This window comes from Phlebotomus papatasi, chromosome 2, assembly GCF_024763615.1.
Source record: "Phlebotomus papatasi isolate M1 chromosome 2, Ppap_2.1, whole genome shotgun sequence".
Taxonomy (NCBI): Eukaryota; Metazoa; Arthropoda; class Insecta; order Diptera; family Psychodidae; genus Phlebotomus; species Phlebotomus papatasi.
Genome location: NC_077223.1, coordinates 33,063,164 through 33,113,967, shown reverse-complemented (window position 1 = coordinate 33,113,967; position 50,804 = coordinate 33,063,164). Strand labels below are relative to the sequence as shown.

General features: G+C 33.8%; 2 protein-coding genes across 3 annotated transcripts; one reads left to right on the top strand and one right to left on the bottom strand.

Annotated features, from left to right (window-relative positions):
* Positions 1-20,174: 20,174 nt before the first annotated feature.
* LOC129803526 (uncharacterized) lies at positions 20,175-34,716 on the top strand. 2 transcript variants are annotated; one of them, XM_055850155.1, is made up of 4 exons: positions 20,175-20,519; positions 28,539-28,911; positions 28,985-29,137; positions 33,754-34,716. In XM_055850155.1, exons 1-4 carry the CDS (start codon positions 20,474-20,476, stop codon positions 34,334-34,336), a joined length of 1,155 nt encoding a protein of 384 aa, XP_055706130.1. In that variant the 5' UTR covers positions 20,175-20,473; the 3' UTR covers positions 34,337-34,716. The 2 variants fall into 2 exon arrangements, with proteins under 2 accessions (XP_055706130.1, XP_055706131.1); XM_055850156.1 differs by having other exon boundaries at positions 20,224-20,519; positions 28,988-29,137.
* A 3,630-nt stretch (positions 34,717-38,346) lies between these two features.
* LOC129803506 (solute carrier organic anion transporter family member 74D-like) lies at positions 38,347-44,614 on the bottom strand. The gene is made up of 5 exons (XM_055850115.1): positions 44,412-44,614; positions 43,283-43,845; positions 42,778-43,225; positions 38,616-39,314; positions 38,347-38,544 (listed from the first exon to the last, which is right to left on the bottom strand). The coding sequence occupies exons 1-5, from the start codon at positions 44,567-44,569 to the stop codon at positions 38,379-38,381; spliced, it is 2,034 nt and encodes a 677-aa protein (XP_055706090.1). The 5' UTR covers positions 44,570-44,614; the 3' UTR covers positions 38,347-38,378.
* Between the last annotated feature and the right edge of the window lie 6,190 nt (positions 44,615-50,804).

Sequence of the window (50,804 nt, the reverse complement as noted above, 5' to 3'; positions counted from 1 at the left end):
GTAAAAATTTCACTGGATACAAAAAATTGCACATCAATATTTAGACGGAACTCTAATCTATCTGCTTAAATCGTTTGTAAGACTGGTTATTAGTTTTAAAATCACTTTTATGTAATTTTTCTAAGCGGTGTTTTTATGACATTAGGGCACTAGCGAAAACCATTTTTTCACTCTGAGCCCATGAAAATGTCACTCTGCAACCATAAAATTCAGGCAACAGGGTTGAAGGCTATATCAATTGTCGATAAAATTGGCGGATTACAATAGGTGTAATTATGAAAGAATCACATCTAATGATAGAGTTGCCACAATTAAATTATCATTCATGGACCCTTTTTAAAATATAGGATGGACACAGGTAGAATTTATGAATTTGTCACCACCCACAAAAACAGTGTCCCCAAGTAAAAATATTTTTACATAAATATTAATACTGATGAACCCTCTATGTGCCTATGATAGCAGTTTCCTAAAGAGCGACATTAATTAAGAAATACTTATGAAATATCATGTATCAAAATTACAATTTTGGACCTATTTTTGTTTTTTGCTTCGGGAAACTAGGAAGAAAGAGCTAGGATCCTAATTTTTTTTTAGGAAATGTGAGGCTTAGCACTAGCTATTGAAATATATTGCGATAAGTCATAACTATTGATTAACATAGAAAAAAATAGTTATTATTAAGCTTGGATCGTATCAAGCATGGTCACTTTCCCCTACTTCCAATTTTAACTGCTGGAACTCCAAGAGAGAGCAGTTTTCACAATCTTTTTTAAGCAAAACATTAAAACAAAAAATATTATTCATTGGTATTGTCATAAAAATTACTTAAATTTTTGGGCTATTTTTGTCCCTATCGTTCATGGAAGCACAAAATACACCGAATCAGATTCTGTTGGACTTTCCAAGGTTACATGTAAGACTTATCATTGATTATGTTTCTCAGTTTAATTTTTATTATTGATTTTCAGTCCATAAAAAATGTCTCGTCGTTAAAGGTTTAAGGGTTATGGGTAAATTTACAACAAGAGTTGCATTATCGGTATATTACCGATTTATAATCAGTTCAAACCAACTCCGACCTGTTAAAAATAAGGTCTCCACTAATGCTAAATGTCTGCCTGAACAAATTCTTAAACATATTCAAAAAATAAAAAAGGGGTGTCAAAGCGTTCTAGACTTTGCGAAGTTCTCAAACTCGTGACATTAAATGATATCCCTCAAAAGTACTTTCGCATCATTTACCGTTTACCGGTTCTCAACCGATTTAACTCGATTTGTAAATCACTCGAAGGATCTCACAAAATAATTTTAAGAGTAATAAAATTGTTTTTCGGATATAATTACTTATCGGTTCATTATCGGTTCACAACTGATTTGAACGGATTTATAAAATCATTTAAAACATTCCCCATAGGAGGACTGTAATTGAATTTCGTATAAAAATTAGTTATCGGTTATGAACCGGTCCATTAGCGATTCAAAACGGATTAGAATCGGTTCAGTTTTGTCGGACATAAAAACCGTTATTAGAAATGATTCAACGGTAGTTTCACACATGGTCATTCCTTTAATCTTATATTTTAGGTTAGCACATCATAATCAGATAATACAAATGAAACAAAATAAAATATTAATAAAATTATAAAAAAAGCAAAATTAAATTAAATTATGAAAGTATAAAAAATCATCGATATTTTATTAATCCTTTAAGGACGAATAGGACACCGGTGTCCCAAAAAGGAAAACTAGTTTTTTGGAGTATTTAGAGGATAAAATATCTTTCCATAGTCAATTATTTTTTTTGTTTTTGGGTCACCGATGTCCTACTCGTCCTTAACCCTTTAAGGACGAGAAGGTTTAAAATTGGAGGTCAAAAAAAATAATTTTTTCGCCTTTTTAGAGCGAAACATGACTTTAAATGGCCGTAGGAAAAATTTATTTTTTGGGTCACCGGTAATTATTGATATTATTATTATTAATTTTAAACATGTTTTTGACAATTGAACGAATGTGAGTGAGATCTAGATCTAGTCATCTCGCTCATTCTTATGACAAATTTTAAAAACATGTTTATAAACAAAAGTTTATTGTGCTCTGGGTATGAATTCTGAGATGCGTGAGTTTTTCACGTGAGAAACTCGCGGTTTCTAAATCATTTCCTGTGAGAGTTTGATGAAGCTTTCACAAAAAGTGTCACGTGAAACACTTACAGCATCTTAGAATTCACATGAAAATTTTTACGAAATCTTGGCAAAATACTTATTAAAGGTGATCTCAGAGCCGTGAATTTCTCACGTGAAAAACTCACCATCTCAGAATTCATACCCTGGTCATTAGAAAGCCAAATTTAAGTCCATGATTTATTTTTGTGGTTTATTTAATTTAAAAAAAAACTGGATGGTCGAGTAGAGGAACACTTCGTATTTTTGAAACACCTTAATACTTTTGTAATTTAAAATTATATTATGACTAAATAAAGTTCACAATTTAATAGACAAAGATCTATTGTTTAGTTTTAGGTAAAAACCCTATCAAAAAACTCAAATTATAATTGTTTTTTCACAAGTCTTTCACAAAATGCATCCTTCAATGGTCAACATAGGGTAATTTACATTATTTGTTCCTATGGTTCCTGTAAAATTATTGTCAAGAAATTTTGAAATTAATCAAAATACAGACATCTGGGTATTATTTCGGGAACCCTGATTCTTGTTTTTTTTGTCCTTCCGGAGCTTTTCGAAAGTCTTTTCCACATTATCTTTTTTCGTATACGCGACCCTTTTTTGCATGGTACAACCTCTAGAGACGGAAGAAAATTAAAATTCAATTAATTTTAAGAAACAAAGGAAATAGCCGAAATTGCAAGCTGACTGAAATTTAGTACAGGTTCCCTAATTTTGTAAATCATAACATTTTTCAAATAGCGATAAAAGAATATTTTTCTGTATTGTTTCGTCAGATTCTCTTTCGTTCTTAAAAGGGAGCCTATAGGGGAAAGCGCGCTACCTTCGCTCGATGTATGCTTTGCACAAATGATTGAAATCCATAAGAAACATAGAGAAAAAATTGAATTATCCGAAGCTTGAGTCGTCTGAAGGTAGCGTGCCTTCCCCTATGGAGGCCAAGAAATAGTTGTTTTACGCGATTTTTTTTTGAGGGAGAAGGAAACGACCAAGCTTCACGAATTTTTTGATATATATCTTTAGGCAGGGTAAGTGTGCCAAATTTCGGCATAGTTGTATGCAAGCGTCAAAGTCTCAAGTTTGAAATGTAATATTTTAAATAGAAATTGATTTTTTTAATTCTTTCTTCTGAAAGAGTATTACTGGGAATCTTGTAAACCATTTTTATTTACTCTAAAATCATTCTTAATACATTTAAAAATGAATGAAAAGATAGACATAACTTTGGTGCCCTATTTCGGCCACCTTCATTCTCATAGTACCTTGCCCTTCGGGAATTCTTCCAATGTCTTTTTCACGTCATCTCGTTTTTCGATGCTACTACATTTTTTTGTTATTCTTTTGCATTGTATAATCTCTAGAGTACGTAAAATATAAAAGTTCATGGAAATTCTAGGAACAAAAAAGGTGGCCGAAATTGCAAGCTGGCCGGAATTTGGGACACTTACCCTATACTTATTTACAGTATTTAATTTGTTCAGCGAAAAAATACAAAATCAATATAATAAATTTATAAAAATCTCAATTTTCATAATGTGTATCTCATTTGAATCTAAGAAAACTCGGAGAAAATTAGAAAAGAGGTTTGTTTCAGGTTGTTTGATCAATTTTCAAATTTTTCAATAAATTGTGACTAAAAGATGGTTATTATTATAGTTTAGGCCTATGCAACCTATGAAAAAGCTTTTAAATCGTTTTACCCTGGAGGTTGGCTAGTAGAGATAAGACGGCGATGGAAGAAAATCCGTAAAAAAACATTAAATTAAAATAATAAAATGAATAGAAAAATAACCACTTTAGAACTATATTAAACTTTTGATAGATACTCCTTTTTATGGCTTCCAAAACCCTGACAATGTTACTTTGTGCTATATTTTTTTTCTTTATCTGTGATCCTATCCATGAGGAATTCCCACAGTTTGTCTGAAAGAGCTATTTCTTAAAGTTCATGCCAAAGAACCTTTTGGCTATAAAAGTACTATAGAATAAAGGAGAAACAAGACAAAATTTTCTCAACAGAGGCGACAAGAATTTGCATTTTATTGTGCAAATCTTCTTTCAACCACTGACACTATCGCTTCAGTATATCTTCATGGACATGGAATGATATTGATGCCCTGAGACAACTCCTTGAATGTTACGGAGTTGATCGAGAAGACGTTCCACGCATGTATTTCACAAACGGCGGATTTTTATTGAGGGTAAATGAAAGTAAAAAAAAAAACATAAGAAAGAGGCCATGTGTCGGCATTTGACTCACCGACCAAATGCCCTCGGGGCAGAGGCTGAAGAGCGGTGGTCTGGACCAGAGACTCCAGTGGCCAGGACGTTGTGAATAGGTGAAATAATTCATGATATATTCCTTCGCTTCTCAGTACATTTGGCGAAATAACTTCGGGGTCTATCTGGTGCAAACATAATTCATTGGATGCTTTCTTGTCTTCTGCTCTACCACGTCTGCCTCCGAGGTTCTCCGGCGTGTGGTTCTTTTTGTGTCCCTGGCATGGCCAGGGACAAAAAGAACTATATCGAAGGTACGCATTCCACAGTCTCGGGAGATTTTGCATCAAAATTTGCGGTTTTGGAAAAAAAATGGGCTAAAATTAATTTTGGGGCTCCAGAATCTCGCGGTTCTTCATTTTTTTTAATCTGTTTTTTTTAGGGAGATTCTTTTGATGGGATTTAAATAGAATTTTTGACAAGATGGCAATTTCTGCGAAGACTCATTTAGCTCCGGCAGGAGTCTTATGTGAACCCTTTACCTCCTTGAATTTTTCTGGCTGCGTCTGATGGGATCCTCCCCTTTTGGAGCACACAAAAAAATAATTTTCACTAAAATTCAACCGAGAATATTTTGTTTGACAAAAAAAAACGTGCTCACTTACCATTTTTGCTTGCCTTTAAATTGGCGATAGAGCCAAGAAGTCAGCATAAGGGTGCCCATTAAAATAACCAGAAGCACCAGTAATTGCGCTGGAGTCCAGGGTTCGGTCGCAAAACTGTGATTAGAGAACATTAAAATACTTCATCATCCTGTACAAGAGTCCCCAACAATTCTGCCTTTACCTCCAGAGAATGCTTTTCTTTGACCGCGAAATACCATGCATATTGCAAGAGAATCTTTCTTGAACTGGAATGTTCATCGACGAAAATTTAAACAAATAAGTCAACAGTCCACTGAGATTTCCTCGAAGAAAATCATTCATATTGAAAAAAAAAGCTTCACGATTCCTTGAATTTCACAGGCAATCGTGTGGAAAAATGAGGAAATTGAACTTTTCTCACCAACTTTGAGGAACACTCGTGATGCTCTTGAACGGTCTGTAATAAAATTATCTGAGCAATCATTTACTCTTTTTACCCCCGTGATCTCTGGACAATTATTGTGAATTTTCCATGTCAAATTCACTTCCATGTTCCTTCCACTTTTATTGAGTGATCGCGAGAAGAGCAAAATGTGTACATCACTTTGAGAGCATTTTAAAGAGATCATTGTTTGTAGAATTGATTTTTACATAGATTAAAGATGTCCAGCAAACCTTCAATAAAAACATCCATTGAAATGAATTCTATCACGATGATTCAGTTCAATTTTTAGAGAATAGGGGAATGTAGGCAGCCTTCGCACATTTTTTCGTGCTTCATATTCAGGACTTTTTTCTGACTAAAGTGTGCAATGGGCAGTGAATTACACTACACTAAAAAGTTCTCTGATCTTTTAGGTTTCTATGCATGCCTAATTCACTATCAAAGAATTGTTGGTTTTTTCTGGACAGGAAAATGAAAAAAATATGACAATTTGTGCGATTCTTGCCCACTCTGTGTAAGTGATTTTTTTTAGAAATGAGATTAACTATGAGAAATCAAATGAAATGTGCGCCATCAAAATTACCCATTTTGGGCCAATTTTCTATTTGTGATCTTAGCACCTAGGAAAGAAGGACTTGGCTACCTATTTTTACAATGAAGATAAGGTTCATAAATACTTAACTTATGGCTGAGAAATGGAAATAAAGAGAAAATTTGCATCGTTCGAAAGCTCACACGTGCGAAGCCTGCCTACATTCCCCTATTTCGTTTAATCTCTGTATTCACAGCTGGGTTGGTTTCAAAAATAAGCTAAAAACATATTTTCCAAGCACTTACAGCCGGAGTTTTTCTAAGAAAAGAAGATATTCGAAGATCGATTTCGAAAAAACCAAGGCACAGATATTTTTATCTCTCGTTTTGTCCGCTTGGTAGCGCCATTACTTATACGAAAAAGTAAAGCTGCGATCTTCATAATATTTCTGTTCCACCATAATTCCCCTTAGGTGTCTAAATAATGGTTGTAATGCGACACATAACCTCTTCCATTCAATTCCTACGTTCACCTCCAAGCGGGCTAGATGCTTGGTAGGCCACGGTATACTCAGGTGAGTGTTAGAAGATTAGGTAACCAACCCCAGTGGGAAGTCACGAACCTGACGCTAACGAACAAGGGATTTGGTCCTTCTAGAAGTTCTAGAAGACGGTTGGGCGAGGGGCTAACAACCTCTCCCCGTAAAAACAAGACTTTTACGAAAGTTCGCAATGAGCCTCCGATAGAACGGATACGACCTGTACGGGCTTCAGACCTAACGCTTAGCTAAATGGCGGAACTGCTCTAATTTCTTATCAATCATGATTTTTTGGTAAAATTTAACTTAGGGTTTGAATTATTAAAGATAAAAGCCCTATTAGCCCTATTGCACGCTATTTAGGATTTTGAGACCTACGGGAACTGGGCTAACTGAAGACCGCTCTATGCTACGTTTCTGGAGCGAGTTGACGGAGAGTCGCCAGGACTGGAGGAAATTACTGCTAGAGGCCCGGTTCTTTAAAGAGACGTTGCAGCCACCTAAGTAGTAAGTATAATTTTCTCCTATTATTATTAATCGTATCGGGATATAATATATTATTTACAATGTAATCATGCTGTAAAGCGTATAACCCGTGTTGAAAGAATATGCTAAGTCCATCCAGGACCACCCAGAATATACACCACCCAGGAGCGCCTTCCCCGCTATGTGGATGCTTCTTCCGTGCCCCCGGAATTTTTTGGCCAGAGGCAGTGCATTACGTTACGTTTTATCACAGTGAAAATGTCTAGTTGCTTTCACCGGGCGGGACTCGAACTCACAACTTTGCGAGTCGAGTAAGAGATTTCGTCCGCCCAAGACCCAACGGTCTTGCCTATTGCGCCACTGAGATCCCCATAATTCCCCTTGTAATTACTGAATAACTTTTCAACAACTTCTTAGTGTCTTACTTAACGAATCAAACTCCGGCCGTGTCTTTGACCTAGAGTAAATGTCCTAATTCAAAACCATTTCCAGACGCTTGAACTTTGACAGAAGATTCATCACATTAAGTTGATATTTTTCTGAAGAGAATTACATAAATTTTCTCCTAGACTCTTCTAGAATGTTACCCCATTTATATCCCAAATGGTCATTATACACAGAAAACCATATTTTGTAAAAATGTTCGTAAAAGTTTGTGAATTCCTATGGAGAGTTACGAAATGCTCGTGAATCGTATAACCCACAAACAAGTTCGTAAAAGTTTGTACATTTTTCACAAACATTGTTCGTAACATGATCATTTGACAAACATTTTTTGTACTTTTACAAACATCGGTTCGTAAATGTTCGTAACACACAAAAAATGTTCGTAAAAATTTGTCATTTGTTCGTAAATGTTCGACAGGAAAACAAACATTTACGAGCAAATGACAAAATTTTACGAACTTTTTTTTGTGTGTATACGAACATTTACGAACAAATGTTTGCAAAAGTACAAAAAATGCTCGTCAGGTGATCATGTTACGAACAATGTTTGTGATAAAAGTACAAAGTTTTCGAACATGTTTGTGGGTTATACGATTCATTAGCATTTCGTAACTCCCCCATAGGAAATCACAAACATTTACGAACATTTTTACAAAATATTTTTTTTCTGTGTAGGGTGTCAATAAATCATGATACGAGTTCTTAAAGTAAGTACCAAAAGGTGTTCCTTGGACTTTAGAGGAGACTCTTTGACTCTCTGCGATAAATCCAATTAGTATGAGAAAAACCAGTAGAAGGATTATGTAAAATTCTGTCAAAGTCATATGACAAATTTTGTTTGAATCACAGGAGAGTTCTTTAATCCTCATTTCAATTATACAAAAAAATTAATATACTTTTTTTATAATTAGTGTTTAGAAAACTCGAGTAAGTAAGTAAGTAAGTAAGTAAGTTGTCCTTTCTTGAAACAATTTTTTTGCAAAATATTTGTAACTCATCCTCTCTTCACTCTCAAATGTTCATCAACTGATATTTTAAATACTATAAAGATTTTTATTAAAATTTCTGTCAATAAAATACTAATTCCTACAACTTTACCACTTTTCGAAATACAATTGAAAATCCTGCGGAATTTCTTTTTTTTAACAAGACATGCTGGGGCAATTAAAACGAACCCCAAATATATTTTATCGCACTTGTATAGCTTATGGTAGATTTCATTGGTAGGCAAGACCAATCTGGATAAAAGGTTGCAGATTTCCTTGAAACATGTTAAAGAAGTAAAAATCGAACCTTTTACACAGGTTGGTCATGCTGATCTGAATTACTTTGAATTTCTTATTTATATGTGGTAACAAACTTTTGCCGCATCATTTATAATCAGCTTTGGGAAACAATTATTTTTAATATCAAATGATTTTTTTTTCAAGTACATAAATAATATCAACGAATTACAGAGAACTCATTTGCAAAAAAAAATAATTTTTTCTATCATTTTTTTCACCTGGTTTCTCGAACATAAATTTTAGGTTACAAACTTTTGACACTCACTGTACTGTCCAATCTGCTGCAACCAAATCTATCAGCTCTGTTGGTTCAATGTATTTCTGTTTTAAAAATCTCAATATTTTTTTTAAAAAAAGACTATAAGATGGAAAATTCAGCAACATTCATTTTTGCATTAAATTTCTGAAAATGTACCCAAATAATTTGGTTTAGGGGAAACTGGGGCACCACAAAACACTGCGATTTTTTAATCAGATATTCGACTTCAGAGGACAAGACTCGCAGAGATTTATAGGCATTATAGGGATGCTTGTCCACTGAAGATATGGCCGAAATAGTCCAAATAGTTTAGAAATAAAAATTAGTGTTTGATGCTACCCCGTGTTTGGTGCTGCCCCAGTTTCCCCTACTCTACGAAATAAACCAAACTATTATACATTTTCATACGGTAACTTGTGCCATAAAAATATTAAAAATTGAATTCTTTAAAAATCTTTTCGGCTGTTTCGTAGAATAGGATATTCCCAGAAAGGTATTTCATATTTGCAATAAAGTACCTTCTCGAAAACAGGTGTTCAAAGTATATATCAACAAAAGGATTAAGTAGATTAATTTTCCATCGTCTTTAGGAGAGTGTAAAGTATTTTTAGTTCTCCGTTTAATTAAAAATTCTAATCGTGTTTGCGCAGAAAGTGCGCTAAATGGTTTACAAATGAGCCATTCTAGAAGAAGTGTACATTCAACTCTGATATCTGACTAAGAATCCCAGAATAGTGCTGAAAAAAAAGGCAAAGCAATGAGATTTTATTTAATAAAAGGCTGTCAATGTACTCAGAGTGTGATTTCATAATTTACGATCATTCTTGATCATCATTGTGGGGCAATTTAGCGATTCTATGTGAGAAATGTTCTTCCACCATAGAATTCAGCGTATTATTTCTTTTTGTTCTGTCCGGCATTGAGCACTAATTTCCCCAACACAAGACTCATAATCACTCTCTTTGGTGTTCAATCTTGAGCACAGATTTGCCGCATTACAGTGTAAATAATTACAGTGTGAAATTATCTAATTCCTCAAACAAGAGTCTCTTCTCTGTGATGTTGCAGAATGGTTAGTATAAGAAAAAAAGGCTCCGAGATGCCCAAGACGTGTCCAAGATGAGTGGACAAGAGAGAATCCTCTTCTTCGGTGTAAGATGATCGAGAGGGAGGAATGTTCTTGTGCCATCGCTATAGATGATCGCGCATGGTGATTCTCAATTGTTGGTGAAGTGCTCTTGTGGAAAAAATTACACAAAGACGCCATGTAATCAACTTGTTTCATAGAGCTACACAAGATCATGATTTCAATGTTTTTCTTGCATTTTTTCCAACCAACAGATCTTTCTTTTTTGCCTTTATTATTCTTATTTTATCTTCTTGTCTCTATAGTGCTATTTTGCCTTCTTTCGCCAATATTCCTCCATCCAGTATCAAGATAGAGAATCATTCTGTAGCTAAAACCAAAAGAGAGTTTATCGAACGACAATATTCTTGGCTTCAACGGTCGTGCTGTACAAAAATAACGTCAATATATTGGGTGAAAAAAAGAAAGATCATTTCCGCAGAATATTACATTATAGTACTTTCAGTTGATTTTCTTGACCACGGAAGACTGTGAAAGAAACGTGAGATAAAAAAACCATAATGTGGCCTCCACCCGTATAAAACTTAATAATGGCACCACCATTGAGGGGCTCTCGAAAAGCTGCAATTTACACAAATCGCACCTTAACGGCTGCTTAACGGGATCTTCAGGTGAATCCTCCACCATATTTTACAAAATACTTATCATGCTTGTACTCAGACAAAAAGACAATCACAAAACTTATAAAATATATTTTTACAACTCAATGCTTATTCATTAAACCTATTAGTCTGTGAGTTAAAAGAACTAGTCATCACAAAATCTTTATTCGCAATAAGCGAGATTTTTCTTGTAATATTACACTAATTCTTTTCACAAAATAACATTTTTATTATTATTGTTTCCTTGCAAATTATATGCAATTTATACAATTCAAGGATGAAAATACTTTTTCACGAATTATAATAAGGGAAGTCGTAAAGAGACTATTCTAATGTTTCCGGTACTCTCAGGCTCATGTCATTTATCTGATATTTTTTTGTTTGGAAAAACAGTGCAACTGCAAGACTGTATACAAGGAGTTCTGGTTTAACCCTTTAAGGACAATTGGAACACCGGTGTCCCATAGAGAAAATAATTTTTCCTGACCACCTAAAGTCATTTTTTCCTTATGTTTGTACGATTTTGCAAAGTAGAAGTTTGAAGGAATCTAGGATATTTTTTGAAAGTCTCCAGTTATTGGCTATATAGTAAATTTTTTAGCTAAAAAATGACGAATTTTTAAATTCTCATAATGAAAATTAATTTTAATTATTTTTTATACTTCCAATTTTTTTAAGCAAACCCATTTTGGAAGAAGAAACTACAATACTCAAACATGATATTTTTCATTAGAGTAAAATTTATCATTTATTGGTATTGTCATAAAAATTACTTAAATTTTTAGGCTATTTTTATCCCTATCGGTCATAGAGGAAAAAAAATACACCGAATCAGACTCTTTTGGATTTTCTAAGGTTAGATGTAAGACCTTTTACTGATTTTGATTATGGGTTTCATTTTTATTGGTGATTTTTGGTCCGCGAAAACTGTCTCGTCGTTAAAGAGTTAAGTGAAAACGGATTGAAAGAATTTGATATGAATTGTCTACTATTGGGAGCTTATTTATAAATTTTTGAAATGCCCCTAAATGTATGCAAATATTTTTACGTTGTACATTTTAAATAAATTTCTTTTGAACCGTTGGCTCGTTGGCTCTGAAAATAAGCTTAAAAATTGGCACCGAAAATATTTTCCATAGAACACAGCGTTTCCGTAACTTATTACAAATTTATCTCCTGTGGATATGCAATATTTCTGTGTCACTGGAGAGAATTAGCGGGTTTTTTCGATCCCGATAAGTTCTTTCAAAGCGGAACTCCCTGTAATTGTTTGAGAATTTGAAACCCCTCCAAGAAAAAATGTAAAATTTTTAGAACACAGGGTTAAGTTTTACACTACTTTTATTAACAATTGAAAGAACTTTGAACAAGCAATAATAAGTACAACAACTTCAAGCTTAGAAAAGTTCAGTATCATAAGGGCTTAACGTGATATTTTGGTGTTACTTACACTAGATCCCGGCATTATGCACATTTTCGGGACCGAAAAAAACGCGCGAAATGGCATTATGCATCGAGAAAATTTGCATACCTACAGGGGCTTTCTTTTGAATAAATTGACCGTTGAACGAATTTCGCGCAGAGTAAAAGTCGGTAAAAATAGTTCAAACAAAAATATTCAAATGTTTCAACTAATTCAACAATATAAATGCATTAACAAACAGTACATGGCCAGAGTTCTTCAATAAATGGTTAGAATAATAAAAAAAAATACCTTAAAAAAAGAAATTAAAATTTAGTTCTGAAAAAGTAGCAAAATGTTTTCAAATTTCCCGCGTCACAACATAGTATGCATTCAGGCGTATTTCAAAAATGATTTCATAAATTGACCCCCGATGGTAGGCAAATTTGCATAATTGTGTGTGCATAATTCCGTCAGGTGCATAATCCCGAAGGACTTAATGCCGGGACTGAGTGTATAAAGTTTTTTAATGGTTCAACTCCTTAAGGTAGGTATTTGTATTTGTAGTATACATGTGTCTGGTGAGCGTGATTGTCTACTAAGGGCTTCAGATCCAAGGCGTAGTCCATATGATGGCTTAATTTCTTGGATTTCTTCTCAGCCAAGATTTTTTTGGAAAATTTTAATTTAGGATAACTAAGGGTATTAAGGGTTAATGGTCCATTACATTATGAAAACCAATAAAATTACTTTATTTTTAGGATTTTATAACCTTATATTACTGGTCTATACCTCTAGTCTAAAGACCGCTTAAGGGTACTGAATTACTCACGACACTGTCCCCCACACTTCGTAACGCACCCTAGGGACTTTTCACAGATTAAAGACTCAAAAAGACTCAGGCTGATCCTCTAGAATATTTAGCCTGTAACATTTGGCAATTAAGGATTATTTAATGAAAATTTATGCAAAGGACCTCTAATCGATAATCCCAAGGCCTCAGTATATGAGAGTTTGGGATTAATTTTTGCTGCCATATTTTACGGGCTTAAAATTCTTGAAGAACATCCTGAGTCTTTTTGGACTCTTATATACTTGCTTAGAGCTCATTCTATATCTATAAGGAAAGCCATGAGTTTTCCGTTCAAGCCTATAATTCGAGAGACCAAAGCATATAGATTTGCCTGCTTGTAAAAGAAAAGATAAAGAAAAGGAATTTGTTTCTGTATGGTTCAGGTGAAATTAGTATTTCACCTGAATTAGTATTTAGAGAAAATAACAACAGAGACCGCCCCTCAACACGCAAATGTCATCCCCCTTGTTTCTGTAGATAGATTTCTCATAATTCCAATAGTAGGTACCTATACTTGATCAGGTTATGAGACCTGACAATAACCTTCTACACTTTAAATAACGTCAGAACTATGAACAGAAACTATTTCACAGTTTTAAATGGAATTGAGCCTTATGCCAACTTCAGACTGGACGCTTATCCCAGTTCCCGAAGGTCTCAAAAATCTAAATAACAAGCAATTTTATTGATTTTTCAAAATCTAATGGATCTTTTACTCTTAATATTTAGTCCTAAACAACAATTCCTTAAAAAATCATACCTGATAAGGAATTAGAGGACTTAAGCCAGATGGCTAAGCCTTAGGTCTGAAGCCCGTATCATTATGCGAAGATAATTGGTTTTCATAGATAAATTATTATCATAGTAAGGTTCAGTTTCATTTCATATTTGTAGAAAAAAGCCCAATTTCAAAGCTGTTCATATTCAAAGGTGCCCCACTTCTCATTAAAGAGTAAAAGATAAGCCTGAAAAAAAGAAAAAGAAGTGCAAAGAGAAAAAGAATAGCACATTTCGTGGTCCTTCTTAACACATGAAATGGTGAGGATATCAAAAAATTAAAAGATAGATGATTCTGTTTTTGAAGTTGGAGAATTCCTATGCTGCCCATATAATTTGTTTGCTGAAAAATTGAATATCCTGTCACCCGGAAGTCGGATTAAAGAAGTCAGTATTAACATCACAACGGCCATAATTTGAAACTAGTGAGTCATTTCCCCTTTTGAGAAGGATACCCAACGTTCTGTTCGTGGAGAGAGAGAATCAGTCTTGATTCGATCGAACGAACGGGAACATGGAGTTCCGTGTTCTGGGCCTTAAGGAGTGGAGAATTTGATTATGTTAGGCTCCAGGACGATAGGATAACCTCTAACTTTAGCTCCAAAACCAAAAATTTTCAATAATTTACATTCTGAGACAGGGGGCTGGTTCAGCTCGATCTTAGGAATAACCTAGCTCTCGGAATAATATATTATAGTTTAAGGTAAACTAAAAAATCAAAGTCAAGTAAAAAAATCAAGGTGGTCAATAAATAATTCAAAGTGATCAGTGAAAAAATAAAACTGTTTATTTTTTTTAATTATCACTTTGCCAATACCATTTCACTACTTATTAATTTTCAGTATTACTCACCATTTTTATTACAAAAATATTGCCCAATGTTCTGCAGTCTTTAAACTTTTAGGGTAGTCGTTTTTATCATCATAAAGGTAGGACTGCAGTTACTAGGGTAAGATTTGGAAAGCGAGACAGTTTGGAAAGTGGGACCAAGCAGTGCGGAATGTGGGACACCTCCCTAAAAATTTGATAATAAATCAATTAAATATTTCAATTTTCGATAAAAAGATTATTAAACCTAATTTTGTGATTATTTGAGAAGTTAAAAATGCAAAAGTCGTTATTAAACAATCAAAGGGTGACTTGCAAGATGAATTTTTGGAAAATGTATTGCATGCGTGATATTCATGACGTTGACACGGTAGTTGTCATTTTCTGTGTTTCTTATGGAAGTTGCTAGGAAAATATCAAAGTGTTTTGCTTGATTTTTTGGCATAATTTGTGAAATATTATTAAGTCCGCAATGAAAATCGAAGGACATACATCCATTTAAAAGATGAATAAAAAATATTTGTGAAATAAATGAATTGAAATATTAAAGTTAACAAGTTAAAAAAAAGTGATTTAATTTCGTGTTGCATTCAAAACAATTCTTATGAAATCTTGGACAAGTTTATTTTGTGAATGAATTTTGTGGTTTTGTGCAGTGAAATCATATCAACAAGGAAGACAAAGATCCTTAAGTACCAGGAGAAATAGTTGCAACAGTAGTTAGTAGCTGATAAGGAGAAAATCTTCTGGAGAAAGGCTGCCAAGATTTTCAGAATCCGAGGACCACTTTTTCTGACAGAGTGGGTAGTAAATATTGCAAAAAAAAACCTGGAGAAAGACAAAGAGGAGCCTATACAGAACTCCCAAAGCAAGTGAAAACGGACCTGGGCGGATGGGGAATTGAAATATGCTAAAAAATTGCATCTGCTTTAAAACTCTGCTGGACAGCGCGAGGCGTCTGTGAAATTTACAGAAACTCTTTTTGGTTGGACGTCCAGGAAGTTCTTGATATTTAGGATTCCTTAAATTGTAAACAGAACATAACGCAGGGATTAGGATAAGCATCCAATTTGCAAGTATACGCGTTAAACCACCAACAGGTGATTTTCTACATATTTCGAATAATATTTTGTTAATAATATCACTATGTCCATCTTTCCAAAAGTTTTTGTCCCACTTTCCAAAATTTTGTCCATCTGTTCAAAATGTGTTGTTTTCTAATTTGATTGAATATTCTAATTAATTGGTCGGAATTTGTAATAAAACTGTTCTGTTAGAGTATTTGACAAGGAATCTCATGATACAAAATAAATGAAAGAAAAATCATTCGGCTGAAAAATGCATTTGAAATTGAACTTTTTCATAAGTGTCCACCTTTCCACAATTCACCCTAATGGTATAGTTTGCAGAGGTCTATTTTGTCTAGAAAGAGATTTTTTCGGTGTGTAAAAAATTGAATAAAAGATATTTCCAGAATTTTCCCTCAGTTCTTTCGTTTATTGACCATCAAGTCAATGCTTTTATTTCTTGAGCATATTATAATTATTTAGCAAGATTGTGACATTCCATGGAGGAAGTCAGAGAATACAGGAAAAAATTATTTCCAAGCGAGAATTTAATTCACAGCCACTAAGAATGTTTTAGTGGAGGTTGATGGTCCCCCATTGGGTGAATCTTTTAATCAATGACATCATCTATCCATGGCTTCTATTCGCACAAAACACTTCATGAGAATTAATCTGAGAAGATTCTTACTAATTACATTATTGACCAGGTTTTTTTCTGCTCGAAGGCATCTTCCTCTTGTTCGCCGGTTCATTCTTTCTCAGGTTGATGTTTAGATTCTAAATGTGAAGACGTATATAAATTAATGTCTCTAGAAATGTTCTATCCTCCTGATGTATCATCTGATGGGAGAATTTACATGGGAGAATCTTCTCATGAGAACTCTTTAAGACTTTTGCCAATTGCACAATAAATCAGCAAATACAATATGATCACCAATTGATTGAGGTATAAAAGGAGTCTTCATTGAATTCCCATACTCTCATTGCAAATTAATCAGGTGGGATGTATAGAGAGAATCCTCCATGATCTATTAATGCTTTCATTGGCAAGTGATCTCCACCATACAATGTTAACTCTAGAAAGGGATTTTTCTATCTCAAGACAATATAGTGTAATTTATATTTTGCAAGAAATTTATAGCTATATATATTCACGAGTCTAATCACGTAGAATAAATCAAAATTAGTTCTTCTTTGTCGTAGAATGCAAAGGAAACAAAATGAAGATGGGAGTAGAAAAACTTCTTGAACATCTGCATCTGGTTGAGTTTAAAATTGAAAGGAATTTTCAAATGAAAATTGAAAGTACAGTTTTAATTTGTCTCGGGGTTCATTGAAATATATTTCATGCTTCTTCTCATCGCTTAAGTTACTGGATTCACTGTTGAAAATGAAAATTGAAGATGATCGGGTAAATAAATGAATGTGAGGCACTAAAAATCCTATCTTCACTCTGTGAATTATTATCTTTCAAGCAAATTGCTAATTTACGAAGCGCATCCCATGGGTTGAGAAAAGGGCTGTTGCAGAGGGAATGGGACAAATAATCCACAGCATAGGTATATCATCTTTAGGTGAGAGAGAGGTATTAGTATTGTACCAAGAGATCATGGAACAGAAGTAGCAAAAAGCAAGAGTTGAGGATGGTGAGGAAAATATTCTTGGGAGATGGGAAGGTGGAGAAGGAGATGATGGAGAGTGAATAGCGAATTGCCAATGTTGAAAATGAAATTGTGGCAAAAAAGGAATAAAGGGAGCCTACTCCAGCACTCCTCGAAGTTGAGAATAAGAAAATACTACACTACTTGAAAGAATTCTTTTGTCAAAATTAATTTAATTTATAATACTCTCAATATTTGTGCTCTTAGTCCAAGAAGAATATACGATTTACCCCATCACATCATCTTGTACACTAAATATGATATTGTATAAAATAAATATTCCAGAAGTTTATTTGGAAATTTTGCTGGCTTATGACAAAATTGTGCTCATTTAAATTTTCACAGGATTTTTCTTTTGTTTATATTGAGAAACACAAAAATTTTTCCACATTTTTCTTGATTCGATTCTTGATTACCTTTAGTAATAATTTTTAATATCACCTTTCATTTAGAATAAAGTCATTAAAAAGCATTGGCAAAAAATTACAAACAATAGAATGCAATGGTTTTTGAATTTAACAAGTCTATTGACTTATGGACATAATAATAATAATTAATAATAATGCTGACACACCAGTTCAGTGAGTCCTGGTCAAAATCCCGAATGGGTCGACAGTCGACATCCCGAATAGTCAAAATCCCTATTGGTTCAAATTCCCGAGAGTCAAAATCTCGAATGGGCCAAAAGTCCGAATGAATCAAATTTCCGAAAACCGAAATTTCTAATGGGTCAAAATACTAAATGTCCAAATCCGGAAAGCCAAAATCCCGAATAGTCAAAATCCCTATTGGTTCAAATTCCCGAAAGTCAAAATTTCGAATGGGCCAAAATCGCGAATAAATCAAATTTCCGAAAACCAAAATTTCTAATGGATCAAAATATTAAATGTCCAAATCCGGAAAGACAAAATCCCGAATAGTCAAAATCCCTATTGGTTCAAATTCCCGAAAGTCAAAATCTCGAATGGGCCAAAAGTCCGAATGAATCAAATTTCCGAAAACCGAAATTTCTAATGGATCAAAATATTAAATGTCCAAATCCGGAAAGCCAAAATCCCGAATAGTCAAAATCCCTATTTGTTCAAATTCCCAAAAGTCAAAATTTCGAATGGGCCAAAATCGCGAATAAATCAAATTTCCGAAAATCGAAATTTCTAATGAATCAAAATATTAAATGTCCAAATCCAGAAAGCCAAAATTCACAATAGTCAAAATCCCCATTGGTTCAAATTCCCAAAAGCCAAAATTTCGAATGGGCCAAAATCGCGAATAAATCAAATTTCCGAAAACCGAAATTTCTAATAAATCAAAATATTAAATGTCCAAATCCGGAAAGTTCCCGCGACCCCAATAGGGATAAGCGGTTGAAAATGAATGAATGAATCCGGAAAGCCAAAATCCCGAATAGTCAAAATGCCTATTTGTTCAAATTCCCAAAAGTCGAAATCCCGAATGAATCAAATTTCAGAAAACCAAAATCTCGAATGGGCCAACACCCTAAACTTCCAAATTCGTAAAGCCACAATTCCGAATGGATCGAAATCCCGAATAGTCAAAGTCTCAATTGGTTCAAATTACCGATAGTCAAAATCTCGAAGAGCCAAAATTCTGAATGGGTTGATATCTGGAATAGCGAAAACTCCGAATGAATCAAATTTCCGAAAACCAAAATCTCGAATGGGCCAAAACCCTATACTTCCAAATCCGGAAAGTTAAAATCCCGAATGGGTCGAAATCCCGAATAGTCAAAATCTCTATTGGCTCAAATTCCCGAAAGTCAAAATCTCGAATATCCAAAATCCTGAATGGGTTGATATCTCGAATAGCCAAATTTCCGAATGAATCAAATTCCCGAAAGCCAAAATTTCGAATGGGCCAAAAACCTAAACGCCCAAATCCGGAAAGCCAAAATCTCGAATGAGTTGAAATTTCGAAAAGCCAATATCCCGAATGTCCCGAATGAATCAAATTCCCGAAAGCCAAAATCCTGAGCGTTAAAATCCTGAAAGCAAAATCTCGAACGCCAAAATCCCGAAAAGGCCAAAATTCCGGTGGTTTTTTTCTCTTTGACCATCTGAAACAGAAAGAAAATCTCAAAATTTGAAAAGAGTCATGGTTCCAAATTACCCCATTTTACTCTACTTTTAATTTTAATTTTTTAGAACAGAGTTCAGACCTAGCTTAGCGATATAGTTTAACTTTTCTAATTTCTGATCCAACATGATTTTTGGAAAAATATGACTTAAGATTGGATATTAAGGGCAGATGATCCAATAGATTTTAAAAAACTAATAATATTGCTTCTCAAGTGGTTTCGGAACTGGGCTATATATTTGCAGTCTAGAATCCCGAGTAAGGTGCGTGTGCTTTGGCCAAATATTATCAAAGATTGAGAATAATTTTCAAAAGAAAAATTAAAAAAATTAAACAAATATAAAAAAGAATGAAAATGCCTACAAATTCAGAGATTTAATTAAAGATTTTAACATATCACAAATCAGTTGAGATATTCTTGGAGTATTTTTTTTAGCACTTCCCGTCTTAATGAGAGAAGAGATTAATCTTGAAAAAGTATATTAAGTATTTTGTGAAAAAAAAATCATGGTGACACTGTAATTAGCGCCACGAGTGTTTACGCTAAATAATGTTCTTTGAGACGAGTATCAGGCTGAGGAAAGAACACAGGAAAGAAGGAGGGAGAATGTATTGGAGAACAATAAAAAGATTCATAGAATAGAACGAGAAAAATGGAGGAAGATAAGAAAAAACAGCAACTACAAAATCCATCGCGGCTGCAGTTGGTGGGGGAACTCCCTTTTAAGTGGCGGCTTTGGCCGACTCCTAGCCATTTGAGTCTTGTGAACTTGACTTTGAACTCATCTCCTACACCGTTGTGTCCCCAGACAATAATACCTCTCTCTTAGTCCAAGTGAATAAGATCTTTCAGTTCTGTGTGAGATTTCTTGTGTGATTGAAGAGCCCTTTTACCGGTTTAGAAAGCTCTGTGCGGGAGGTGTTTGACGATTGTTATTTGAGACAAAACATATCTTAAAAAACAAAACCGTCAAAAGAGAAGAACTGAGAAGAGTAAAAATGAAAGTAATTTTGTGTTTTTGTGCCGTTTTGACCCTTGCCATGGGTGAGTAGAGATTATTGATGAAAAAACCGTTTAAAAAACCATCACAATATCAATGCAGTGTTGGAAGAAAACGAAAGACTTCAATGATTTAGACGACGAACCCTCTCACAAAATGGATTAATATTCCACTCAGGCGATCTTTTGTCAATTGCAAATGATTCATCGTGGTAGTTCAATTGATATGTGTACCTTCTTGAAGCCAGGAGGACTGAAGGAGGTGCTGGAAAATGATTTATTTGTGATGTGAGGCCAACAAACGCAATTATATTGTCTCTTGCGCTTCGCTCGGAGGAAATATGTGTTTCCGGTCGATCAAGATTCTTTCTTGCATTTCCATCATCGAGATAAATGCGTCACTTTGTTCATTTTTTCTTTCATTATCCATAGTTAATTTAGAATTTTTCCATCGAGAATTTCATCCTCTTTGTTCTCCTCAATCTGGTGTCATTTCACGGATATTTAAATTTCAATCAACATCTTCATTTATTTTGGCATTTTTGCGGCGTTCTGTGGCAAATTTTAAAGCAAATAAAAATTCTGTGTGAAAAATCAATTTATTTAAATATGTTCTTGAGAGTCTGAGATGGAATGCACAAAAAATCGGATTAAGATCGAATTTACAGTGAAGAGAAAAAATGTTGGAATTCCATTGATAAATGTTTAAATTTTTGACTATATCACGATTTACTGGAAACTGAGCTTCAGTCTGTAATATAGTTATATTATATTATGTAGACATCTTTACCAATTAGAATTGTAGAAATTTAATGAGGCCAATTTAATAGCTTCCTCTCTAGTACAAAGCCAAGTTTAATTTCCGTAATTAAGAAACAAATATTTTAAAATTAAGAAATGTATTCATAAGTTTAATTTAGGCGTGCTTAACATTTTTTAAAATTTTAGTAACTGTTTTTAAATCTTCACTGAGAGAAATCCGAAAAAGTTAAAATAACATTCCGGAAATGTTAATTTTACTCTGCAGTATTGATCCAAAATCGGTGTAAATATTATGCTTTTTAAGTGTATTAGGGGTTAAAGTTACCTTTCTTCATGTTAATTTTACCCTTAATAAGGTGTAAAATTAACATTAAAAAATGTTGATATATTTTTACACCTAAAAAGTGTTAAAGTGATGAGGAAAAAAGGTTAATCGCACCCTCTTTTTTTCTCAGTGTTGCTGAACAAAATTGTATATTGTCAGTTTATCGATTTTTGTTTTAACATATTTAAAATAGATAAAATAGATGAAAAAATCTTATATAACCATTAGAATATAGGAAGACAAATAATATGAATGAAGAATGATTCTGTGTCTCCCGCCGGCTTAGTATTATTTACAAACCTACGAAGAAAATCGATGCTTAAATTTTCTTCATAATAAGAAATTAAAGGGTTTTTTTTTACAATTAGGAGAAAGTGCGCTACCTTCGGACGACTCAAGCTTCGGACAACTCAATTTTTTTCTATGTTCTTATTGGATTTGACTCATGGTTCTTTTCTGAAAATTTGAGGCATTGGACTAGCTATTAAAATATAATATTATAATGGACCAAGTCCATTTATAACAGATCGAAAAAAATGAATTGTTCGAAGCATAAATCGTCTGAAGGTAACGCGATTTCCCCTACATTTTTATGTCCCTTTTTACATATTTTTTAATCTAGAATTTTGATATAATATAGGTTCTATTCATGGGAAATAATATTAATTCCTTCAATTTTTTAAACCTTCTTATCTTTGTACTTCATATGGATCATATCACTATTCTGCACTCATTTGAAAATCTATTTTACGTAGTTCACTGAGAAAAAAAGAGGGTGCGATAAACATTTTTTTCTAAGAAATTTAACACTTTTTAGGTGTAAAAATATATCAACATTTTTTAATATTAATTTTACATCTTATTAAGGGTAAAATTAACATGAAAAGGGGTACCTTTAACCCCCAATACACCTCAAAAGGGTAATATTTACACCGATTTTGGATCAATACTGCAGGGTAAAATTAACATTTCCGGAATGTAATTTGAACTTTTTCGGATTTCTCTCAGTGTTGAGACAGTCGGCCATAGAAATTGTCGTCTTATTTTCGTTGATTTTCTTAATAAATCTTAACTTCTCTAAAAGTTGTTTTGTACAAAATATCAATTTCTTTGATTAACCAACTTGATAAATTAAAATTTTAATATCTTATTTTTTCTTATTAAAGATGAAGCAATTGTTAAATCACAATTACCTCATTCATATTACGTGAAACAGTATTTTTTAAAGCACTTATCATCCGTTTTCTTTGTCTAGTAGCCCATTTTCGACACTTTTACTACAATAATAATTTGTGATCCTTCGCGTCATCCTTAAATCAAACGAAGTGGCGTAGAATTATGCAAAACGCGAGAAGATACAGGGGCATAGAACATAAATTACGTATTTGCCAAATCACATTTAAATGTGAAACAATTTTTCAACATAAAATTTATATTCGTATCGAATTTGGAACATTGCACTAAAATATTGCTCCTCACTGTGCATGCAAAGAAGCTAAGAATCACCTTCTTTTCGTGCTTTTTTTTTATTCAAATGTCGTTTCTGGATGGAAGAAGACATCGATGTGGTAACATAAAGTTAATTTTATCATATACTTTTTGTATGCATGAGACACGACTCTTGCACACACTCCACGAGAGACACCCATTGAGTGTGTCGCATTCTTAATAGATGAACCAACTTATTTTCTGCTCATCACTCCCATTGACTTCTATTAGACGTCTGAGGTGGGCTCAGTAACAGGAAGACGGCAAAGGAGACTCTCCCCCAAATGGAAGAATAAACGCGTATAAAATTCCATTTACACACTGAATTTCAGGCTCTATCGTCGTTCTGTCCCCATCGGCAGAGTATGTCTGAGATCAGCAGTCGGATGGAGAATATTCACATGATGATCATACGCTAAGTGTGCACAAATCAACCTTTTTATTGGGCTGCATGCCACTTTTTTTCCTGTATACACTATAACCACCACGAAGCGCAAAATTATCCCATAAAAATTCTGTGAAGATCAAGCGTGAGGTGAGTTCAATGGACATGGATGGTGAACGAGCATCTCAGGGAAAATGGGGAGAGAATCGATCGACAAAAAAAAGAGATCTTGGAGTGAATTATCATAAAAAGTTCAGTGATCGCGCATAATTTTCTTGAGTAATCAATTCAGCACGAAAGCAATTTGGTGTGGCTATTGGATTTGACACGGAAGATCAACGTCTTTGACAAATATATCGCGAGCATTTTTTCTTCATTAACAGTTTTCAACATTATGCCAAATATATCCCCATATTTTCATCTCAAACCACTCCTCATACCTCGTTCCAGGAGTTACAGAAATAGATCGAGAATTCTTTGGCGTTTTTTTCTGTACCTCGATGGTATTTGTATCTTTCACACGCGTCTTCACCATTGACCGGAGGCGCTCATAAGAATAAAAGCCTCTTCACTTGAGATCTCGTTTTTCAATGGTACGGTGGAAGATGAAGAAAATGAAGGAGGATAATAATTAAATCACGATACTGTCGATAAGAACTCTTGAAATATATGAAAATGCACCGAGAGTGAGAGCATCACACTCAGAAAAAATCGTGTTAAAAACAACCAAAACGCAAGTTAGGGTAAGTGTGCCAAATTTTGGCATAGTTGCATGCAAGCGCCAAAGTCTCAAGTTTGAAATGTAATATCTTTAATAGAAATTGGTTTTTTTATTCCTTCTTTTTAAGGAGTGTTGCTTAGAACCTTGTTGACAGTTTATCGTCTTTATTTACTCCAAAATCATTCTTAATATATTTTAAAATGAATAAAAATGTAGACATAGCTTTGGTGCCCTATTTCGGCCACCTTCATTCTCATAGTTCCTTGCCCTTCAGGAATTCTTCCAATGCCTTTTTCACGTCATCTCGTTTGTCGAAGCTACATTTTTTGTTATTCTTTTGCACTGTATAATCTCTAGAGTATGTAAAAACTAAAAATTCATGGAAATTCGAGGAACAAAAAAGGTGACCGAAATTGCAAGCTGGCCGGAATTTGGCACACTTACGCTAGGACACTTTGGTTCAGTTTAGCCCGCTTAGTCCTATATTAAGAAATATTTGAAAACTTCATGAGGAATGTGTTTTCTAAAATAAGTTTTTGTTGAATTTGGAATATTGATGAAAATTGTTGATGCTTTGAAAACCGACAAAATTTGTTTAACACTTCCGGACATGGACATAAGCTTCCCCAGTGTTTATATGCCACAAAGTTGTGATTTTATGATATCATATTTAGTATGGAATGGAACCGTCCGTCGATATGAAAATTTTAAAAAGTTCTGTAAAGGACGGTGGGACAGTTAGCGTTAGAAGCAGTTTCGAGTTTTGCATATTTTTCTTATTTCTATGAAACGAATTAGATAGAACTTATATGTTGCTAAAGCAGTTGCCATTTTTTTAATAAATCTATCTGAATACGCAATTTACAATTAACTGGTGAACTGTTCCAAATGTTTTTCTACCACATCATCTCCCCGTACAATTAGGGGAAGAGCTCATAATTTTGGACAGGGTGCTTATAAGTATCAACGTTATAAGTTTGAAGTGCGATATTTTCAATACTAATTGCGATTTATTTGTTACTCTCTTTACAGAAGGTTTGTTTAGAAATTTGGCAAGCTGTTTATCATCTTTTACTAAAATTAGTCTAAATAGGTTTAAAAACGAATTTGACTTAAATTTTGGACACCTTGTTTGTAAATTTGGACACCTTGGCTGTATATTTGGACAACTAATCCGCCTCAAAGTGTTCTCCATTTCAAGAACCAATCTTACAAAGTCCTCTTCCTGTTCATGTAAGGAAATCGTAGAATGTCACAAGAAGCCCGGAAACTTTCCATATCATTCATTAAAGTGAGTTGACTTCGGTAGTCCAAGTTCGCTCGGATTTGTGCATTCCCTGGCCAATCCGGGAGCCTTTTAAGGCAATTCTCACTAGATCTCGTTTGTAGAGATGATGCTTCTTTGTTTCTCCAGACATTTATACAACCTAGCCATCACTAAAGCTAAAACTTCACGAAATTTCGAGAGAGAAACACCTGTCCAAAATAAGAAGTATCACCTCGCTGCTAAATCTCTGAGAAAATTTCCCATTTTCCATACGAAAACGTAACTTACAAAGCAAATCTCACTACAGGTCAAATGAACAAATCACTATTAACATAACGTCGGTTGTGTCTACCTCTGTCGTATCTGCATTTCGTTTGTTTCAGGATTTCGCGCAAGAAGGGACGTCTGTATTGTAGCTTGCACCAAATGCAGATACAAAACAAATGCAGATACGACCGAAGTAAACGCAACCGACGATAAATCAACACAGTATGCAATGAATAATTAATAATATCACTTAAAAAATCGAGGAAAAATTTGTTAGTACTTCATCACAGCTAAATAAGACTGAAGTAAGCACGAAGTTCTGTTATATTTCTCGTAAACAATTGCTGACACTAAAGTTTCAACAAAACAATTTTAAGTCAAATCTTATTCAAAATTTAACTAATTTAGTGTTAAAATCTTCCAAAAAGAACAACTGTTTGGATAAAATTTATTATTCATCAAATATTGGAATAAAAATCCATAATTTTAAGCAATTTATTTTTAGTGTCCAATTTTACCCTCAAAGTGTCCAAGTTTAGAAAGTGTCCAAAATTTTGAGCTCTGCCTCTACGTGATTTAATCTAACACGACTAACGCAGAACAAACATACTTTTTTAATAGTGATTTAAATTAAATATGAGGAGCTCAGAGCAAAAAAAACGCTATTTTAATAGGGAAATGCATACGACTTAGAGTTTTTTTTGCTCCGAGCGCCTCATATATACAAAAGATGTTTATAATTATGACTTTGATTTTATCTGATAGCATTAGGCTTTTTGGCAGTAATGCCTATGGCTTAACTATCACATTTGCACAAACTGAATAATGAAAGCAATGACCAAAAATAGCCCAATAGGGTAACGTGTGGTATTTCGGGATACTTTTTAGCACTTTCAAGTTTCAAACAGCTTAACGACTTCTCAAATAATTTTTTTCATTGTTGATACAAATATTTATGTTCCTTATGCTATCCAGAATAAGATTCTTATCGAAAAATGTTGAAAAATGCATACTTTTTTTTATTCAAAATAGCAAAAAATGTAAAGAAGTAAGAGTGATATATAATATTTCAGGACAGTTGGGTATTTCGGGACAGACTAAAGTCGCTATTATGCAAATAAATTTCACCGAGCCTGATTATTTACCTTTAAGTAGAAGTTCTAAACTTCACTCTTTCATAAAAAATTAGTTTAAATTTCACTTTTAAAGTGATTTAAATCGAAAAAACTAAGCACTGTTTGTGTTGACATCTGTAAAATTGACCACATTGAAGGTTTTGTAAAAAGTGGAATGTGACACGCACAATTCACGCGTACTTCATGCTTTAAAATAAATAAAATTTCAGAAGTTTTATGTTTATCTGATACGTAAAGAGCTTAGTATTTAATATAGAACTTAAAAATAATTAGAAAACAAATATTTATGGGATTTTTGATGTGTCCCACCTATACTATGTCCGGCAAAGCACCTTTTCCAGAAATACCACACGTCACCTTACATCAAAATAATTAATTAGTAGTAAATACTTTTATCTGACGCAAAATAACTATGCTTCAATGGCTTCAGTATTGAAAATAATACCAAGTTATTCAAGGTACCACTATCCATAACTTTTAATATAGTATTCTAGGAATTTTCGTAACGATTTTAATAAGAATGACTATGTTTAACACCGATTTTGTTTATTATTTTTAAAACCATTTTTTCGCAGTGCAGGAATATTCTTCTTTAGCTCACGCCAAGTTGAAAGTCTCTCTCGTATTTTGCTCAAAAAGAAATGAAAACTCCCTCGAAAATTCTTTCTTTGCATAGAGCATACAAAAGAACAGGAGGACCGTATGGGTAGAGCATGGAAGATTAAGGAGATTGTGACCATTTTAATACTTTTTTGTCTGTTTTCTGATCGAATCTTGTAAAGGTATAAAATGCCCGCCAAGCTGGATGATAATCGTGATCAGTGGTTGTGGAAGTTGAATGTTTAGTATAAAAATGGCTATAGAAGAACATTTTAAACGATGGTCACACAATGTAACTTGAGAGAAGATGCACACGACCCCATGTGGAAAGGGAAACCGATTTGCAATTCTTGAGAGATTTTATCGTTTGTACTTACAAATGGAATTCCTCCGGTCTCTCTTTCTTCACCATGCAATAGAATTTTTATTGTTGGATATAGTCTTGGTCTGTTTTATAAGATATTCCCATCGACATGGACGTGGTATATCCCTCTAACACCCTTTCTTTGACGTAGTTCAAAATTCACCTCTATTTATGAATAAGTATTAATCAATTTCCTTTTTGCAACATTCGAACATTTTCAAGGATCTCCGAGAGATGAATATCAATCGTGATCACAAATTTAATTCCCTCCAAGTACCCTTGAGTTATGGTCTCTCCTTTCATCATGTCAACTTTATATGCAAATTCATCCCGCACAAAGAATCTTTCCGTCCAAGAAATACTAAAAAATTTCCCATAGAAAGAACAATAACGATGTTTTCTACATAAAATGGTAATCGAATTCATTTTAATTCATCTTCATTCTTCATTTTGTTCTTTATGTTGCTATTTCCACTTCTATTTGCTTTTCTTAGGATCCCACGAGAGTTCCTCTTTTTTTTTAGTATTTCAATTGTCTGTACATTTATCCGGTCGGTGAATTTGCAGAATTTGAAATTCACATTTTAATACTTCCCTAAGAAGTTCAAGAGTGTCTTTTGGAGTACCTGGTCGAATGTGAAAAGAAAATACTTCCAACACTAATGAGAGTGTGATGACTCGCTGGGAATCTCTCGGAGAATAAGAAATAAACTTTGGGGGAATTGATGAGAATTTTATATGTGTTGCAGGTCAGAGGATCACAACAATTCAACTTGATGGCGTTCAGTACTTTGTCAGTCGGATGAATCCCTATTCACCAGAACTCAACTACTTCCTGGCGTATCAGTACTGTCGTTCACTCGGCCTTCAATTGGCATCTTTTGAGACAAAGGAGAAGGTTGAGTCTATGACTCAGTACCTACAGAATGCAGGCTACAGCAAGTATGATTTCTGGACGTCAGGAAATCGCCTGGGCACAGGAATGTTCCTATGGATGAGCACAGGACTTCCCTTCAATGCTACCTTCGATTACTTTGAGAATTCTAGTGATGGAGTTGCTTCATCCCTCGAGCAGGTGGATCACAATCAGAACACAGCACCCCAGAGAACAGCTAGGGATAGGTTGGTTGATCCGTTTTAGCAAAGTTTAAGCAAAGTCCTAGCTAATTATCTTCGTCTTTTGGTCCCTATACAGTAGTAGCGGCCTGGAGAAAGGATGTGTAGTCATGCAGGCACCGAGCCTGCATTGGGCGCCTGAAGATTGCTCGGCTGTGAAAGACTTCATTTGCGAACAGACCCGATGCTACTACTACAACTACGGGAGCATTCCTGTGTCTTCCGCTCAGGGGTAAGGAAAACACGTGCGTAATCGATCGACGCAGTTAAGTTAAATAGGTGAGCTAGCCCCCTTCCACCGCTGCCCAGAGTCTCAAGTCCCAACAGGGACATTAATCTCCTTAAGGTGCTTCTTCTCCACATTGCACACAATCACACCACACACCAATGAAAAACCAGATTAATCTCTCTTGCCTCTTCTACGTTAAATGGATTTTCACTAATTTCCCCGTTGCATAACAAGCTGCAGCATCGGGACTATTAATACAACTACAATGCAAGTGAGCTGCTTCAATAATGAAGACAATTTGACTAACCTGATTTGATTCGTGGACACTGTGAATCCTTGAATTGTTTCAAAATGCTAAGAAAACTTTAAAATGTATTTGCATTCTTAAGGGATATTTAATTTTCGATCTTTCTCGTTGTCATTTAGTATGAGAAATATTTCAGATATTGGGTAAGTGTGCCAAATTTCGGCCAGCTTGCAATTCCGGCCACCTTTTTTATTCCTCGAATTTCCATGAATTTTTATTTTAATACAAAAGAATAACAAAAAATGTAGCTTCGACAAACAAATGATGTGAAACAGACATTTGAAGAGTTCCTGATGGGCAAGGAACTATGAGAATGAAGGTGGCCGAAATAGGGCACCAAAGCTATGTCTACATTTTTATTCACTTTAAAATGTATTAAGAATGATTTTCAGAGTAAATAAAGACGATAAACTGTCTACAAGGTTCTAAGCAACAATCCTTAAGTAGAAGGAATAAAAAAACCAATTTCTATTAAAGATATTACATTTCAAACTTGAGACTTTGGCGCTTGCATGCAACTATGCCGAAATTTGGCACACTTACCCTAACATAAGTAATCATCATCTTAACCATTTACTAAGATGAAGGTTTTCAAGCTAACTATGGTGGTATTTTTTGTAGACGTCTGCAATGAAAAAGATCTTTCATCTAATTCAGATGATCCTCTTTGTAGCCGTTTACAAAAAAGGAAATTTTCGGTCTAACTAAGGATTTCTTCCATGTAAACTTATTCTATGAGGAAGATGTGCTATCTCAACTCAGGTGATCTTTTTTACAACCTGTTAGGAAGTTTTTTGATCTAAATAAGGGACCTGTTTGTGTAAAACGCCTTTTTTTATAACATTTCTTGCATCTAATTTAGATGATCTTCTTCTAGCATGAAAAAGATCTTCTCTGTAGTGATTTGTTAGTCAGAAAAATTGTGATCTAGGGCAAAGTGCGCTACTTTCGGACGACTCAAGCTTCGAACAACTCATCTTTTACTCTATGTTTCTAATGGATTTGATCCATTGATTTTTCAGGAAATTTGAAGCATTGGACTAGCTATTAAAATATAATATTATACTGGGTCAAATTCATTAATAACATTATTAAAAAATATGAATCGTTTGAAGTTTGAGTCGTCCGAAGGTGGGGCGCTTACCCCTAATTAGGGAGTTCATTTTATAGACTGATATGAAGAAGATCTCACATCTAACTTAAATAATCTTCTCTGCAGCCGTTCATTAGAAAAAAAATATTTAAAAATTAACTTAGAAGATCTTAGAAATTCTTTATTATGGAGAAGAATTTGATTGGGAATCGATAGGGGAGACTGGGGAAAAAAGTCACAAATCGAAAAATTCAAAATTCAATATCTTCCAAGGTAAAAAAGATAGCGGCTCAATTTTTTTTCTATAGATAGCCTCCATAGACCTTCTTCAGTATTGTAAGTTTCTTATAGAATTCGAACAAGGAATTTAGAAAATAAAAAATATCGAAATTTTTACTCCTATTTTTGAAATATTTTCCTTGCAGAAGATAACAATTATTACCTTCTTATTTCCCAAAATTGATGCACTGGTGAATATTTTCTAAATAATTTAGATTCTTTGAATACGAATCCGCCATCTATTTTAGAATTTCACAAAGGTTCTTTTCTCCAGAAATCCTTTTATTAAAAATGGCAACTTGGGGTAAAAAGTAACAAAAGGTATAGAGAAAAAGTAACAAAAATTGAAGCAATTTCTGATGAATTTCAGCATTTTTGAGAATAGTCACAAAATTACCTTTTAGAAATTGGCTCGATAAACGGATTTCCTTACAAAATAGAGGAAAATTACTTTTACAAAGTTGTAGAGCGGTAAATTTCCTATAAAACTGCGCTAATTAGAAATTTTTGAAGCGCTTGAGTAGCTTGTAAAAAATAAAAGGGACAGATAATCCTAACCGGCTTATGTAGGTGAGATTCTTAACGTGAGCTAACTCGGAGTGCATGCAAATTCGATTTAGAGCTGAAATTGTGAGTCGCCATTCAGTTATCTTGAATCAAATTCGTGAAATTATACAAATTTTGTATTTAAACCAAAATATCAAGGATTGGGATGAACTGGCACAAAAGTAATATATGGGTGAAATGTAGACCAGAATGTACTCTATAATTTTCCTATAGAACATGATCTCATCGAGTACTCAGAAGCCAAGATAATCGAGGTTTTTTGTTTCTTAACTTGTTTTTTCATCCAGAGTGCCCCAAGTAGTCATTTGTTGAACTTCAACTATATCAAAGAATTGTTGTCTTTTGTGGGACTTTCCATTTAAAACCCTATTTTAAGTGTCTTGGTGGAGTAGAGGCAGTCAAATTGGCATCTGAGTGATTTCAAAGCGTTATTATGGGAAAAATCAATTTTTTCACACTTAAACGGCAAAATCGGAGTGATAGCGTAGTCTGATCGGAAAATGATGTATGGACGAAATGTAGAGACAAATGTGCTCTACAATTATGTCGAAGTAATCATTAAAATCGGTTCAGCGACAGTCGAGATAATTGAGGTTATGTGATATTGAAATTGGTTTTTCGACTGTGGCGCCCCTGGTGTTGGTCCCACGAAGTTCAAATATTCTAGAAAGTTGTAGCATTTGGTGATATCTTTCGTTTAAGCCCTCATTCATCAAAATCGGTCACATAGAACCGGAGATATGATTTTTTGAATTTCGTGAACTTTGACCCCTCATATCTCCGGTTCTATTAAAACCACAGCGCGCATTTGCACCATTTTGGAAACGTCCTAGACTGGACTACAACATACTAAAATTTCATTAACTTGCACAATGCCGTTTTTGAGAAAAGTGACTTTGAATTTCGATGAATTTTGACGCTATCACAGCGCCACCTGTGGTGACTTTTTGAACTTCCATCTGAAAGTGCTCATCGAGACGAAACCAAAAAGGTAAAATTTAGGTCGCTATGTTAATTAGAACCGGAGATAGAGGCCGGTCAATGTTCGAACTTTGACCCCTTATAGCTCGGGTCAGGGGTTATGGATCGACTTAAGGTTTTTTTTGTTTGATAGGTATAATCAACGGCTACAACATACTAAAATTTCAGCCCGATGCACAATGGAATTTTTGAGTTATTTAACTTTTAAGATTTAAAAATTTTCTTTTTAATAATAGCGCCCCTAGCGGTGGTTTTATGAACTTGCGATGTTAGAAGGAGAAGTGGCATTTCACGAGAGCTTTCCAAAAAGCCCTCACTTTTTAAGTTCTGACAATTATAACCGGAGTTATGGCCATTTTAAGAAATTTTTTTTGGACCCTTATAGCTCGGGTCAGGGGGGTCGGGGGACCTTAAGTTTGGTATTGATGGAAAGCTCTAAGGCCCAGCTATAACATACTAAAATTTGAGCCCGCTCGATGCCATAGGGGCTGAGCTATTGAGAAAACAAAAAAAGGGGGGTCTTCAAAATGGCGGAAGGAGGGGTGGTGGGTGGGGGGTCAATGCACCAAGTTACAATTTTCACCCGATATATAACCTTTGCCGAAAACCGCAAGTCGATATCTTTTTTAGTTTAGGAGCTATTAAGCTCCAAAGAGCGGCCGGCCGGCCGGCCGGCCGGCCGGCCAGCCGGCCGGCCGGGAACGTAAAATAGCCACATATATATTCGTGATCAGGAAGTGCTGAAACACATTTTGGCCAAGTTTGAGGTCGATCGGACGACATGAAATTTTGTTAGGATTATAGTAGGTGAGATTGTTAAGAATCTCACCTAATATTCGTTTTGTGACTTTTTGCCCCAGTCTCCTCCGTCTTCAATGAAGAAAATGATGTATAAAAACTCAAAGATGAAAATTTTCGTAACCATTGGCTCTGAAGAAAACCTTTGATCTTGATAAGTAGATAATCTTCTGCACAACCATCGACAGAGATAAAAAATTTATATTTAACTTAAATATTTTTACAATGAAAATTTTTATTTTATATCATTCTCGTAACGATTTCTTATAAAGATGATTGAATTTAAATTAATCGTAGATGATTTTAAAAGCTTTCTTCTGTGTAAGAAGCCTTTTGACTTGTTATATTTCACAATTTTCACCACTGAAATCTTTTTTAATTGCAAATTTAATTCAATAAATAGCATTTTGAAGAATTTCTTGGATTCTTTTATGAAAAAATAATGAGAAAAATTCTTGAAACAGAAATTGGTGGCTTGGGGTTAGTCCAATTAATTTGCTTCTAATAAATTCTTGTTAATAAAAGAAACACATTTGTAAGGAAATTGTTAAACGTAATTGTGAAAGAAATACTAATTGGTGTGAAATATTCCAGACGACCAATTTCTTCAACAACAACGACCACGACAACACCTGTGCCCCATTTCCTACCGTCCACCACCTTCAAGATGCCTCTTGCGATGACTCTGAATCTCCGCAGCGAGCCAAAACTCCTCAATGAACACCCAGATCGTCCTGTCCAGGTGGAGACAGTCACGGAGGAGGATGAGGAGGCTCAGGAGGATAGCAATTTAGAAAGCGAAGAGAGTAGTGTAGCTGATGATGTGGAGAATGAAGAAACCACCGAAGAGTTGGATGTCACCGAAGAAGTCACAGAGATTACGACCAAACAGCCCAAGAGCGATACCATCACTCCGGTTGAACAGAGACTTAAGCAGATCACCGAAGAGATTGAAAAATTCAGCAATTCCGATGTAGACAGTGACATTGGACGTCAAAGTTTCTTCTCCCTTTCCGATCTAATTAAGAATCTCAGGCCCAACGACAAGAAGACACCTCAAATTGATTCCGACTATAGCAATACCATGCGCGTCCTTGGTGACACCAAATCTCTCATCAATGAAGATGCTCGGAAAGTCAAGGAGGCCAATGTAAAAATTACAAGATCCCTGTACTAAAGCCTCATTCTCTTCTGCGTCGCTTCTAAAATGGTGCAGCTGAAGACTTCCATTGAACTTTTCTTCTTCCCTCTTTTCGCCGGATTTCATCCGGCATTCAGAAAAGAGCGAAGAAGAAGGATCTGAGACTTTTCGGTTGCACCAGGAAGTGTATCCTCCTGATAACTATTTTTTTTTGTGGTGAAAATTTTAAAAGGTAGTTTAAAAATTCTTCAGCATTTACTATCCGTGGTCAGAGTTATTCAGTGAATTTCAATTTTACCAATTTTGACTAAGAAAAAATAAAATTGAAAATTTAAAGCGAAAAAATAATGAAATATTGTAATGAATTTATGTAATAAGTGAGAAATCAAATAAAAGACAATATTTGTCACAGTAAATTTGTATTTTTAGTTTTCTTTTTTTAAATTGGTTTTGATGAATTCAATAAATGATTTACTTTTCCACGAGAAGAGTTTATTACTGCGAGTGGTAATAAAAGGCGATATATTTATATTTAAATTATCGTGTTTAAGCTTGCTCTTATTGTACCTAGGACAGTTAATTCAAGACACGTATATAAAGTAAGTTTAGAAATTTTGTATTTAATTTTAATAAGATTAGAAAAGATCTTTCTAAATGGAACAGAGTCAAAGTTCAGAAAATTTCGTGTCTGTTGAGACACTTTTCATAGAAAGTCATTTTTCATTATTCCGTTATAAGATTTCTCAAAGTGTATCAAAATAGTAGTTCATATTAGGAACAAAAATATTACTTTGTATTTAAATGAAAAAGTAAAAGCAGTAAAAGTAGAAAAATATAAAATTTTACGCCAAAATTTATGCACTATCTCCAGTAAATTAGTAAAACCTCAATAAAAAATGTATTTCTGGTTAGTTTAATTGAAGGAGATCGCAAACAAATTGAAGACTATTACAAGAAAGCTCCTCCTCAAATTATTTCTAAGAATTAATCAATTTTTATCAGCAGATACTAATTTTCTATCATAAACCTTAAATACTGGATTAGTGATTTGTATTTTTATTTCACCTTAGAATAAGAAAAGTACTTTTATTCACTCAAGTATGGTAGTGACAATGGTACCTTCAAAGTCCTTTTAAATAACTACTACCTCGAAAGATAATAGAAAATATTATTTTTCATAGACATTTTTCTTTCGAATCTATTTAAACTTTTAGTGTTCTGGAGAAAGAGGGTGGTATAATTATTATAAAGAACTAGAAATTTATAATGAATATTATAAAAGGACAATGGGCAGAAATATATGGGAGCTGGTCCAACCCTTCGCCAGAGATGGGACTAAGCTGATTTTGTAGGTTTTGGTGTATGACTTAAAAATTAACGAGACCCTAGTCAAAAATGACTGTCAGTTCTCGAGAAATTAACAACTTTGACAATTTATTACTCTAAAACGGCTTGACCGATCTTGATGAAATTGAGACTAAAGTCGACGTATAACTGAAGCTTTAAATTTAAACAAATATTTTTAGATTTTCCCTCTGACTACTCAATCTGGTAGTTCGCATACAAACTAACCGTATTTTAAGGCTATCATGCATTACAGGACAACAAAACGAAAACTTTTAGTGTAATGGGAAACCATTGGTATTTTCGGAGTCCGAGGTGTGTTTTTTGAGACGAGACTAGGCCAATTTTGTAGGTATTGGTATATAACCGAGACCTAAGTCAAAAAGGAGTGTCAGTCCTTGGCAAATTAACGATATGCTTATGAAAATTCACAACTTTGACAATTTATTACTCGAAAACAGTTTGACCGATCTTAATGAAATTGGGACCAATGTCGACGTATAACTGAAGCTTTAAATTTAAATTAATATTTTTAGATTTTCCCTCTGACTACTCAATCTGGTAGTTCGCATACAAACTAATCGTGTTTTACGGCCATCACGCATTACAGGGTAACAAAACGAAAACTTTTTGTGTAATGGGAAACCATTGGTATTTTCGGAGCCCTTTTCCACCTTTACAGAATATACTCCTTAATAAAGGAGCTACGTTTGCTGAAGATTATAGGGTTGAAAATGTACCGCAACGAAAATAATTTAACAAATGCTTCAAAGTATTAGGACTTTATTAAAATATTTAGACTGTGTTACTTATTATTCAAAGTGTTGAATAACGGTATCTCTTAGGACCCTGCGATCTTCAGAGGACCTAACTCTTTTTTCAAGAAGAATATTTCTGGATAGGAGACATTTCCCCACATACAATACATTTTTTACGAATTTGAAGGATGTTCTAGGATTTATTAGGAAATTCTTGAAAATTGTAGAGAATATGAAGAGACAAAGATACGCTTTTTTTTTAGGGAAATCTTCCTTGAGCCCTTCCTTACAAATTGCTCATTGAAACCACCGATATAAAATAAACAGTTATTGTATAAAAGGAGTTTTGCAAAAGAGTTATGTATAGAGTTACAGAATTTTGTGCTCTAGTACTTTTCTTACATATTTTTGGGGTTGGTCTCGAAACAGGTGTTGTTACCTTTACCACTACCTATTCGATGGTATAGGTTTCATTCGTGGCGAAAGATTACACCATTTTACCCATTGTCCTTTAAAAGAGGATAGTAGTAGTAAATTAAAATTAAAACGACTATCTAAGTGAATAAAATTTACTTAACACAGTAAAAAAAATATTTCGTAAAATTGTTCGTAAGTGTTTGTCAATTCTCACAATGGGGACTTATAAAATGCTCGTTAATTGTACATTGTACAATCCACTAAAAACCTCGTAAAAGTTTCGACTTTTTCACAAACATTGTTCGTAATATGATCACTTGACAAGCATTTTTTTTACAAACGTTTGTTGGTACATTTTTGTTTGTCTAGCAAAACTTTACGAACGAATGACAAAATTTTACGAACATTTTCCTGTGTGTTTATGAAGTTATACAAACAAATGCTTGTAAAAGAAAAATGTTCTCGTCAAGTTATCATCTTACGAATAATGTTTTTAAAGAAGAACAAACTTTTACGAACATTTTAGTGTAGTATTCACAAACATTTACGAACAATGATACGATTTTTTTTTCCATGTAAGACTAGTAAAATTTACTGTCCGAATTTTGGAATAGTACATTCTCAAAAACGATGTATATTAAATTAATGCTTTTGACTAAAGTAATATGCCATTTATTGAGTGTTTCTACTAGGGGAACAGGGGCACATTCAGCCAGGGGTAGAATTAGACAGTGGGCTTTTTTTAGTTTGCCTTAGAATATATATTGAGAAGTATAATTTAATTAAAGTAGGATCACATTCTTATATTCTCTAAACAAAATGATAAGTCTTATCCTGTTATGCTTTAGAAGAATTTATATAAAATGGGGATGTTACAGTTTTTGGCCTAGTATTTGCACTACTGAGATGCTGGTCGAAATATTATAGTATCAACTTGTTTCTGATTTAATCCAGTTCATTATGATGGACTGAAAGAGATGTTATTCTTGATATCGAGCTCTGTAATTGTTTTATCTGTCCATAGAGTAACTGTACCAAATTTCGGCATATCTGCATGGAAGCGCCAAAGTCTTAAGCTTGACATGTAATATTTTTAATACAAATTGAATTTGTTAGTTACTTCTTTTTAAGGAGTGTTGCTTGGAACTTTGTAGATAGTTTATCGTCATTCTTTTTTGTGTAAAATCCTTCCTAATAGATTATGTAATTAATAAAAATGTAGTCATAACTTTGGATAATAATTCGGCCACCTTGATTCTCATAGTTCCTTACTATTCTGGAATTCAGTGATTAAATTATCATTGAATTCTTACAAAGTCTTTTTCACATCATCTCGTTAGTCGAAGCGAAATTTTTTGCATTGCATAATACCTAAAGTATGCAAAAACTATTTTTTATGGAAATTTGAGTGATAAAAGAAGTGGCTGAAATTAAGAAACTGGCCGAAATTTGGTACATTTATCCTAAGGCTGTATATTAAGAAGAAAAATAGTCGGGATCATTTCAACAAACGCTTAATAAAAGACATTTCCATTAAATTATTTTTTTATTGAAATTTTCTAAAAATTTGTTGTCTCTAGTCTTTGAGTGTCTTCTGAGGTCTTTCTATTTTTACTAGAATTTTCCTCATCAAAAATTGAAAGATTTCTTACAAAGTAGCATAGAACTATATTAAGACAGAAAGCAATGCTATTGCTGAAACTTGTCGTCAGATTCAGTAAATACCTTAATATGAAAAAAAATGGAAAATAAATAATTAAGGATCATAATGTAATGGGAAAGCATATTTCATTTACCTGAGGGATGGTCCATTGTAGAGCCAGCAGTTGCCACTTGTAGTGCAGGTTTTGCCCCAGAGATCGCAAGTGCTGTCTACAAGGGCACCAAATACTACTGGAATTGGCATAAAGCCAAGAATACTATAGAATGCCATACTTAAGCCCAAGGAAACTGTTTTATCCTTTTCTGCTACGCAACGCATGCAGAGTAAGAAATTCGATGCCATTCCTGTTGCAACCATCAGCCTAAGAAAGCTCATAGTTACGAGAAATACCGTGAACTCCTTCTTGCAGTCTATGGGACATGCTCCTTCAGTTGCAGAACCACCTTCTGGTAACGCTGAAGCAATGCACGTACAGTTTATGTAAAGTTTTGTACTGTTGCCCTCCAAGTCGATACGATCTCTGCATCCAGCATGGCATGCAGAGATGTAGGTCTTATTGTCTTCTCCACAAACTGGAGCGTACTGGACAAAGTCGCAGTTACAATTTTCAATGCAAGAACTTTGTATACTAAGGGTATTTGCATCAAATACACTTTCTTTAGCTGTACAACCCAGTTGGGAGTAGGTAAGATTGCACATTACACAAACGAAACTGATTACGCAGTTCCATATGACAATCTTCTTGGCACTTGGTTTGTATCGGGACATTACAAATCCCGAGAGTATTGTTCCGATACCTGTAAAGATAAATCCTACAGTTCCTGTATAGAAACTGTTAGGAACAAAAAAATTAAACTGTATATCATAGTAAGGTTCTTAGATCATTTAATAATTTAACAAAAACTCTTTATTGAGAAATGAAATCCTTTGAATTGGGGCACTTTGGAAATAGGGATTTTTCTCATAGTTTTAAACGGAACTAAGCTTTGTCATAATATTATATAATATAGCTTCACAATTGGATTATAGATAAATTATATCACGGTAAGGTTCAGTCCTATTTAAAAATATGAGACAAATCCCTTTTCTAAGGTACCCTAATACAAAGGCGCCCTACTCCCCCTATAATACCTAAAAGGCAATTTAAAGAAAATTTGCAAATTATCTTGCATATCTTCACATTGCAAAACTTATTATTAAAGGAAACCATACATTAAAAAAATTAAATAATCACAATTCTCAAATATTTGGTTAGAGATTTTTTTTAATTTTTCGTTTGCAAAATTTACCACAGTCATTTGAATACTTTTTTTAATGAATTCGTAAACTAAGAAAAAAAGATGAAACATTGTACAATCAGAATATTAAACAAATCTTATTCGATATTCAAGGACGCTGAGGATGTATCTTGATCGGATTGGTCGCACTCAATTTAGAATTAAGTGAAAACTGAAATTTATATAATCAGTTACAGAATGTATATTCTTTTTGACATGAAAATAAACATATCTATCTATCTATCTATCTATCTATCTATCTAAAGGAACAGTATTGAAATGTTACAACTTTGAGAAACGTTCGAATTCATAATACGATCTTCAGAAGTAAGGTTTAGCCATATGGTCATAAGCCTTAATCGTGCAGCATTTTTGAGAAAATTATACCTTAGGTTTGGATAGGTAGGGGCAAGATGATCCACCTGATTTTCAAAAATTATAAAAATGCATTTTATTTTATAATTTCGAAAATTTTTATAAGTTAGTTTAAACCCGTGTAACTCGCATTTTTTTTGTTACTTTCTTTAAGTCTCATTGTCTAGGTCTTAACCTTTAGGCCAATTTTGAACGATATTATCCTGTTTGAAAGGAAGCTATAGGGGAGGGTGGGGCAGTTCACCCCTAAATTGCAAAATGAATTTTGAGACCATTTTGCAAAAAGATGAGAAACCGAAATAAAACTTTGTATATTCTGTGAATTACAGTTGGGTTTAGGGTTAATAAAAATAATAACAATAATCCTTTAATTTCATTAGTCTATTGTGGAGAAATTTATTTTACTTGAAAGGCAGAATGTGTGAAAGTCCCCCATTGCGGGGCAATTTCAAGATAAATATGAGGCAATTTTTGAGAAAGATAAAACGTGTTTATAAGAAATTTGCGATACCAGAATTGATTAAAATTACTATTTTAAAGTCTTCTAAGACTCTAAAACCTAAAAATATAATCGAACAAGCATTTTATAACAGAATTTGAACACTAATTGATCAGAGAGAGAAAATAAAATATCGTCAAAAATTTCCAAGCCTATCTCTCACTTATTGAGCAATTTTCTTTGAATTGTTATACGAAAGAAATGTCTTTTGTAGTGCTAAGCTAATTCTGTACATTATTGGATCATTATATCGCCTTAGAACATGTCCCTTTTAGTACAACAGTTTTATAATAGTATTTTAAAGTCTTGAATTTTTATAAAACTAAAAAAAATTACAATATCTTGCTGAAAACATTCTGAAAATCTATCATAACAATTAAATTCATAATTTTTAAGCACTTAAAAAACACTGAAAGATTTTTTAAAAAAAAATTTTATGAACTTTTAGGAAATACTATTTTTCATAATTTCGAACTTATCGACAAAAACAGCTACAAAAACGTTTTCAATGATCATTTTAAGTTAATTTTGATTAAAAAAGTAAATTGTTAGACACTGGAAACTTCTCCGTGTGCTTGCATGAAACTGCCCCTCACGAACTTTCGGAACTCAAATGAAAATTGTCTGAACCGTCTTAGATTTCATTCAACGCTAAATGCCTTATAATAATCATAAAACTACTAGTAATTTAATACAATTATGTTACTTCGATAGCTAAGTGCAATAGTTCAGAAATTGTTGAAAATAAAACATTACAGAAAGTTTCATTTTGATGCAGTTTTATAAAATCAATTACAGAATTCAAACTAGAAGCGTCACGAAATTAATAATTTTTATGAATATGGGTTTCAGTTATCTCTTTAATAACATAAAGGCTTTGTCGCATTCTTTTCAAAGAGATAAGAAGAATATGCAAAAATTGAAACTGCCACGTCGTTAACTGCCCCACACTCCCCTACTATCAATAACTTACTTGACAAATAATCAATAAATAGCGGAAATAGACTACCAAATACTTATAAATTACACTGATATGAGTGAATATAGCCAGACCATCGCATGTTTTTTTGTCTAAGTTAATATAATAAGCTCAAAACCAGACTTATGGCCTCTACACACTAGAAAAATATACGTCCATATTGAAGAGTTTTTCCTACACAAGCATAGGGAATTTTTTCAACATGGACATAAATTTCTCTAGTCTGTAGAGGCCATTAAGACTTATCGAATATCCAAAGACCCTTATTAAGAACCCGAATTTCCGTCAGTTCTAGACAATATTGAAACATATCAGAAAATGAAAAAAAAAATCATGTCATGTGTAAGCTCCTTCAATAGACTTATTGGAATGTCCTCTTGAATTGAAATCGTTATCTCAAACCACTTGACCTGTAGGACTTTCGATTGCCAGACAGAGAGACAAGCAAATAAGTAGTATGATATCTTTTCTAAAGCATCGTTTGATCCGTGAATATTTAAGTTGAAAATATTGGTTTTAAGTAGTGCTAGTTTTAGATTGAAATTGCTCAGAAAATCTAGAAATTATTTATATCGCCCTTTCTCAGGAGTTAACCCTTTAACGACGAGACAGTTTTCGCGGACCGAAAATCAGCAATAAAAAATTAAACCGATAAACAAAATTAGGAAAAAGTCTTACATCTAACCTTAGAAAATCCATCAGAATCTGATTCGGTGTCCTTTTTAACTCTATGAGCAATAGGGACAAAAATAGCCTAAAAATTTAAGCAATTTTTCTGACAATACCAATGAATGATAATTTTCACTTCAATGAAAAATATTATGTTTGAGTATTGTTGTTTCTTTTTTCAAAACGGTTTTGCTTAAAAAAAATTGAAAGTATAAAAAATTAATTAAAATTAATTTTCATTATGAGAATATAAAAATTCGTCATTTTTAGCTTAAAAATTTACTATAATAGCAAATAGCTGGAGATTTGCAAAAAATATCCTAGATTCCGTCTACTTTGCAATTACGTACGTAACATAGTGAAAAAATAACTTTAGGTAGTCAAGAAAAATTATTGTCTTTATGGGACACCGGTGTTCCAATCGTCCTTAAAGGGTTAAAGTACTAAATTCTTCTAAAGTGATTAAATTCTTTAAAGCTTTTATAATAATCCTTACTTGGATTCAGTTGGAGTTTTCTGATAGAGTGACTCTATGTATTTTGGAGTATACATAAAGTAGGGCTCCATTCCGTAAACTGAGAATAAACCTGTTATATTGTAGAGCACGTAGATTTTATTGGTAAGAAGCCTCTTAATTGTCCCTAGAAAATCATTCCAACTGGCTGGTATTACATCTTCATTAGCTTGGCTCTTTCCTTGCAAGATGGCTAATCGCTTTCTTCTAGCTGCACTTGGCATGATTTTGGGAAAGAGGCAAACCATAATCGAAAACATTATTAATATTGAACTTAATACGATCCATCCGAGCCACCAAGATCCTACCCAACGTGGATCATTATCAGCAATTGTTGGAGTTAGTGAAGGTGATACGAAGAGTTTTACACATAGCCCTGCTAGGGCAAATCCGAGCAGAGGTCCAGTCATGCCCAGGAAGAACATTATACCTGGAATAGGGGGAGATTAAAAGACGTACTATAAGACAAACTCGTGGCTGCTCATACTTATTAAGAATGGTGTATTCTCCTTCTTCACATTGTCATCCATGTAAATGGACGAGAGGCTGGAAAACAGGGCTGAACCTATCCCAGCTATCATTTGGGCAGCAAAGAAAATTATTTGTGGTTCAGTATGTCCTTCATCTGTATCACATTTGGCCGCATAATCTATGTCGCTGTTGCAAAGATCCTTTCTCTTTTCGCGCTCCAGAGTGTGATCCCGGTCATAAGTGTTGTGATCGGAACCATATTCTAGGGTAAAGGATTCTGCACTACCACCTCCATAGATAAAGTGAGGAAATGCCATGAGCAAGCAAGAGATTGATGTAGCAATTAATCCTATGCCAATCCATCTTGGTTTGTGGCCTTTACCAGCTAAATAAGTTACACAAATTGCCACGAAGATCATGACCATCTCATGACCTATAGACCATAATCCGATAATTCTATTTGGAATCTTGAATCTCTTCTCAATAGTCGAGATTGTGCCGTAAAAGTATGTAAATCTACTCATAAAAACTGCTCCAGAAATGCCAGAAATTACAACATAGACATTCTTATTGGCGAACCTGTTGAATGAATGCGAAAATAAGTTCAATGCAAATATACTTTCTGTGAAGAATATAAGTAGAATAAGAACGCTGCCACAGGTTAAGTATACAAACAACAATATTTAAAACAATGAATTTATCTTGTTTTATATGAATACAGTTGAAAATCATTGTGGATTTTGATAAAGTGTCTGGAAGGCTTGATAATATTTCATAGGAAGTACTAAATTTACGTAATGAGGGGACTTTAATTAAAATATCAGTTTTACTTATGAAACCCAAAAGATGTGTAAAAATGACCATTTAGATTCTAAACAGAAACTTCATCGGCCAAGTTGAGATGAAGTTTATCTTTTACTAAATGAATTTGTGTTGCAATGTCATTCATAATACAATTTGTGATATTCTAGCCTCATTTTCTAAATCAAATAAATATTGCACTTAAGGTATTTTGTTGTCTAATGCAATATCTTCAATGAAATTCTTACTTAGCACACAATCAAATCTATTATTATTATTGTTTCTGCTATTTGATACCGCATATGCACTTCAGATGAAAATGCGTAATTGTAATTGGAGCTTACTTTTGAAGAAAAGGCCAATTGAAAGGCCCTATTCCGCATGTTGTGTCCTTTGTTGGGATCCACTCAGTATCCTCTCTGTAGTCTTCTGTAGAAGTTCTTGTGATAAACCTTTCACCATCACTCTCCTTTTGATTGCTCTTTATATCTTCTTGCGTCATGTCGCACTTCTCACCAGAATCACTCTTCTCAAGCAACTGATCCAATTACGCTTTTCAGCGGTGTCGGAAGCAGTTTTCACGCACCTATTATCTTGATGACCATTAAAACACTTGAGTGGAAGATTAAAGCTTACTCGCTTAATAGATAAATGCTATTTAAATATTTGTCAACTTGTCTCAGTAGGATTTCGGGTGAAGCAAAGTGTTTTGATATGCTTATTTAAATATCTTTAAGGTTTTCAAGATTCATTAGTTGAAATCAAAATTCCATTATAATTTTTCAAGGTAGTAACTAAGAAACACGTGAAATATATTAGTTTATTTTGTGTTAATTAGCATAATATAATTATTCAAAGAATCATTTATTATAATCCAGTTAAAATCACTTCAAAAAATTCTAGAACTCATTAGCCCTATAACGTATGTCCAGTGAAATCTGCACAAAAGTTTGAAGGCTTAAAAAAATGTATACCAGTCACTTTTATACCACTTTACAGTGTTGCCAGATGTGTTCTTAACATGACATAAAAGAGTTTTGCTAGATTTAGTTAGGAAACATGGCTCCCACAAATAATACTGAAGAGTATAGACGAAAATTAGTTTGAAATTTTCAGGACAGTCATCCCACATTGAATAAATCTGAAGTCGTAAAACATTTTGTGACTATGGGAATATCGCGAAGAAGTATTTATAGCATCCTGTCGAACTATGGGAAGCGAAAAATCACTACACGAGCTAAGGGATCTGGAAATTTTAGCACCCTTAGTCAATCGAAGATGCGGGCTCGACTTGCAAGTTAACATCCAATAAAGTTGCAAAGTCGTACCGTGAGCTTGGTAACAAACTTGAATGTAGCAAAACAACGGTGAAGAAGCATCTGGAGTCTATGGGAATCAAGAGGAGAACCAGAAAACCGAAGCCAGCTGTCTCAGAAACTCAGAAAAAGACTCAGAAAATTCGTTTGTCTCTTTTGATCCAAAATGTTTTTCACGCTCAGAACGACATTGTTTGTGTCATGGACGATGACTCCTATTTCACCATGGATGGTAATAAGTGGCAGGGGCAGTATTATTATGTACGTGACGACAATGTAGACAAGAAAGATAAGTACGTTGAGCATACTAAGTACCCGAAAAAGGTCCTTTTGTGGCTTGCAATCAGTGCTGCTGAAATGTCTGAGCCCGCGTTCCTCACAAAGAGTCTAACGCAAAAAAATTCTGACGTATATATCAGAGATTGCTTGCCTAAGCTGGAAGCTTTCATCAATAAGTATCATCGAAGGGACAATGTGATCTTCTGGCCAGACCTAGCACCCAGCCATTACTCAAGGAAGACAATGAACGCATTGGAGGAACTTGACATACCTGTTATCAAGAAGGAAGAAAGCTCCCCCTAACGTCCCCCAATTGAGGCCTATTAAATCATTTTGGGCTAATATTAAGTGAAAGGTGTATGCCCGAAACTTTCGACCCAAAACCGAAGTCACGCTGAAGGGAAAAATAAAACGAGAGTTGAAGAAGATGCCAACATCCACATTTTCGACATCAATGGCGGAAGTTCCTCGAATGTGCCGAAAAGCTCATCGGATCGGACCGGATTTTTTTCTGAAATAAGTTCATACTTATACCTTACAAAACATGTAAAAAAGTTATGATAAAACTATGTACAAATATTAGAAAATTGTGTTTGAACTTTGTGCAGATTTCACTGGCCATACGTTACTACAGTTGACATATTTTAAATTGGTTTAGGGGAAGAATATTTCATATTCCAAATTAAAATATTCTAAATGGTAGACCGCATAAAATTTTCAATAAAGGACAATATCATGCGAAAATGGGAAAGTTTTTAATAAAGAAAAATTATAACTTTCTAGAAATTTGCAATATCAGAATGGACTTAAATTACTAGTATAACACTTTTTAAGACTTTAAAACACAAAAGATACGATCGAGAAAGGATTTTATTAAAGAATCTTAATATAATATAGTAGCCGTACTCACTATGGCGTTGTTATCTCGTAATCTCCGTAATCTGTTATCTTGTTATAATTTTTCATTTATAAATTACATTACGAGAACATAACGAGATAACGATATTACAAGATAACAGCGCCATAGTGAGTACGGCTATTAATTTAATTATGACAGAATATATAAGATATTGCAATTTTCTCCTTATTACGCTTAATTTTGATAATTTTAATATGTGAATGAATGGTCTCTTGTGATAATTAATCACTTTTGATCATTGAACTTGTCAGAATATAAGTTGAGTAAGTCGATTTTTTGCAAAATTCGTCTTTGCGGCTTTTCGTGTACTGTTTGACGCCTTTTACCTTCCCTGTGAATATTATACCGGAAAGTTAATTATTCCCAAAATTATAGGTGTTTCAATTCTGAAAAATCCTATACACAGAATATAAAATTTCAGTTCAAAATCGTTCTCTCGTAAAGTCAGCCATTTGCTATTTATTCACTTTATATACACAGAAAAAAGTTTTTCGTAAAAATTTGTAAAAAGTTTGTAAGAACTGTATGAAAATCAACGAACTGGGAGTTGGAATTGTCTTCCAACTTCCATTTCGTAAAAAAAGGTTAATTTCACCTCCAAAAGGTTGTTAAATACAAGTTACCCTCCGAGGTTTGTTAAATTAAACTCCATGGAGGTAAATATTTGTAAGGTGGGGAAATGAGCAGTACACAGGGTAACCCTTCAGTTCATACTATCCAAATTGTATATTCCCGTACTAATTTATTTTAATAAAAACAATTTATTGGTTTCCTGAAAAATATCATATATTTCACTTTTCAAATATAATAACATATCATTAACAAAATTAACATAATCTTTACTTTTTGGTACATTTATCAAATTTTCATATAATCTTTGAAACGAAACGTATTTGGCGTATTTGGCATTTGTAAAAATTTCTTAAGCCAGAACTTTAAAGGAATCAAATGTAACATTTAATTTTCCTCATCATCAAGAAAATACTCTATTGCATCTTCGTACAAATCACTTTTTTAAATAGTTTAAAAATTGCATTTCTGTATTGCGACTTTTGAAAGGATCACTTAAAACATTCATTATCAAAAACGAATCTTCTATATCAAGTATTAATTTCATTTTTGTTTTCGAAATTAGTTATCATTAAATCACAAATAAAAGACGTAATTTCTACAACTTCAAATCTAAAACAAACTCAACATATCATATCAAAATTATATACATTGTTTGTTTTTTGTTTTAAAATATATAAATTCTATCACTTCGTATGAAAAGAACAAAACTTTCATTTCTAAATTACCTTCACTTCGCTTGTGAAAATTGAGACAATTTGCTCTTCCAGATTGTCCATAATCCGGCAGCTCAGATGGTTGGTCCGGTTCGCGATGTCACGCAAAAATTAATGCCACAAGTTCATTTCGATATCTTTTTGTGAACATTTGGTTCTTATAATATTCCTTTTGCACAATATGTCCCTCAGAGTATTGCAAAATAAGTGTTAAATCAGGAAATATTCATTCCTAGTGATCACGAGTCATCGAAGTGAGGTTAGATGCCTTCTTTGTCCCATGACGATATTAGTTCTCCACTGTCTCCAGTGCTTCCTGAAGAGGACGCGGAGCCCTGTGGCAGGGAGGATTTCGTCGATATCTCTGTCCGTGAGGTCCTCCAGAAACGAATAAGTAATGCACCTTTCCGGGAAATAAAAGAATAAAGTCAATTTCACGTGTGTAAAAGAAATTTTTAATTCACTCACCCTGAAGTGTTGGAAAAGCTTCTTCACAAACATACTTTACCAATTGCTGATGGAGGAGATGATCTTCCACTATTTCAATCTCTTCTAGTATCTGTTAATCACTTTTCCACATTTTTTTCAGAAAACCACGCACTAGCACAATTGTTTTTCACTCAGGAATAAATTGGCGACTGAATGGCATGTCAAAATATGTCATATGGTGGCATGGTGCACAAAAAATTGACAAAAAATTACCTCCTTTGGGGGGTATATTTGTATTTCAGATCCACAACTATAGCTTTATATACAATTTTAATCTCTACTATAAATTGAACTCCCAATGGAGTTAAATGCTTGTAGTTTTTTGTCACAATTTTGTATGATTTACAAATATACCTCCCAAAATCCACCCAATTTACCTCCTTATTTGTTGTTTTGAAATCAACAAACCTCAATCAACGAACTTTGTACAAACTGTGTCTTAGCGTTGATGACAAACCTCAGGAGTAATCACAGGTTACATATAGTCATTCGAGGAGAGATGGAACACATTTTTTATATTCAATATTGCGGATACGTTAAGAATGCGAGACAAAGACGAATCTCACTGGTTTATCATTTGAAGACTCTAAATTTAAGATAGTTATCAGTATTAGAAAAGCTTAGATGAAAATAGTCACTTCGAAAAATAGGATTTAAAAAAGTTGCATTTTGAGGCACTCAAAAAAGTGCGCGTGAGATGGAACACCCCTAATTTTAGCAAAATATTTATAGTTTATTTTATTAATTTAGAATAGGAGGGAAGTGGTTTTAGACATGAATACTATTTCATTGAATTTATTGGAGTTTATTTTATTTTTTCAGTATAAATGATTTATTTTGTGGAATATGTGGCTCATATACTTCGATGACAATATCGCTGAGTGTATCAAGGCAGTCTTATCAGAAATTTAGGGAAAATAATTTCTAAAATTTAGGATAAAGTGATATAATTTGGAATTAGTGTTACAAGTTGGACAATTCGCCAGTACAAGTTGGACATGGCTTTTTGCTTGATAAATACAGTACAAAATTTGTTTTTAAGCACAAGGAACCAAATTATAAAACTAAAACCATAAAAATATACAAATAAAAATGAAGTATTACATTTATCAAGACAAAAATCCCTTACCAAATTATACCATTGTCCAACTTGTACCACTGTCCAACTTGTACCACTTTACCCTACTTGAAAGATCTTGAAGAACATTGACCAAAATTCAGACTGGAAGTGTTGCCAAAACTATTAAGTTCCATCTCTCCTCAACCCCCAAATACACGTATTCTTATGGCGAAGTAAAAATTTTTGGTCATTTTTGAGACATCCAAAAAATTCAATTTCAATTTTCTCGTACAATTTTAAAGGTAGAAAGCTGTAACTTGGGGGTTTTCATTAGAACGTTGAAGGGCACAAATAGACCAAATGAGGTGGAGATTGTGCATAGGGTGTAGGCAGGATGCGAAGTGGTCTATCTCTCCCACTGTTCCAACTCTCCTCGAATGACTATATGCCAATAATCAATAGGATATATAATTTAACAGTTGCAGCCAAAATTCCGAAAGCCAAAATACCGAATGTTCAAAATCCTCAAAGGGATGAAATTATATGGAGGAAAATGTTTAGAATAATTTCCCAAGACACAGAAGATTTCCCTTTGGCTTCAGCAAGCACGGGTACAATCGTGGGAGTAGCTATGATACTTTTAAGAATTCGGGATTTTGGCTTTCGGGATTTTGGCTTTCGAGATTTTGACCGGGACCCGATCGGTGCCGACCAAAATCCCGAAAGACAAAATCTCGAAAAGCCAAAATCCCGAAGAGACAAAATTCCGATAGCCAAAATTCGGAATAGATAGAAATTTCGAATAGGTCGAAAAGCCAAAATTCCGAAAGCCAAAATCCTGAAAGCCAGAAACCCGAGAGCCAAAATCCCAAAAACCCGAAAAAATTACTATCCCAGAAAGCTTTTTCTGTAGGATTTCATCTGTTTCTTCCTTCATATTTCTCCAGGACTAATCAGATCCTGCTTTACCCACGAGATGACTGCCTCAAAGAGATGAATTTTATGAAATTTTAATTTTGTCTTTGTTGCTCTAATAAGCATTGTGACAGGAAATGGCTAGCTCTTGCTGAACAGTGAGCCATTGAGGCATCAGTAGGAATGGATAAAAGGTTATATTTTAATTTAAAAAATAAGAAAACTAGAGTTATTATATAACTAAAATAGTCTAGGTATATTTAAAAATTAAGTAAGTTCAGATAGGTCAAAAAAAAGAATTAACTAAATAAAACTACTAATACTCTACTAATGATTTAATTATTACTTTATTGTCATACGGCTTTTAACTTAGTGTTTTTACAAACTCAATTTAGAAGATGTGGCTTATTTTTCTATAGATAAAGATAAACTGGTTTCCCTTCAGAATGCAATAGTTGGGTAATTGTCTTGAA

Bases quoted from the DNA above. Each gene is read 5' to 3' on its own strand.
- LOC129803526 (XM_055850155.1), top strand. From the start codon at position 20,474: ATGAAAGTAATTTTGTGTTTTTGTGCCGTTTTGACCCTTGCCATGG. The intron at 28,912-28,984 runs GTTGGTTGATCC...GTCCCTATACAG, and splicing joins CAGAGAACAGCTAGGGATAG to TAGTAGCGGCCTGGAGAAAG. The intron at 29,138-33,753 runs GTAAGGAAAACA...GAAATATTCCAG, and splicing joins CCTGTGTCTTCCGCTCAGGG to ACGACCAATTTCTTCAACAA.
- LOC129803506 (XM_055850115.1), bottom strand. From the start codon at position 44,569: ATGACGCAAGAAGATATAAAGAGCAATCAAAAGGAGAGTGATGGTGAA. The intron at 43,846-44,411 runs GTAAGCTCCAAT...TTCATTCAACAG, and splicing joins AATTGGCCTTTTCTTCAAAA to GTTCGCCAATAAGAATGTCT. The intron at 39,315-42,777 runs GTAAGGATTATT...TGTTCCTAACAG, and splicing joins AAAACTCCAACTGAATCCAA to TTTCTATACAGGAACTGTAG.